The sequence below is a fragment of the Tetrao urogallus genome (assembly GCF_951394365.1).
Source record: "Tetrao urogallus genome assembly, chromosome: 25".
Lineage (NCBI taxonomy): Eukaryota > Metazoa > Chordata > Aves > Galliformes > Phasianidae > Tetrao > Tetrao urogallus.
This window is the reverse complement of record NC_136838.1, coordinates 264,527-331,530: the sequence shown is the minus strand read 5'-3', so window position 1 is coordinate 331,530 and position 67,004 is coordinate 264,527. Positions and strand designations below refer to the sequence as shown.

Sequence of the window (67,004 nt, the reverse complement as noted above, 5' to 3'; positions counted from 1 at the left end):
AAAAACCCCAGATTTAATGTGAAAACCAGGGATTTCAAGGAGAAAAAGCCATATTTAAGGGGAAGAACCCCAGATTGAAGGGAAAACCAGGGATTTCTGGCAGAAACAGCCATTTTTAAATGGAAAAAACAGGGATTTTTGGGAGAAACAGCCATATTTAATGGAAAACCAGGGATTTCTGGCAGAAGAAGCCATATTTAAGGAGAAAAACCCAAGATTTAAGGGGAAAACAGGGATTTCTAGGTGAAAAAGCCATATTTAACGGGAAAAACAGAGATGTAATGGGATAACCAGGGATTTCTGACAGAAAAAGTCATATTTAAGCGAAAAAACTCTGGACTTATGGGGAAAAAGAGGGATTTCTGGCAGAAAAAGCCATATTTAATGTAAAACCAGGGATTTCTGTCAGAAGAAGCCATATTTAATGGGAAATACCCCAGATTGAAGGGGAAAAACGGATTTCTGTGAGAAAAGCCATATTTAAGGGAAAAACAGGGATTTCTGTGAGAAAAAGCCATACGTAATGGTAAAAACCCCAGATTTAATGTGAAAACCAGGGATTTCAAGGAGAAAAAGCCATATTTAAGGGGAAGAACCCCAGATTGAAGGGAAAACCAGGGATTTCTGGCAGAAACAGCCATTTTTAAATGGAAAAAACAGGGATTTTTGGGAGAAACAGCCATATTTAATGGAAAACCAGGGATTTCTGTGAGAAAAGCCATATTTAAGGGAAAAACAGGGATTTCTAGCAGAAAAAGCCATTTTATAGGGAGGAACCCCAGATTTAATGGGATAAACAGGGATTTCTGGGAGAAAACCCGCAATTTAATGGGAAACAGGGATTTCTAGCTGAAAAAGCCATCTTTAGTGGTAGAAGCACCAGAATTAATGGGTAAAACAGGGATTTTTAGGAGAAAAAGCCCTATTTTAGGGGAAAAACAGGGATTTCTGTCAGGAAATGCCATATTTATTGGGAAGAACAGGGATTTTTAGGAGAAAAAGCCCTATTTTAGGGGAAAAACAGGGATTTCTGACAGAAAAAGCCATATTTAATGGGAAAAACAGAGATTTCTGGCAGAAAAAGCCATATTTAAGGCGAAAAACCCCTAGATTTAATAGGAAAAACAGGGATTTCTGGTAGAAAAAGCCATATTTAATGGGAAATAATCCAGATTTAAGGGGAAAACAGGGATTTCTATGAAAAAAACCCTGATTTAATGGGAAAAACAGGGATTTCTGTCAGAAAAAGCCATATTTAAAGGGAACACCAGGGATTTGCTGGGGAAAAAACAGGGATTTCTGTGAGAAAAAAACATATTTAAAGAGAAAAACCCAGGATTTTTGGGGATAAACAGGGATTTCTGGCAGGAAAAAGCCATTTTTAAGGGAAAAACCCCATATTTAATGTGAAAAACAGGGATTTCTGTCAGAAGAAGCCATATGTAATGGTAAAAACCCCAGATTTAATAGGAAAACAGGAATATTTAGGAGAAAAAGCCATATTTAAGAGGAAAAACCCCAGATTTAATGGGGAAACCAGGGATTTCTGGCAGAAAAAGCCATATTTAAGGGTAAAATCTCCAGATTTTTGGGGAAAAACAGGGATTTCTAGGAGAAAGCCCCTGATTTAATGGGAAAAACCAGGGATTTCTCTCAGAAAAAGCCGTATTTTAGGGGAAAAAGCCCAGATTTTTGGGGAAAAGCAGGGATTTCTGTGAGAAAAACCCAGATTTAACGTCAAAAACAGGGATTTTTGGGAGAAAAAGTCAGATTTAATGGGAAAAAACCCAGATTTGATAGGAAAAACAGCGATTTCTAGGAGAAAAAGCTGCATTTAAGGGCAAAACCTCCAGATTTAAAGGAAAACCAGGGATTTCTGTGAGAAAAGCCCAGATTTAAGGGGAACAGCAGGGATTTTTGGGAGAAAGCCATATTTAAGGGGAAAAGCCGCAGATTTGATAGGAAAACCAGGGATTTCTGGCAGAAACAGCCATTTTTGAGTGGGAAAGTATTGATTTCTGGCAGAAAGAGCCATATTTAAGGGGAAAAACCCCATATTTAAGGGAAAAACGGGGATTTCTGTGAGAAAAGCCCAGATTTAAGGGGAAAAACAGGGATTTCTGTGAGAAAAAGCCATACGTAATGGTAAAAACCCCAGATTTAATGTGAAAACCAGGGATTTCAAGGAGAAAAAGCCATATTTAAGGGGAAGAACCCCAGATTGAAGGGAAAACCAGGGATTTCTGGCAGAAACAGCCATTTTTAAATGGAAAAAACAGGGATTTTTGGGAGAAACAGCCATATTTAATGGAAAACCAGGGATTTCTGTGAGAAAAGCCATATTTAAGGGAAAAACAGGGATTTCTAGCAGAAAAAGCCATTTTATAGGGAGGAACCCCAGATTTAATGGGATAAACAGGGATTTCTGGGAGAAAACCCGCAATTTAATGGGAAACAGGGATTTCTAGCTGAAAAAGCCATCTTTAGTGGTAGAAGCACCAGAATTAATGGGTAAAACAGGGATTTTTAGGAGAAAAAGCCCTATTTTAGGGGAAAAACAGGGATTTCTGTCAGGAAATGCCATATTTATTGGGAAGAACAGGGATTTTTAGGAGAAAAAGCCCTATTTTAGGGGAAAAACAGGGATTTCTGACAGAAAAAGCCATATTTAATGGGAAAAACAGAGATTTCTGGCAGAAAAAGCCATATTTAAGGCGAAAAACCCCTAGATTTAATAGGAAAAACAGGGATTTCTGGTAGAAAAAGCCATATTTAATGGGAAATAATCCAGATTTAAGGGGAAAACAGGGATTTCTATGAAAAAAACCCTGATTTAATGGGAAAAACAGGGATTTCTGTCAGAAAAAGCCATATTTAAAGGGAACACCAGGGATTTGCTGGGGAAAAAACAGGGATTTCTGTGAGAAAAAAACATATTTAAGGAGAAAAACCCAGGATTTTGGGGGATAAACAGGGATTTCTGGCAGGAAAAAGCCATTTTTAAGGGAAAAACCCTATATTTAATCGGAGAAACAGGGATTTCTGTGAGAAAACCCCATATTTAATGTGAAAAACAGGGATTTCTGTCAGAAGAAGCCATATGTAATGGTAAAAACCCCAGATTTAATAGGAAAACAGGGATATTTAGGAGAAAAAGCCATATTTAAGGGGAAAAACCCCAGATTTAATGGGGAAACCAGGGATTTCTGGCAGAAAAAGCCATATTTAAGGGTAAAATCTCCAGATTTTTGGGGAGAAACAGGGATTTCTAGGAGAAAGCCCCTGATTTAATGGGAAAAACCAGGGATTTCTCTCAGAAAAAGCCGTATTTTAGGGGAAAAAGCCCAGATTTTTGGGGAAAAGCAGGGATTTCTGTGAGAAAAACCCAGATTTAACGTCAAAAACAGGGATTTTTGGGAGAAAAAGTCAGATGTAATGGGAAAAAACCCAGATTTGATAGGAAAAACAGCGATTTCTAGGAGAAAAAGCTGCATTTAAGGGCAAAACCTCCAGATTTAAAGGAAAACCAGGGATTTCTGTGAGAAAAGCCCAGATTTAAGGGGAACAGCAGGGATTTTTGGGAGAAAGCCATATTTAAGGGGAAAAGCCGCAGATTTGATGGGAAAACCAGGGATTTCTGGCAGAAACAGCCATTTTTGAGTGGGAAAGTATTGATTTCTGGCAGAAAGAGCCATATTTAAGGGGAAAAACCCCATATTTAAGGGAAAAACGGGGATTTCTGTGAGAAAAGCCCAGATTTAAGGGGAAAAACAGGGATTTCTGTGAGAAAAAGCCATACGTAATGGTAAAAACCCCAGATTTAATGTGAAAACCAGGGATTTCAAGGAGAAAAAGCCATATTTAAGGGGAAGAACCCCAGATTGAAGGGAAAACCAGGGATTTCTGGCAGAAACAGCCATTTTTAAATGGAAAAAACAGGGATTTTTGGGAGAAACAGCCATATTTAATGGAAAACCAGGGATTTCTGTGAGAAAAGCCATATTTAAGGGAAAAACAGGGATTTCTAGCAGAAAAAGCCATTTTATAGGGAGGAACCCCAGATTTAATGGGATAAACAGGGATTTCTGGGAGAAAACCCGCAATTTAATGGGAAACAGGGATTTCTAGCTGAAAAAGCCATCTTTAGTGGTAGAAGCACCAGAATTAATGGGTAAAACAGGGATTTTTAGGAGAAAAAGCCCTATTTTAGGGGAAAAACAGGGATTTCTGTCAGGAAATGCCATATTTATTGGGAAGAACAGGGATTTTTAGGAGAAAAAGCCCTATTTTAGGGGAAAAACAGGGATTTCTGACAGAAAAAGCCATATTTAATGGGAAAAACAGAGATTTCTGGCAGAAAAAGCCATATTTAAGGCGAAAAACCCCTAGATTTAATAGGAAAAACAGGGATTTCTGGTAGAAAAAGCCATATTTAATGGGAAATAATCCAGATTTAAGGGGAAAACAGGGATTTCTATGAAAAAAACCCTGATTTAATGGGAAAAACAGGGATTTCTGTCAGAAAAAGCCATATTTAAAGGGAACACCAGGGATTTGCTGGGGAAAAAACAGGGATTTCTGTGAGAAAAAAACATATTTAAAGAGAAAAACCCAGGATTTTTGGGGATAAACAGGGATTTCTGGCAGGAAAAAGCCATTTTTAAGGGAAAAACCCCATATTTAATGTGAAAAACAGGGATTTCTGTCAGAAGAAGCCATATGTAATGGTAAAAACCCCAGATTTAATAGGAAAACAGGGATATTTAGGAGAAGAAGCCATATTTAAGAGGAAAAACCCCAGATTTAATGGGGAAACCAGGGATTTCTGGCAGAAAAAGCCATATTTAAGGGTAAAATCTCCAGATTTTTGGGGAAAAACAGGGATTTCTAGGAGAAAGCCCCTGATTTAATGGGAAAAACCAGGGATTTCTCTCAGAAAAAGCCGTATTTTAGGGGAAAAAGCCCAGATTTTTGGGGAAAAGCAGGGATTTCTGTGAGAAAAACCCAGATTTAATGTCAAAAACAGGGATTTTTGGGAGAAAAAGTCAGATGTAATGGGAAAAAACCCAGATTTGATAGGAAAAACAGCGATTTCTAGGAGAAAAAGCTGCATTTAAGGGCAAAACCTCCAGATTTAAAGGAAAACCAGGGATTTCTGTGAGAAAAGCCCAGATTTAAGGGGAACAGCAGGGATTTTTGGGAGAAAGCCATATTTAAGGGGAAAAGCCGCAGATTTGATGGGAAAACCAGGGATTTCTGGCAGAAACAGCCATTTTTGAGTGGGAAAGTATTGATTTCTGGCAGAAAGAGCCATATTTAAGGGGAAAAACCCCATATTTAAGGGAAAAACGGGGATTTCTGTGAGAAAAGCCCAGATTTAAGGGGAAAAACAGGGATTTCTGTGAGAAAAAGCCATACGTAATGGTAAAAACCCCAGATTTAATGTGAAAACCAGGGATTTCAAGGAGAAAAAGCCGTATTTAAGGGGAAGAACCCCAGATTGAAGGGAAAACCAGGGATTTCTGGCAGAAACAGCCATTTTTAAATGGAAAAAACAGGGATTTTTGGGAGAAACAGCCATATTTAATGGAAAACCAGGGATTTCTGTGAGAAAAGCCATATTTAAGGGAAAAACAGGGATTTCTAGCAGAAAAAGCCATTTTATAGGGAGGAACCCCAGATTTAATGGGATAAACAGGGATTTCTGGGAGAAAACCCGCAATTTAATGGGAAACAGGGATTTCTAGCTGAAAAAGCCATCTTTAGTGGTAGAAGCACCAGAATTAATGGGTAAAACAGGGATTTTTAGGAGAAAAAGCCCTATTTTAGGGGAAAAACAGGGATTTCTGACAGAAAAAGCCATATTTAATGGGAAAAACAGAGATTTCTGGCAGAAAAAGCCATATTTAAGGCGAAAAACCCCTAGATTTAATAGGAAAAACAGGGATTTCTGGTAGAAAAAGCCATATTTAATGGGAAATAATCCAGATTTAAGGGGAAAACAGGGATTTCTATGAAAAAAACCCTGATTTAATGGGAAAAACAGGGATTTCTGTCAGAAAAAGCCATATTTAAAGGGAACACCAGGGATTTGCTGGGGAAAAAACAGGGATTTCTGTGAGAAAAAAACATATTTAAGGAGAAAAACCCAGGATTTTGGGGGATAAACAGGGATTTCTGGCAGGAAAAAGCCATTTTTAAGGGAAAAACCCTATATTTAATCGGAGAAACAGGGATTTCTGTGAGAAAACCCCATATTTAATGTGAAAAACAGGGATTTCTGTCAGAAGAAGCCATATGTAATGGTAAAAACCCCAGATTTAATAGGAAAACAGGGATATTTAGGAGAAAAAGCCATATTTAAGGGGAAAAACCCCAGATTTAATGGGGAAACCAGGGATTTCTGGCAGAAAAAGCCATATTTAAGGGTAAAATCTCCAGATTTTTGGGGAGAAACAGGGATTTCTAGGAGAAAGCCCCTGATTTAATGGGAAAAACCAGGGATTTCTCTCAGAAAAAGCCGTATTTTAGGGGAAAAAGCCCAGATTTTTGGGGAAAAGCAGGGATTTCTGTGAGAAAAACCCAGATTTAACGTCAAAAACAGGGATTTTTGGGAGAAAAAGTCAGATGTAATGGGAAAAAACCCAGATTTGATAGGAAAAACAGCGATTTCTAGGAGAAAAAGCTGCATTTAAGGGCAAAACCTCCAGATTTAAAGGAAAACCAGGGATTTCTGTGAGAAAAGCCCAGATTTAAGGGGAACAGCAGGGATTTTTGGGAGAAAGCCATATTTAAGGGGAAAAGCCGCAGATTTGATGGGAAAACCAGGGATTTCTGGCAGAAACAGCCATTTTTGAGTGGGAAAGTATTGATTTCTGGCAGAAAGAGCCATATTTAAGGGGAAAAACCCCATATTTAAGGGAAAAACGGGGATTTCTGTGAGAAAAGCCCAGATTTAAGGGGAAAAACAGGGATTTCTGTGAGAAAAAGCCATACGTAATGGTAAAAACCCCAGATTTAATGTGAAAACCAGGGATTTCAAGGAGAAAAAGCCATATTTAAGGGGAAGAACCCCAGATTGAAGGGAAAACCAGGGATTTCTGGCAGAAACAGCCATTTTTAAATGGAAAAAACAGGGATTTTTGGGAGAAACAGCCATATTTAATGGAAAACCAGGGATTTCTGTGAGAAAAGCCATATTTAAGGGAAAAACAGGGATTTCTAGCAGAAAAAGCCATTTTATAGGGAGGAACCCCAGATTTAATGGGATAAACAGGGATTTCTGGGAGAAAACCCGCAATTTAATGGGAAACAGGGATTTCTAGCTGAAAAAGCCATCTTTAGTGGTAGAAGCACCAGAATTAATGGGTAAAACAGGGATTTTTAGGAGAAAAAGCCCTATTTTAGGGGAAAAACAGGGATTTCTGTCAGGAAATGCCATATTTATTGGGAAGAACAGGGATTTTTAGGAGAAAAAGCCCTATTTTAGGGGAAAAACAGGGATTTCTGACAGAAAAAGCCATATTTAATGGGAAAAACAGAGATTTCTGGCAGAAAAAGCCATATTTAAGGCGAAAAACCCCTAGATTTAATAGGAAAAACAGGGATTTCTGGTAGAAAAAGCCATATTTAATGGGAAATAATCCAGATTTAAGGGGGAAACAGGGATTTCTATGAAAAAAACCCTGATTTAATGGGAAAAACAGGGATTTCTGTCAGAAAAAGCCATATTTAAAGGGAACACCAGGGATTTGCTGGGGAAAAAACAGGGATTTCTGTGAGAAAAAAACATATTTAAAGAGAAAAACCCAGGATTTTTGGGGATAAACAGGGATTTCTGGCAGGAAAAAGCCATTTTTAAGGGAAAAACCCCATATTTAATGTGAAAAACAGGGATTTCTGTCAGAAGAAGCCATATGTAATGGTAAAAACCCCAGATTTAATAGGAAAACAGGGATATTTAGGAGAAAAAGCCATATTTAAGGGGAAAAACCCCAGATTTAATGGGGAAACCAGGGATTTCTGGCAGAAAAAGCCATATTTAAGGGTAAAATCTCCAGATTTTTGGGGAAAAACAGGGATTTCTAGGAGAAAGCCCCTGATTTAATGGGAAAAACCAGGGATTTCTCTCAGAAAAAGCCGTATTTTAGGGGAAAAAGCCCAGATTTTTGGGGAAAAGCAGGGATTTCTGTGAGAAAAACCCAGATTTAACGTCAAAAACAGGGATTTTTGTGAGAAAAAGTCAGATGTAATGGGAAAAAACCCAGATTTGATAGGAAAAACAGCGATTTCTAGGAGAAAAAGCTGCATTTAAGGGCAAAACCTCCAGATTTAAAGGAAAACCAGGGATTTCTGTGAGAAAAGCCCAGATTTAAGGGGAACAGCAGGGATTTTTGGGAGAAAGCCATATTTAAGGGGAAAAGCCGCAGATTTGATGGGAAAACCAGGGATTTCTGGCAGAAACAGCCATTTTTGAGTGGGAAAGTATTGATTTCTGGCAGAAAAAGCCATATTTAAGGGGGAAAACCCCATATTTAAGGGAAGAACAGGGATTTCTGTGTGAAAAGCCCAGATTTAAGGGGAAAAACAGGGATTTCTGTGAGAAAAAGCCATACGTAATGGTAAAAACCCCAGATTTAATGTGAAAACCAGGGATTTCAAGGAGAAAAAGCCATATTTAAGGGGAAGAACCCCAGATTGAAGGGAAAACCAGGGATTTCTGGCAGAAACAGCCATTTTTAAATGGAAAAAACAGGGATTTTTGGGAGAAACAGCCATATTTAATGGAAAACCAGGGATTTCTGGCAGAAGAAGCCATATTTAAGGAGAAAAACCCAAGATTTAAGGGGAAAACAGGGATTTCTAGGTGAAAAAGCCATATTTAACGGGAAAAACAGAGATGTAATGGGATAACCAGGGATTTCTGACAGAAAAAGTCATATTTAAGCGAAAAAACTCTGGACTTATGGGGAAAAAGAGGGATTTCTGGCAGAAAAAGCCATTTTATAGGGAGGAACCTTAGATTTTATGGGAAAAACAGGGATTTTTGGGAGAAAAAGCCACGTTTAAGGGGAAATGCCCAGATTTAAGGGAAAAAAACAGGGATTTCTGTGAGAAAAGCCCATATTTAATGTAAAACCAGGGATTTCTGGCAGAAAAAGCCATATTTTTCAGGGGAAAAAAGCCATATTTAATGGGAGAAACAGGGATTTCTAGTAGAAAAAGCCATATTTAAGGGGAAAAACCCAAGATTTTGGGGGAAAAACAGGGATTTTTGGGAGAAAAAAACCATTTTTCATGGGAAAAGCCCCTGGTGTAATGGGAAAAACAGGGATTTCTGTGAGAATACCCCAGATTTACGGGGCAAAACAGGTATTTCTGTGCAAAAAGCTCAGATTTAAGGGGAAAAACCCCAGATTTAATGGGGATTTCTGGCAGAAAAAGCCATATTTAAGGGCAAAACCTCCAGATTTCTGGGGAAAAACAGGGATTTCTGTGAGAAAAGCCCAGATTTAAGGGGAACAGCAGGGAATTTTGGGAGAAAAAGCCATGTTTAAGGGGAAAAGCCGCAGATTTGATGGGAAAACCAGGGATTTCTGGCAGAAACAGCCATTTTTGAGTGGGAAAGTATTGATTTCTGGCAGAAAAAGCCATATTTAAGGGGGAAAACCCCAGATTTAAGGGAAAAACGGGGATTTCTGTGAAAAAAGCCCAGATATAATGGAAAAACAAGGATTTCTGGCAGAAAAAGCCATACGTAATGGTAAAAACCCCAGATTTAATAGAAAAAACAGGGATTTTTGGTACAAAAAGCCTTATTTAAGGGGAAGAACCCCAGATTGAAGGGAAAACCAGGGATTTCTGGCAGAAACAGCCATATTTAATTGGAAATAACCCAGATTTAATGTGAAAACAGGGATTTCTAGGTGAAAAAGCCATATTTAATGGGAAAAACCCCTGATATGATGGGAAAAACAGGGATTTCTAGGAGAAAAAGCCATATTTAAGGGGAAAAACAGGGATTTCTGGCAGAAGAAGCCGTATTTAAGGGGAAAAACTGCAGATTGAAGTGAAAACCAGGTATTTCTCGGAGAGAAAGCCATATTTAAGGGGAAAAACCCCAGATTTAAGGGGATGAACAGGGATTTCTGGCAGAAAAAGCCATATTGAAGGAGAAAAACCCAAGGTTTTGGGGATAAACAGGGATTTCTGACAGAAAAAGCCATATTTAATGGGAAAAACAGAGATTTCTGGCAGAAAAAGCCATATTTAAGGCGAAAAACCCCTAGATTTAATAGGAAAAACAGGGATTTCTGGTAGAAAAAGCCATATTTAATGGGAAATAATCCAGATTTAAGGGGAAAACAGGGATTTCTATGAAAAAAACCCTGATTTAATGGGAAAAACAGGGATTTCTGTCAGAAAAAGCCATATTTAAAGGGAACACCAGGGATTTGCTGGGGAAAAAACAGGGATTTCTGTGAGAAAAAAACATATTTAAAGAGAAAAACCCAGGATTTTTGGGGATAAACAGGGATTTCTGGCAGGAAAAAGCCATTTTTAAGGGAAAAACCCCATATTTAATGTGAAAAACAGGGATTTCTGTCAGAAGAAGCCATATGTAATGGTAAAAACCCCAGATTTAATAGGAAAACAGGGATATTTAGGAGAAGAAGCCATATTTAAGAGGAAAAACCCCAGATTTAATGGGGAAACCAGGGATTTCTGGCAGAAAAAGCCATATTTAAGGGTAAAATCTCCAGATTTTTGGGGAAAAACAGGGATTTCTAGGAGAAAGCCCCTGATTTAATGGGAAAAACCAGGGATTTCTCTCAGAAAAAGCCGTATTTTAGGGGAAAAAGCCCAGATTTTTGGGGAAAAGCAGGGATTTCTGTGAGAAAAACCCAGATTTAATGTCAAAAACAGGGATTTTTGGGAGAAAAAGTCAGATGTAATGGGAAAAAACCCAGATTTGATAGGAAAAACAGCGATTTCTAGGAGAAAAAGCTGCATTTAAGGGCAAAACCTCCAGATTTAAAGGAAAACCAGGGATTTCTGTGAGAAAAGCCCAGATTTAAGGGGAACAGCAGGGATTTTTGGGAGAAAGCCATATTTAAGGGGAAAAGCCGCAGATTTGATGGGAAAACCAGGGATTTCTGGCAGAAACAGCCATTTTTGAGTGGGAAAGTATTGATTTCTGGCAGAAAGAGCCATATTTAAGGGGAAAAACCCCATATTTAAGGGAAAAACGGGGATTTCTGTGAGAAAAGCCCAGATTTAAGGGGAAAAACAGGGATTTCTGTGAGAAAAAGCCATACGTAATGGTAAAAACCCCAGATTTAATGTGAAAACCAGGGATTTCAAGGAGAAAAAGCCGTATTTAAGGGGAAGAACCCCAGATTGAAGGGAAAACCAGGGATTTCTGGCAGAAACAGCCATTTTTAAATGGAAAAAACAGGGATTTTTGGGAGAAACAGCCATATTTAATGGAAAACCAGGGATTTCTGTGAGAAAAGCCATATTTAAGGGAAAAACAGGGATTTCTAGCAGAAAAAGCCATTTTATAGGGAGGAACCCCAGATTTAATGGGATAAACAGGGATTTCTGGGAGAAAACCCGCAATTTAATGGGAAACAGGGATTTCTAGCTGAAAAAGCCATCTTTAGTGGTAGAAGCACCAGAATTAATGGGTAAAACAGGGATTTTTAGGAGAAAAAGCCCTATTTTAGGGGAAAAACAGGGATTTCTGTCAGGAAATGCCATATTTATTGGGAAGAACAGGGATTTTTAGGAGAAAAAGCCCTATTTTAGGGGAAAAACAGGGATTTCTGACAGAAAAAGCCATATTTAATGGGAAAAACAGAGATTTCTGGCAGAAAAAGCCATATTTAAGGCGAAAAACCCCTAGATTTAATAGGAAAAACAGGGATTTCTGGTAGAAAAAGCCATATTTAATGGGAAATAATCCAGATTTAAGGGGAAAACAGGGATTTCTATGAAAAAAACCCTGATTTAATGGGAAAAACAGGGATTTCTGTCAGAAAAAGCCATATTTAAAGGGAACACCAGGGATTTGCTGGGGAAAAAACAGGGATTTCTGTGAGAAAAAAACATATTTAAGGAGAAAAACCCAGGATTTTGGGGGATAAACAGGGATTTCTGGCAGGAAAAAGCCATTTTTAAGGGAAAAACCCTATATTTAATCGGAGAAACAGGGATTTCTGTGAGAAAACCCCATATTTAATGTGAAAAACAGGGATTTCTGTCAGAAGAAGCCATATGTAATGGTAAAAACCCCAGATTTAATAGGAAAACAGGGATATTTAGGAGAAAAAGCCATATTTAAGGGGAAAAACCCCAGATTTAATGGGGAAACCAGGGATTTCTGGCAGAAAAAGCCATATTTAAGGGTAAAATCTCCAGATTTTTGGGGAGAAACAGGGATTTCTAGGAGAAAGCCCCTGATTTAATGGGAAAAACCAGGGATTTCTCTCAGAAAAAGCCGTATTTTAGGGGAAAAAGCCCAGATTTTTGGGGAAAAGCAGGGATTTCTGTGAGAAAAACCCAGATTTAACGTCAAAAACAGGGATTTTTGGGAGAAAAAGTCAGATGTAATGGGAAAAAACCCAGATTTGATAGGAAAAACAGCGATTTCTAGGAGAAAAAGCTGCATTTAAGGGCAAAACCTCCAGATTTAAAGGAAAACCAGGGATTTCTGTGAGAAAAGCCCAGATTTAAGGGGAACAGCAGGGATTTTTGGGAGAAAGCCATATTTAAGGGGAAAAGCCGCAGATTTGATGGGAAAACCAGGGATTTCTGGCAGAAACAGCCATTTTTGAGTGGGAAAGTATTGATTTCTGGCAGAAAGAGCCATATTTAAGGGGAAAAACCCCATATTTAAGGGAAAAACGGGGATTTCTGTGAGAAAAGCCCAGATTTAAGGGGAAAAACAGGGATTTCTGTGAGAAAAAGCCATACGTAATGGTAAAAACCCCAGATTTAATGTGAAAACCAGGGATTTCAAGGAGAAAAAGCCATATTTAAGCGGAAGAACCCCAGATTGAAGGGAAAACCAGGGATTTCTGGCAGAAACAGCCATTTTTAAATGGAAAAAACAGGGATTTTTGGGAGAAACAGCCATATTTAATGGAAAACCAGGGATTTCTGTGAGAAAAGCCATATTTAAGGGAAAAACAGGGATTTCTAGCAGAAAAAGCCATTTTATAGGGAGGAACCCCAGATTTAATGGGATAAACAGGGATTTCTGGGAGAAAACCCGCAATTTAATGGGAAACAGGGATTTCTAGCTGAAAAAGCCATCTTTAGTGGTAGAAGCACCAGAATTAATGGGTAAAACAGGGATTTTTAGGAGAAAAAGCCCTATTTTAGGGGAAAAACAGGGATTTCTGTCAGGAAATGCCATATTTATTGGGAAGAACAGGGATTTTTAGGAGAAAAAGCCCTATTTTAGGGGAAAAACAGGGATTTCTGACAGAAAAAGCCATATTTAATGGGAAAAACAGAGATTTCTGGCAGAAAAAGCCATATTTAAGGCGAAAAACCCCTAGATTTAATAGGAAAAACAGGGATTTCTGGTAGAAAAAGCCATATTTAATGGGAAATAATCCAGATTTAAGGGGAAAACAGGGATTTCTATGAAAAAAACCCTGATTTAATGGGAAAAACAGGGATTTCTGTCAGAAAAAGCCATATTTAAAGGGAACACCAGGGATTTGCTGGGGAAAAAACAGGGATTTCTGTGAGAAAAAAACATATTTAAAGAGAAAAACCCAGGATTTTTGGGGATAAACAGGGATTTCTGGCAGGAAAAAGCCATTTTTAAGGGAAAAACCCCATATTTAATGTGAAAAACAGGGATTTCTGTCAGAAGAAGCCATATGTAATGGTAAAAACCCCAGATTTAATAGGAAAACAGGGATATTTAGGAGAAAAAGCCATATTTAAGGGGAAAAACCCCAGATTTAATGGGGAAACCAGGGATTTCTGGCAGAAAAAGCCATATTTAAGGGTAAAATCTCCAGATTTTTGGGGAAAAACAGGGATTTCTAGGAGAAAGCCCCTGATTTAATGGGAAAAACCAGGGATTTCTCTCAGAAAAAGCCGTATTTTAGGGGAAAAAGCCCAGATTTTTGGGGAAAAGCAGGGATTTCTGTGAGAAAAACCCAGATTTAACGTCAAAAACAGGGATTTTTGGGAGAAAAAGTCAGATGTAATGGGAAAAAACCCAGATTTGATAGGAAAAACAGCGATTTCTAGGAGAAAAAGCTGCATTTAAGGGCAAAACCTCCAGATTTAAAGGAAAACCAGGGATTTCTGTGAGAAAAGCCCAGATTTAAGGGGAACAGCAGGGATTTTTGGGAGAAAGCCATATTTAAGGGGAAAAGCCGCAGATTTGATGGGAAAACCAGGGATTTCTGGCAGAAACAGCCATTTTTGAGTGGGAAAGTATTGATTTCTGGCAGAAAAAGCCATATTTAAGGGGGAAAACCCCATATTTAAGGGAAGAACAGGGATTTCTGTGTGAAAAGCCCAGATTTAAGGGGAAAAACAGGGATTTCTGTGAGAAAAAGCCATACGTAATGGTAAAAACCCCAGATTTAATGTGAAAACCAGGGATTTCAAGGAGAAAAAGCCATATTTAAGGGGAAGAACCCCAGATTGAAGGGAAAACCAGGGATTTCTGGCAGAAACAGCCATTTTTAAATGGAAAAAACAGGGATTTTTGGGAGAAACAGCCATATTTAATGGAAAACCAGGGATTTCTGGCAGAAGAAGCCATATTTAAGGAGAAAAACCCAAGATTTAAGGGGAAAACAGGGATTTCTAGGTGAAAAAGCCATATTTAACGGGAAAAACAGAGATGTAATGGGATAACCAGGGATTTCTGACAGAAAAAGTCATATTTAAGCGAAAAAACTCTGGACTTATGGGGAAAAAGAGGGATTTCTGGCAGAAAAAGCCATTTTATAGGGAGGAACCTTAGATTTTATGGGAAAAACAGGGATTTTTGGGAGAAAAAGCCACGTTTAAGGGGAAATGCCCAGATTTAAGGGAAAAAAACAGGGATTTCTGTGAGAAAAGCCCATATTTAATGTAAAACCAGGGATTTCTGGCAGAAAAAGCCATATTTTTCAGGGGAAAAAAGCCATATTTAATGGGAGAAACAGGGATTTCTAGTAGAAAAAGCCATATTTAAGGGGAAAAACCCAAGATTTTGGGGGAAAAACAGGGATTTTTGGGAGAAAAAAACCATTTTTCATGGGAAAAGCCCCTGGTGTAATGGGAAAAACAGGGATTTCTGTGAGAATACCCCAGATTTACGGGGCAAAACAGGTATTTCTGTGCAAAAAGCTCAGATTTAAGGGGAAAAACCCCAGATTTAATGGGGATTTCTGGCAGAAAAAGCCATATTTAAGGGCAAAACCTCCAGATTTCTGGGGAAAAACAGGGATTTCTGTGAGAAAAGCCCAGATTTAAGGGGAACAGCAGGGAATTTTGGGAGAAAAAGCCATGTTTAAGGGGAAAAGCCGCAGATTTGATGGGAAAACCAGGGATTTCTGGCAGAAACAGCCATTTTTGAGTGGGAAAGTATTGATTTCTGACAGAAAAAGCCATATTTAAGGGGGAAGAACCCCAGATTGAAGGGAAAACCAGGGATTTCTGGCAGAAACAGCCATATTTATTTGGAAATAACCCAGATTTAATGTGAAAACAGGGATTTCTAGGTGAAAAAGCCATATTTAATGGGAAAAACCCCTGATATGATGGGAAAAACAGGGATTTCTAGGAGAAAAAGCCATATTTAAGGGGAAAAACAGGGATTTCTGGCAGAAGAAGCCGTATTTAAGGGGAAAAACTGCAGATTGAAGTGAAAACCAGGTATTTCTCAGAGAGAAAGCCATATTTAAGGGGAAAAACCCCAGATTTAAGGGGATGAACAGGGATTTCTGGCAGAAAAAGCCATATTGAAGGAGAAAAACCCAAGGTTTTGGGGATAAACAGGGATTTCTGGCAGAAAAAAGCCACTTTTAAGGGGAAAATCCCCGATTTATGGGGAAAAACAACATAGATTTCTGGAAGAAGAAGCCATATTTGAGGGGAAAAGCCCCAGATTTAATGGGGTAACCAGGCATTTCTGGCAGAAAAAGTGATATTTAAGGGAAAAAACTCTGGACTTACGGGGAAAAAGAGGGATTTCTAGTGGAAAAAGCCATATTTATTGGGAAAAACCCCATATTTAAGGGGAAAACCAGGGATTTCTAGCAGAAAAAGCGACATTTAAGGGGAAAACCAGGGATTTCTGGCAGAAAAAGCCACATTTATGGGGAAAACCAGGGATTTCTGGCAGAAAAAGCCATATTTAATGGGAAAAACCCCAGATGTGATAGGAAAACCAAGGATTTCTTGCAGAAAAAGCCATATTTAAGGGGAAAAGCCCCAGATTTAAGCAGTAAACCAGGGATTTCTGGCAGAAAAAGCCATATTTAAGGGTAAAATCTCCAGATTTTAGGGGAAATGCAGGGATTTTTGGGAGAGAAAGCCATATTTAAGGGGATAAACCCCAGATTTAAGGGGAAAACCCGGGCATTTCTAGGAGAAAAAGCCATATGTAATGGTAAAAACCCCAGATTTAATGTTAGAAACAGGGATTTCTAGGAGAAAAGCCATATTTCAGGGGAAAAAGCCCAGATTTAATGGAAAACCAGGGATTTCTGTGAGAAAACCCCAGATTTAAGGGAAAAACAGGGATTTCTCTGAGAAAGAAGCCATTTTTAAGGGAAAAATCCCCGATTTATTGGGAAAAACATAGATTTCTGTCAGAAAAAGCCTTTTTTAAAGGGGAAAGCCACAGATTTAATGGGAAAAAGAGGGATTTTTGTCAGAAAAAGCCATATTTAATGGGAAAAACCCCATATTAAGGGGAAAAACAGGGATTTCTGTGAGAAAAGCCCAGATTAAGGGGGCAAAATAGGGATTTCGGCGAGAAAACGGCAGATGTAAGGGGAAAAGCCCCAGATTTATTGGAAAAACACGGGTTTTTGGGTGAAAAAGCCATATTTAATGGGAAAAACGGGGCTTTCTGGTGGCAGAAGCCGTATTTAATGGGAAAGACCCCATATTTAAGGGGAAAAACAGGGATTTCTGGCCAAAAAAGCGATATTTAAGGATATAAACCCCAGATTGAAGCGAAAACCCGGTATTTCTGGGAGAGAAAGCCATATTTAAGGGGAAGAGCCCCTGGCTTAATGTGAAAAACAGGGATTTCTGGCAGAAAACCCCTGATTTAATGAAATAACAGGGATTTCTAGCAGAAAAAGCTATATTTGAGCGGAAATACCCCAGATTTAATGGGAAAAAAGGGATTTCTAGCAGAAAAACCATATTTAATGGGAAAAACCGAAGATTTAATGGAAAAACGGGGATTTCTGGGAGGAAAGCCCAGATTTAAGAGGAAAAACAGGGATTTCTGGCAGAAAATGCCAGATTTAAGGGGAAAAAAGGCATTTCTGTGTGAAAACCGCAGACTCAAGTAGAAAACCAGGGATTTCTAGCAGAAAAAGGCTTTTTATAGGGAGGAACCCCAGTCTTAATGGGAAAAACAAGGATTTCTGGGAGAAAAGTCCCGATTCAATGGGAAACAGGGGTTTCTAGCTGAAAAAGCCATATTTAGTGTTACAAACACCAGACTGAATGGGAAAAACAGGGATTTCTTCCAGGAAATGCAATGTTTAAAAGGGAAAGCAGGGATTTCTGTCAGAAAAAGCCATATTTAAGGGGAAGAACAGGGATTTCTAGCTCAAAAAGCCATATTTAATGGTACAAACACCAGAATTAATTGGAAAAACAGGGATTTCTGGCAGAAAAACCCAGATATAATGGAAACACCCCAGGTTTAAATGGAAAAACAGGGTTTTCGGGCTGAAGGGCGCTCGGCTCCCTACCCGCTGCGCGGCCCCCGCCCCCAGCATTAGCTGGGTGGCATGAGTTACCATCTGCTCCTCCTCCGAGCCTCCTCTGGAGCCAAGTTCTCCTCTTCCCATTTAAATGCTGCAGGAGTTGTATTTTAGTTGTTGTTTTTGTTGTTGATTTTAGTAGTTAGTGTTAGGAGTAGATTATTGTTCGTATTCTAGAGTTAGGCATAGGTTCCTGTTCTTATGTTAGAGTTAGGCATAGGTTACTTGTAGTGTTTTAGTGTTAGGCATAGGTTCCTGTTCATACTTGACAGTTAGGGGTAGATTGCTCGTGTCAAGTGGAAGTGAGCAGCGCTCACTCGGTAAGCACACGCCTGATTGATGGTCCGAAGACATGAGTGCGAGTGCCGTGAGCACGGAGGCCCGATGGCATCTTGGATTAATTGAATTTCCAGCTTGTGACTTTTGTGTTGCAGACCGTCGAGGAGCAGAGTGTGAGTGGCTGCGACATTGCGCTGGGCCTCAGGAGAACAGTGTGTGACTGTGTCTCGAGCATCCTGCGTGGCCGTTGCCAGGTAGGTGTGCCTTCCTTTGCAGTAAGCAGTGCTTAGGCGTGAGCCCAGCTCATCCCCCTGTCCTCAGCAGATGGGCTTTCTGCGTGCTTTATTGCTGTGCTTGGTGCCGTACGGCACAGCAGCAGCAGCAAGGCCGTGAACACGTACGTTCCCAGGTAGATGCAAATGTGCGACTGCTGGTATGAATAATATTGTTGTTAGTGTTCATGACGCAGTGGTCGTGCATGTGCGATCAAGCTCAGGGAGAAGTTGATTCTTGCCTGTTCAGCTCTTGCTGAAATGCAAGTTTGGCGTCCCTCCTTGTGGTTGGGTCGGAAGACCAAGGATATCTTGAGAGCACGTCTCTGAGTCAGGCTGGGAGTTTTTGCTAGCAGGAAGTCACACCGTCGGGGCGCACGAATGGAATGATGGCTCTCGATGATTTCCCCCTTGTAGAAAGCAGCCTCCTGGAGAGCAGCAGAGCAGCAGGCTGTGTGCGCTATGGCCGCTGAGCTGCATTTCTCGCCCCCTGAGACCCCTGAGCCCACGCTGATGGAGAACGTGCTGCGCTACGGCCTCTTCTTTGGAGCCGTTTTCCAGCTTGTGTGCGTGTGGGCCATAATCCTGCCAGTTTCCAAGTGCCCAGAGACAGTAAGTAGCGCTCTGTTTGATAGAGGTTGATAGAAATGCAGAGGAAATGGGCTGGGAGGGAACAAGCTGGAGCCGTTGCCTACGGTAGCGCGCCCCGGCATTGCTGAGAGTGCGGCAGTTTGTTCTGTGCTTCCTTTGGCGTGCGTGCTGTTCCTGGTGGCACGCCAGGAGCCTGGAGGTGCAAGCTCATCTTATCGTGCTGCTGCTGCTGTGAGCGCCAGGCAGGGCGCCCCCCTGTGCAGGGACTGCCTTGCGGGAAAGGCCTGTAGACTGTAGGTTACGTGGGATTTTTGGGAAGAAGACAGAGGTGGAGTTTCTGTTGTGCCCTGATGTCAGGAAGGCAATTTGCAGCACTGGCACCCAGAGCTGCCCAGTCAGGTGACTTGAGCTCCCAAAGCGAGCTGTGGGGCAATTGTCAGAAAGTTCCCTGACTGTTTGTGAATTGATTCCTGTAGGACTGGGACGGCTTGGAGTCTAAGACTTGGGAGACGGTGAAGAAACCAAAGGCAAGTGCTGCACAGCTAAGCAAGAAAGCCAAGAAGGAAAGCAAAAAGAAACGGTGAGGGCTTGAGCGATAAGCCTCAAAGGCCAAAGGAAGCAGCGGGAATGCTTGCTGAGAGGTGCTGCAAAGGCAGCGGACTGTACGTCTGGTTTTGTGGCGTGGCCGTGCTTTCCCTTGCCCAGACATTGGAGAGGAACTGAGGAAGCTGGAAGGGCTTCTGATGCGTGACAAACAAATCGGACTTTGCCTGTGCGGGATTTCATGTCTGGCAAGAGCTGGGGACGCTGCGTTCCTTCAGGGTCCTTCAGCTCGATAGCTGTTTCAGAATGTTGATGATGAGGTGAACTTACCGCATGTGGCTGGTCACGAGCGGTATCCAGGCTATTTTATTGTCTGTTGACATATCTACAAAAGGCAACCCAAATCCCTTAGTTTAAAATAAAAGGGAAACAAACCTGTTACACCTGGTGCTGCCTCTTTCAGTAGCTGGTCAAAACATGCCTGGCTTGGGCTGGCAGCGGCAGGGCGATGAACCGGCCGGCTTCACGTCCCTCCCTGGAGATGGAGCTGCTTTTCCCGCGTTTCCATGTTGGTCTTGCCAAGTGGTGGCCTTTCAGCCAAAGCGTAACTGCTAGCGAAGAGTGTGAGCATCAGCTTGCTCTGTGAGGACTGAGAGAAAGAAAAGGAGAGGAAGCAGCGCGCGAGGAAGAAAGGTGTCCCTGCACTCAGCCCCTTGAGCTCGTCACTCAAGCTTCCCTGGTGGCTTTTTCAGCCTTGTGTAGCACTGACTGTTCCTGCTTGCCCTGGGAAGGCCAGCTGCAGCTGCGGGCAGCCGTGGCCTGCACGTCAGCCTCCCGTTGAGCCGCGAGGAGTTCAAGTGCGGGTGGGCTGGTGTGAAGAGCAGCGCTGGGAGTGGGGCAGGAGGAGAGGGCAGCGGGAGGGCTGCAGGTGAGCGCGCCTTGGGCCCAGAGCTCAGGCGTGAGCCGGGAGGGCAGCGAGCCGTGCTGCGCTGCTTCAGCTGCAATGGCTTTGAGCGCGTCATGGGCAGCGCCGCGTGTTGAGCGTCTGGGTGCTGCGAGGGCACCTTGCTGAGCCGGAGCCCGAGAGAGGAGAGGAGAGCAGAGGCCGCACGTCAAGAGTGTCTGCCTGCCATTTTGGCTTGGCGCGTTGGCGTCTTCCTCCTTCCACGAAGGAGCCTGCACGGTGCACTGGGTCCAGCGTGCTACACGGCACTGTCTTCTGCTGCCTGCCTGCCTGCCCGCCTGCCTGCTGCACTGCTGGAGAGGAAAGAGCGGATTGTCGGGCTGCGTGCAGCCAAGGAGCTGGCTGCAAAGGAGGGAAACGGAGTATTGAGGAGCGGTTAGTGCGTGTTAGGTTTGGGTGTGGATGCAGCGGGGGCCGAGTCACCTCCATCAGCTCCTCGGGGCTGGGGCCGAGCCCGGTGCGTGGGGCTGCGCTGCCTGCAGGAGGGCTGCGGGGCTGGGGCAGTGGTGTGGGTGCAGCACATGGGGCCGTGAGAGGGCGTGCAGCAGGGAGGGCGTTGGGCCCGAGCCGCGCTCGTGTTTGTCGCAGCGCAGGGGCTGCAGGGGATGCCAGGAGAGCAGAGCAGAGCGGGGAGAGCCGGGCTGTATGAAGGCCAGGGCATGAAGTCTTCCCTTGGCAGCTACGGAGCTGCTGGGCTTTTCCCCCAAGTCTTCAGACTGTGGGGTGATAAGGTTCCGCAGCAAAGCCAGCCGGGCCCTCCTGATACCTGGGGGTTAGGAAAGGGCAAAACAAATCAGAGTCTTCCAAGAGCACAAAGCAGTGAAGCACAGCACAAGCCATTTATTGCCTGCGTAGGTGATCTTCTCCAGGCATGTCCATTGGAGATGTGCAGAGTGCGTGTGGACAGAAAGCAAACGGAAGGGAGGGGAGGGGAGGAGGAGAAAGTAAGAAATGAAAGGAAAGGAAAAGGGAAATGTGAAGGGGAAGAGAGAAAGAGAAAAGGAAAGGAAGAGAAAAGAGAAGCGAGGCAAAGAAAAGAAAAGAAAAGAAAGGCAAAGGAAAGCAAAAGGGGGAAAAGGGAAAAGGAAGAAAAGGAGAAGACGAGTTGCATGCCGCCGGCGCCACCCGAGGGGAATCCGGCAGCGGACCCCCCCAGCTGCCCGTCCCCCTCGTCCAGGCCCCGGGCCGCCCCCAGGCCGCCCTTAGCACCGTGACGCCGCAGGCGGTTGGTAGGGCCGGGGCAGGAAGTGCTTCGTGCCGGCGGAGAGCACTTCCGGGGCAGCGCGGCATGGCGGCGGCGGGCCGGTGAGCGGGGCCGGGAGGAGCGGGCTGTGTGCTGGGAACGGGGTCGGGCCTCGGTGCGGGGGCATGGGGCATGGAGGGGCGCTCGGGGGAGGAGCTGGCGGTGCTGCCGGCACGCAGAGGCGATGCGTGCGGCGCCGGCGAGTGCTGCGGGGTCGGGGGGCAGCTTCCTCTCAGGGAAGGCCGTGCGAGTGCGGAGCTTTGTTGGTGTTTCGGGTGTGTGAAGGAGGAGGCCCCGTAGGGCCTAGTTGTAGGCAGCAAAGCCCGGGCGGGCAGTGGAGCAAGGCGCGTGGGTGCTGTGTTGGCCGGAGGGCGCGGAGCTGGAAGAAGGTTTGTGAAGATGTGCTTCCTGTGGACGTCCCTTCTCGGGACGAGCCAGGGCTGCCGTCGTGTGTGATTGTGTTTGTTGCTTGGGAGAACTGGTGCCTTAGTAGAGTGGGGGGAGGGAGAGGGAGAGGGAGATTTTCAGACTGCCATCAGTCAGGAGCACGGCACGTTTCTGCCTGCTTTGCTCATGCTGTTGTGCGGGTCCCCGCGAAGCATCGGTGAGCCAGGGTGGCCCCGTGTGTGTGTGCCAGCATTGTGCGCGGATGTGGAATGGAGTCAGAGTGATTGTAGTGAAAATGCAGCTGGCCGTATTTATGGTAGGGAATGGTTGAATCCCCAGCCGTGAGGCGCAAGAAGAGGCGCTGGATGCTAAGGTGGAAAGCGGAGCTTGTGTGTGCCAGGAGGCAGGCGTGGTGAGGTGCGCTTTGGAGCCTGCTGTTGTTGGCGCTGGGCTCGGGAGGCCCCTGAACATGGCGCTGTGTGCTGCGTGTCCCAGCCCCAACAGATTCGCGTGTGGAAGAAGGGAGAGGATGAAGGAGGCCGAGGGCCCTTTTCTCGGGGCCGGCTCCTCTGTGGCCTCTTGCTTGCCGGAGAGAAGGGCTGCCCGCTGGGCACAGGGAGCGCCTTCTAGCTGCCGTCCCGTGCCCTGTCCTCCAGCTCCCTCCTCATGCTATGTGGAACGCCATTGCCAGCAGTGCGGCTGCCATTTTAGAACCTTCGCCGCATCACAGCCGTCACCTTGGTCACCGCTGCCCCGGCCAACACACTCGCCTCTGTGAGCTCTGGCAGCCATGTCAGGAGCAAAGAGAGCGAGGGGCGAAGCTTGCCCTATTTCCAATAGGAAGGGAGAGCTGGGGGCCCCAGTAGCGAAGAGGAGGAGGGGGGCCGCCTTGACCATCAAGCGGAGGAGGAAGGAGAAGAGAGTGCGTTTGCATCGCGCCTGGACCAGCGCTGTGACCACCTCCGTGGAGCCCATGGAGGTGGATCCACCTCTGGATGAGCCCATGGAGGTGGATCCACCTCCAGAGGAGCCCATGGAGGTGGATCCGCCTGCGGCACAGCTGGCCTGGCACCACACCACCGTGCCAGGCCCCGCATCGGCGCCATCACAGCTCCACCGCCGCTGGTCCAGGCGCTCGGCTCCTTACCCGCTGCGCGGCCCCCGCCCCCAGCATTAGCTGGGTGGCATGAGTTACCATCTGCTCCTCCTCCGAGCCTCCTCTGGAGCCAATTCTGCGGGCCCCCAGCTCCATCTTCACTCTGTTATGTCCCCGTCCCTGGTTTGCTTGTTGATTTTAGTGTTAAGTTTAGTGTTAGTGTTAGGAGTAGGTTATTGTTCACGTTCTAGTGTTAGGAGTAGGTTATTGTTCATATTTTAGAGTTAGGCATAGGTTACTTGTAGTCTTTTAGTGTTAGGCATAGGTTCCTGTTCTTATGTTAGAGTTAGGCATAGGTTACTTGTAGTGTTTTAGTGTTAGGCATAGGTTCCTGTTCATACTTGACAGTTAGGGGTAGATTGCTCGTGTCAAGTGGAAGTGAGCAGCGCTCACTCGGTAAGCACACGCCTGATTGATGGTCCGAAGACATGAGTGCGAGTGCCGTGAGCACGGAGGCCCGATGGCATCTTGGATTAATTGAATTTCCAGCTTGTGACTTTTGTGTTGCAGACCGTCGAGGAGCAGAGTGTGAGTGGCTGCGACATTGCGCTGGGCCTCAGGAGAACAGTGTGTGACTGTGTCTCGAGCATCCTGCGTGGCCGTTGCCAGGTAGGTGTGCCTTCCTTTGCAGTAAGCAGTGCTTAGGCGTGAGCCCAGCTCATCCCCCTGTCCTCAGCAGATGGGCTTTCTGCGTGCTTTATTGCTGTGCTTGGTGCCGTACGGCACAGCAGCAGCAGCAAGGCCGTGAACACGTACGTTCCCAGGTAGATGCAAATGTGCGACTGCTGGTATGAATAATATTGTTGTTAGTGTTCATGAGACAGTGGTCGTGCATGTGCGATCAAGCTCAGGGAGAAGTTGATTCTTGCCTGTTCAGCTCTTGCTGAAATGCAAGTTTGGCGTCCCTCCTTGTGGTTGGGTCGGAAGACCAAGGATATCTTGAGAGCACGTCTCTGAGTCAGGCTGGGAGTTTTTGCTAGCAGGAAGTCACACCGTCGGGGCGCACGAATGGAATGATGGCTCTCGATGATTTCCCCCTTGTAGAAAGCAGCCTCCTGGAGAGCAGCAGAGCAGCAGGCTGTGTGCGCTATGGCCGCTGAGCTGCATTTCTCGCCCCCTGAGACCCCTGAGCCCACGCTGATGGAGAACGTGCTGCGCTACGGCCTCTTCTTTGGAGCCGTTTTCCAGCTTGTGTGCGTGTGGGCCATAATCCTGCCAGTTTCCAAGTGCCCAGAGACAGTAAGTAGCGCTCTGTTTGATAGAGGTTGATAGAAATGCAGAGGAAATGGGCTGGGAGGGAACAAGCTGGAGCCGTTGCCTACGGTAGCGCGCCCCGGCATTGCTGAGAGTGCGGCAGTTTGTTCTGTGCTTCCTTTGGCGTGCGTGCTGTTCCTGGTGGCACGCCAGGAGCCTGGAGGTGCAAGCTCATCTTACCGTGCTGCTGCTGCTGTGAGCGCCAGGCAGGGCGCCCCCCTGTGCAGGGACTGCCTTGCGGGAAAGGCCTGTAGACTGTAGGTTACGTGGGATTTTTGGGAAGAAGACAGAGGTGGAGTTTCTGTTGTGCCCTGATGTCAGGAAGGCAATTTGCAGCACTGGCACCCAGAGCTGCCCAGTCAGGTGACTTGAGCTCCCAAAGCGAGCTGTGGGGCAATTGTCAGAAAGTTCCCTGACTGTTTGTGAATTGATTCCTGTAGGACTGGGACGGCTTGGAGTCTAAGACTTGGGAGACGGTGAAGAAACCAAAGGCAAGTGCTGCACAGCTAAGCAAGAAAGCCAAGAAGGAAAGCAAAAAGAAACGGTGAGGGCTTGAGCGATAAGCCTCAAAGGCCAAAGGAAGCAGCGGGAATGCTTGCTGAGAGGTGCTGCAAAGGCAGCGGACTGTACGTCTGGTTTTGTGGCGTGGCCGTGCTTTCCCTTGCCCGGACATTGGAGAGGAACTGAGGAAGCTGGAAGGGCTTCTGATGCGTGACAAACAAATCAGACTTTGCCTGTGCGGGATTTCATGTCTGGCAAGAGCTGGGGACGCTGCGTTCCTTCAGGGTCCTTCAGCTCGATAGCTGTTTCAGAATGTTGATGATGAGGTGAACTTACCGCATGTGGCTGGTCACGAGCGGTATCCAGGCTATTTTATTGTCTGTTGACATATCTACAAAAGGCAACCCAAATCCCTTAGTTTAAAATAAAAGGGAAACAAACCTGTTACACCTGGTGCTGCCTCTTTCAGTAGCTGGTCAAAACATGCCTGGCTTGGGCTGGCAGCGGCAGGGCGATGAACCGGCCGGCTTCACGTCCCTCCCTGGAGATGGAGCTGCTTTTCCCGCGTTTCCATGTTGGTCTTGCCAAGTGGTGGCCTTTCAGCCAAAGCGTAACTGCTAGCGAAGAGTGTGAGCATCAGCTTGCTCTGTGAGGACTGAGAGAAAGAAAAGGAGAGGAAGCAGCGCGCGAGGAAGAAAGGTGTCCCTGCACTCAGCCCCTTGAGCTCGTCACTCAAGCTTCCCTGGTGGCTTTTTCAGCCTTGTGTAGCACTGACTGTTCCTGCTTGCCCTGGGAAGGCCAGCTGCAGCTGCGGGCAGCCGTGGCCTGCACGTCAGCCTCCCGTTGAGCCGCGAGGAGTTCAAGTGCGGGTGGGCTGGTGTGAAGAGCAGCGCTGGGAGTGGGGCAGGAGGAGAGGGCAGCGGGAGGGCTGCAGGTGAGCGCGCCTTGGGCCCAGAGCTCAGGCGTGAGCCGGGAGGGCAGCGAGCCGTGCTGCGCTGCTTCAGCTGCAATGGCTTTGAGCGCGTCATGGGCAGCGCCGCGTGTTGAGCGTCTGGGTGCTGCGAGGGCACCTTGCTGAGCCGGAGCCCGAGAGAGGAGAGGAGAGCAGAGGCCGCACGTCAAGAGTGTCTGCCTGCCATTTTGGCTTGGCGCGTTGGCGTCTTCCTCCTTCCACGAAGGAGCCTGCACGGTGCACTGGGTCCAGCGTGCTACACGGCACTGTCTTCTGCTGCCTGCCTGCCTGCCCGCCTGCCTGCTGCACTGCTGGAGAGGAAAGAGCGGATTGTCGGGCTGCGTGCAGCCAAGGAGCTGGCTGCAAAGGAGGGAAACGGAGTATTGAGGAGCGGTTAGTGCGTGTTAGGTTTGGGTGTGGATGCAGCGGGGGCCGAGTCACCTCCATCAGCTCCTCGGGGCTGGGGCCGAGCCCGGTGCGTGGGGCTGCGCTGCCTGCAGGAGGGCTGCGGGGCTGGGGCAGTGGTGTGGGTGCAGCACATGGGGCCGTGAGAGGGCGTGCAGCAGGGAGGGCGTTGGGCCCGAGCCGCGCTCGTGTTTGTCGCAGCGCAGGGGCTGCAGGGGATGCCAGGAGAGCAGAGCAGAGCGGGGAGAGCCGGGCTGTATGAAGGCCAGGGCATGAAGTCTTCCCTTGGCAGCTACGGAGCTGCTGGGCTTTTCCCCCAAGTCTTCAGACTGTGGGGTGATAAGGTTCCGCAGCAAAGCCAGCCGGGCCCTCCTGATACCTGGGGGTTAGGAAAGGGCAAAACAAATCAGAGTCTTCCAAGAGCACAAAGCAGTGAAGCACAGCACAAGCCATTTATTGCCTGCGTAGGTGATCTTCTCCAGGCATGTCCATTGGAGATGTGCAGAGTGCGTGTGGACAGAAAGCAAACGGAAGGGAGGGGAGGGGAGGAGGAGAAAGTAAGAAATGAAAGGAAAGGAAAAGGGAAATGTGAAGGGGAAGAGAGAAAGAGAAAAGGAAAGGAAGAGAAAAGAGAAGCGAGGCAAAGAAAAGAAAAGAAAGGCAAAGGAAAGCAAAAGGGGGAAAAGGGAAAAGGAAGAAAAGGAGAAGACGAGTTGCATGCCGCCGGCGCCACCCGAGGGGAATCCGGCAGCGGACCCCCCCAGCTGCCCGTCCCCCTCGTCCAGGCCCCGGGCCGCCCCCAGGCCGCCCTTAGCACCGTGACGCCGCAGGCGGTTGGTAGGGCCGGGGCAGGAAGTGCTTCGTGCCGGCGGAGAGCACTTCCGGGGCAGCGCGGCATGGCGGCGGCGGGCCGGTGAGCGGGGCCGGGAGGAGCGGGCTGTGTGCTGGGAACGGGGTCGGGCCTCGGTGCGGGGGCATGGGGCATGGAGGGGCGCTCGGGGGAGGAGCTGGCGGTGCTGCCGGCACGCAGAGGCGATGCGTGCGGCGCCGGCGAGTGCTGCGGGGTCGGGGGGCAGCTTCCTCTCAGGGAAGGCCGTGCGAGTGCGGAGCTTTGTTGGTGTTTCGGGTGTGTGAAGGAGGAGGCCCCGTAGGGCCTAGTTGTAGGCAGCAAAGCCCGGGCGGGCAGTGGAGCAAGGCGCGTGGGTGCTGTGTTGGCCGGAGGGCGCGGAGCTGGAAGAAGGTTTGTGAAGATGTGCTTCCTGTGGACGTCCCTTCTCGGGACGAGCCAGGGCTGCCGTCGTGTGTGATTGTGTTTGTTGCTTGGGAGAACTGGTGCCTTAGTAGAGTGGGGGGAGGGAGAGGGAGAGGGAGATTTTCAGACTGCCATCAGTCAGGAGCACGGCACGTTTCTGCCTGCTTTGCTCATGCTGTTGTGCGGGTCCCCGCGAAGCATCGGTGAGCCAGGGTGGCCCCGTGTGTGTGTGCCAGCATTGTGCGCGGATGTGGAATGGAGTCAGAGTGATTGTAGTGAAAATGCAGCTGGCCGTATTTATGGTAGGGAATGGTTGAATCCCCAGCCGTGAGGCGCAAGAAGAGGCGCTGGATGCTAAGGTGGAAAGCGGAGCTTGTGTGTGCCAGGAGGCAGGCGTGGTGAGGTGCGCTTTGGAGCCTGCTGTTGTTGGCGCTGGGCTCGGGAGGCCCCTGAACATGGCGCTGTGTGCTGCGTGTCCCAGCCCCAACAGATTCGCGTGTGGAAGAAGGGAGAGGATGAAGGAGGCCGAGGGCCCTTTTCTCGGGGCCGGCTCCTCTGTGGCCTCTTGCTTGCCGGAGAGAAGGGCTGCCCGCTGGGCACAGGGAGCGCCTTCTAGCTGCTGTCCCGTGCCCTGTCCTCCAGCCCCCTCCTCATGCTATGTGGAACGCCATTGCCAGCAGTGCGGCTGCCATTTTAGAACCTTCGCCGCATCACAGCCGTCACCTTGGTCACCGCTGCCCCGGCCAACACACTCGCCTCTGTGAGCTCTGGCAGCCATGTCAGGAGCAAAGAGAGCGAGGGGCGAAGCTTGCCCTATTTCCAATAGGAAGGGAGAGCTGGGGGCCCCAGTAGCGAAGAGGAGGAGGGGGGCCGCCTTGACCATCAAGCGGAGGAGGAAGGAGAAGAGAGTGCGTTTGCATCGCGCCTGGACCAGCGCTGTGACCACCTCCGTGGAGCCCATGGAGGTGGATCCACCTCTGGATGAGCCCATGGAGGTGGATCCACCTCCAGAGGAGCCCATGGAGGTGGATCCGCCTGCGGCACAGCTGGCCTGGCACCACACCACCGTGCCAGGCCCCGCATCGGCGCCATCACAGCTCCACCGCCGCTGGTCCAGGCGCTCGGCTCCTTACCCGCTGCGCGGCCCCCGCCCCCAGCATTAGCTGGGTGGCATGAGTTACCATCTGCTCCTCCTCCGAGCCTCCTCTGGAGCCAATTCTGCGGGCCCCCAGCTCCATCTTCACTCTGTTATGTCCCCGTCCCTGGTTTGCTTGTTGATTTTAGTGTTAAGTTTAGTGTTAGTGTTAGGAGTAGGTTATTGTTCACGTTCTAGTGTTAGGAGTAGGTTATTGTTCATATTTTAGAGTTAGGCATAGGTTACTTGTAGTCTTTTAGTGTTAGGCATAGGTTCCTGTTCTTATGTTAGAGTTAGGCATAGGTTACTTGTAGTGTTTTAGTGTTAGGCATAGGTTCCTGTTCATACTTGACAGTTAGGGGTAGATTGCTCGTGTCAAGTGGAAGTGAGCAGCGCTCACTCGGTAAGCACACGCCTGATTGATGGTCCGAAGACATGAGTGCGAGTGCCGTGAGCACGGAGGCCCGATGGCATCTTGGATTAATTGAATTTCCAGCTTGTGACTTTTGTGTTGCAGACCGTCGAGGAGCAGAGTGTGAGTGGCTGCGACATTGCGCTGGGCCTCAGGAGAACAGTGTGTGACTGTGTCTCGAGCATCCTGCGTGGCCGTTGCCAGGTAGGTGTGCCTTCCTTTGCAGTAAGCAGTGCTTAGGCGTGAGCCCAGCTCATCCCCCTGTCCTCAGCAGATGGGCTTTCTGCGTGCTTTATTGCTGTGCTTGGTGCCGTACGGCACAGCAGCAGCAGCAAGGCCGTGAACACGTACGTTCCCAGGTAGATGCGAATGTGCGACTGCTGGTATGAATAATATTGTTGTTAGTGTTCATGAGACAGTGGTCGTGCATGTGCGATCAAGCTCAGGGAGAAGTTGATTCTTGCCTGTTCAGCTCTTGCTGAAATGCAAGTTTGGCGTCCCTCCTTGTGGTTGGGTCGGAAGACCAAGGATATCTTGAGAGCACGTCTCTGAGTCAGGCTGGGAGTTTTTGCTAGCAGGAAGTCACACCGTCGGGGCGCACGAATGGAATGATGGCTCTCGATGATTTCCCCCTTGTAGAAAGCAGCCTCCTGGAGAGCAGCAGAGCAGCAGGCTGTGTGCGCTATGGCCGCTGAGCTGCATTTCTCGCCCCCTGAGACCCCTGAGCCCACGCTGATGGAGAACGTGCTGCGCTACGGCCTCTTCTTTGGAACCGTTTTCCAGCTTGTGTGCGTGTGGGCCATAATCCTGCCAGTTTCCAAGTGCCCAGAGACAGTAAGTAGCGCTCTGTTTGATAGAGGTTGATAGAAATGCAGAGGAAATGGGCTGGGAGGGAACAAGCTGGAGCCGTTGCCTACGGTAGCGCGCCCCGGCATTGCTGAGAGTGCGGCAGTTTGTTCTGTGCTTCCTTTGGCGTGCGTGCTGTTCCTGGTGGCACGCCAGGAGCCTGGAGGTGCAAGCTCATCTTACCGTGCTGCTGCTGCTGTGAGCGCCAGGCAGGGCGCCCCCCTGTGCAGGGACTGCCTTGCGGGAAAGGCCTGTAGACTGTAGGTTACGTGGGATTTTTGGGAAGAAGACAGAGGTGGAGTTTCTGTTGTGCCCTGATGTCAGGAAGGCAATTTGCAGCACTGGCACCCAGAGCTGCCCAGTCAGGTGACTTGAGCTCCCAAAGCGAGCTGTGGGGCAATTGTCAGAAAGTTCCCTGACTGTTTGTGAATTGATTCCTGTAGGACTGGGACGGCTTGGAGTCTAAGACTTGGGAGACGGTGAAGAAACCAAAGGCAAGTGCTGCACAGCTAAGCAAGAAAGCCAAGAAGGAAAGCAAAAAGAAACGGTGAGGGCTTGAGCGATAAGCCTCAAAGGCCAAAGGAAGCAGCGGGAATGCTTGCTGAGAGGTGCTGCAAAGGCAGCGGACTGTACGTCTGGTTTTGTGGCGTGGCCGTGCTTTCCCTTGCCCGGACATTGGAGAGGAACTGAGGAAGCTGGAAGGGCTTCTGATGCGTGACAAACAAATCAGACTTTGCCTGTGCGGGATTTCATGTCTGGCAAGAGCTGGGGACGCTGCGTTCCTTCAGGGTCCTTCAGCTCGATAGCTGTTTCAGAATGTTGATGATGAGGTGAACTTACCGCATGTGGCTGGTCACGAGCGGTATCCAGGCTATTTTATTGTCTGTTGACATATCTACAAAAGGCAACCCAAATCCCTTAGTTTAAAATAAAAGGGAAACAAACCTGTTACACCTGGTGCTGCCTCTTTCAGTAGCTGGTCAAAACATGCCTGGCTTGGGCTGGCAGCGGCAGGGCGATGAACCGGCCGGCTTCACGTCCCTCCCTGGAGATGGAGCTGCTTTTCCCGCGTTTCCATGTTGGTCTTGCCAAGTGGTGGCCTTTCAGCCAAAGCGTAACTGCTAGCGAAGAGTGTGAGCATCAGCTTGCTCTGTGAGGACTGAGAGAAAGAAAAGGAGAGGAAGCAGCGCGCGAGGAAGAAAGGTGTCCCTGCACTCAGCCCCTTGAGCTCGTCACTCAAGCTTCCCTGGTGGCTTTTTCAGCCTTGTGTAGCACTGACTGTTCCTGCTTGCCCTGGGAAGGCCAGCTGCAGCTGCGGGCAGCCGTGGCCTGCACGTCAGCCTCCCGTTGAGCCGCGAGGAGTTCAAGTGCGGGTGGGCTGGTGTGAAGAGCAGCGCTGGGAGTGGGGCAGGAGGAGAGGGCAGCGGGAGGGCTGCAGGTGAGCGCGCCTTGGGCCCAGAGCTCAGGCGTGAGCCGGGAGGGCAGCGAGCCGTGCTGCGCTGCTTCAGCTGCAATGGCTTTGAGCGCGTCATGGGCAGCGCCGCGTGTTGAGCGTCTGGGTGCTGCGAGGGCACCTTGCTGAGCCGGAGCCCGAGAGAGGAGAGGAGAGCAGAGGCCGCACGTCAAGAGTGTCTGCCTGCCATTTTGGCTTGGCGCGTTGGCGTCTTCCTCCTTCCACGAAGGAGCCTGCACGGTGCACTGGGTCCAGCGTGCTACACGGCACTGTCTTCTGCTGCCTGCCTGCCTGCCCGCCTGCCTGCTGCACTGCTGGAGAGGAAAGAGCGGATTGTCGGGCTGCGTGCAGCCAAGGAGCTGGCTGCAAAGGAGGGAAACGGAGTATTGAGGAGCGGTTAGTGCGTGTTAGGTTTGGGTGTGGATGCAGCGGGGGCCGAGTCACCTCCATCAGCTCCTCGGGGCTGGGGCCGAGCCCGGTGCGTGGGGCTGCGCTGCCTGCAGGAGGGCTGCGGGGCTGGGGCAGTGGTGTGGGTGCAGCACATGGGGCCGTGAGAGGGCGTGCAGCAGGGAGGGCGTTGGGCCCGAGCCGCGCTCGTGTTTGTCGCAGCGCAGGGGCTGCAGGGGATGCCAGGAGAGCAGAGCAGAGCGGGGAGAGCCGGGCTGTATGAAGGCCAGGGCATGAAGTCTTCCCTTGGCAGCTACGGAGCTGCTGGGCTTTTCCCCCAAGTCTTCAGACTGTGGGGTGATAAGGTTCCGCAGCAAAGCCAGCCGGGCCCTCCTGATACCTGGGGGTTAGGAAAGGGCAAAACAAATCAGAGTCTTCCAAGAGCACAAAGCAGTGAAGCACAGCACAAGCCATTTATTGCCTGCGTAGGTGATCTTCTCCAGGCATGTCCATTGGAGATGTGCAGAGTGCGTGTGGACAGAAAGCAAACGGAAGGGAGGGGAGGGGAGGAGGAGAAAGTAAGAAATGAAAGGAAAGGAAAAGGGAAATGTGAAGGGGAAGAGAGAAAGAGAAAAGGAAAGGAAGAGAAAAGAGAAGCGAGGCAAAGAAAAGAAAAGAAAAGAAAGGCAAAGGAAAGCAAAAGGGGGAAAAGGGAAAAGGAAGAAAAGGAGAAGACGAGTTGCATGCCGCCGGCGCCACCCGAGGGGAATCCGGCAGCGGACCCCCCCAGCTGCCCGTCCCCCTCGTCCAGGCCCCGGGCCGCCCCCAGGCCGCCCTTAGCACCGTGACGCCGCAGGCGGTTGGTAGGGCCGGGGCAGGAAGTGCTTCGTGCCGGCGGAGAGCACTTCCGGGGCAGCGCGGCATGGCGGCGGCGGGCCGGTGAGCGGGGCCGGGAGGAGCGGGCTGTGTGCTGGGAACGGGGTCGGGCCTCGGTGCGGGGGCATGGGGCATGGAGGGGCGCTCGGGGGAGGAGCTGGCGGTGCTGCCGGCACGCAGAGGCGATGCGTGCGGCGCCGGCGAGTGCTGCGGGGTCGGGGGGCAGCTTCCTCTCAGGGAAGGCCGTGCGAGTGCGGAGCTTTGTTGGTGTTTCGGGTGTGTGAAGGAGGAGGCCCCGTAGGGCCTAGTTGTAGGCAGCAAAGCCCGGGCGGGCAGTGGAGCAAGGCGCGTGGGTGCTGTGTTGGCCGGAGGGCGCGGAGCTGGAAGAAGGTTTGTGAAGATGTGCTTCCTGTGGACGTCCCTTCTCGGGACGAGCCAGGGCTGCCGTCGTGTGTGATTGTGTTTGTTGCTTGGGAGAACTGGTGCCTTAGTAGAGTGGGGGGAGGGAGAGGGAGAGGGAGATTTTCAGACTGCCATCAGTCAGGAGCACGGCACGTTTCTGCCTGCTTTGCTCATGCTGTTGTGCGGGTCCCCGCGAAGCATCGGTGAGCCAGGGTGGCCCCGTGTGTGTGTGCCAGCATTGTGCGCGGATGTGGAATGGAGTCAGAGTGATTGTAGTGAAAATGCAGCTGGCCGTATTTATGGTAGGGAATGGTTGAATCCCCAGCCGTGAGGCGCAAGAAGAGGCGCTGGATGCTAAGGTGGAAAGCGGAGCTTGTGTGTGCCAGGAGGCAGGCGTGGTGAGGTGCGCTTTGGAGCCTGCTGTTGTTGGCGCTGGGCTCGGGAGGCCCCTGAACATGGCGCTGTGTGCTGCGTGTCCCAGCCCCAACAGATTCGCGTGTGGAAGAAGGGAGAGGATGAAGGAGGCCGAGGGCCCTTTTCTCGGGGCCGGCTCCTCTGTGGCCTCTTGCTTGCCGGAGAGAAGGGCTGCCCGCTGGGCACAGGGAGCGCCTTCTAGCTGCTGTCCCGTGCCCTGTCCTCCAGCCCCCTCCTCATGCTATGTGGAACGCCATTGCCAGCAGTGCGGCTGCCATTTTAGAACCTTCGCCGCATCACAGCCGTCACCTTGGTCACCGCTGCCCCGGCCAACACACTCGCCTCTGTGAGCTCTGGCAGCCATGTCAGGAGCAAAGAGAGCGAGGGGCGAAGCTTGCCCTATTTCCAATAGGAAGGGAGAGCTGGGGGCCCCAGTAGCGAAGAGGAGGAGGGGGGCCGCCTTGACCATCAAGCGGAGGAGGAAGGAGAAGAGAGTGCGTTTGCATCGCGCCTGGACCAGCGCTGTGACCACCTCCGTGGAGCCCATGGAGGTGGATCCACCTCTGGATGAGCCCATGGAGGTGGATCCACCTCCAGAGGAGCCCATGGAGGTGGATCCGCCTGCGGCACAGCTGGCCTGGCACCACACCACCGTGCCAGGCCCCGCATCGGCGCCATCACAGCTCCACCGCCGCTGGTCCAGGCGCTCGGCTCCTTACCCGCTGCGCGGCCCCCGCCCCCAGCATTAGCTGGGTGGCATGAGTTACCATCTGCTCCTCCTCCGAGCCTCCTCTGGAGCCAATTCTGCGGGCCCCCAGCTCCATCTTCACTCTGTTATGTCCCCGTCCCTGGTTTGCTTGTTGATTTTAGTGTTAAGTTTAGTGTTAGTGTTAGGAGTAGGTTATTGTTCGCGTTCTAGTGTTAGGAGTAGGTTATTGTTCATATTTTAGAGTTAGGCATAGGTTACTTGTAGTCTTTTAGTGTTAGGCATAGGTTCCTGTTCTTATGTTAGAGTTAGGCATAGGTTACTTGTAGTGTTTTAGTGTTAGGCATAGGTTCCTGTTCATACTTGACAGTTAGGGGTAGATTGCTCGTGTCAAGTGGAAGTGAGCAGCGCTCACTCGGTAAGCACACGCCTGATTGATGGTCCGAAGACATGAGTGCGAGTGCCGTGAGCACGGAGGCCCGATGGCATCTTGGATTAATTGAATTTCCAGCTTGTGACTTTTGTGTTGCAGACCGTCGAGGAGCAGAGTGTGAGTGGCTGCGACATTGCGCTGGGCCTCAGGAGAACAGTGTGTGACTGTGTCTCGAGCATCCTGCGTGGCCGTTGCCAGGTAGGTGTGCCTTCCTTTGCAGTAAGCAGTGCTTAGGCGTGAGCCCAGCTCATCCCCCTGTCCTCAGCAGATGGGCTTTCTGCGTGCTTTATTGCTGTGCTTGGTGCCGTACGGCACAGCAGCAGCAGCAAGGCCGTGAACACGTACGTTCCCAGGTAGATGCGAATGTGCAACTGCTGGTATGAATAATATTGTTGTTAGTGTTCATGACGCAGTGGTCGTGCATGTGCGATCAAGCTCAGGGAGAAGTTGATTCTTGCCTGTTCAGCTCTTGCTGAAATGCAAGTTTGGCGTCCCTCCTTGTGGTTGGGTCGGAAGACCAAGGATATCTTGAGAGCACGTCTCTGAGTCAGGCTGGGAGTTTTTGCTAGCAGGAAGTCACACCGTCGGGGCGCACGAATGGAATGATGGCTCTCGATGATTTCCCCCTTGTAGAAAGCAGCCTCCTGGAGAGCAGCAGAGCAGCAGGCTGTGTGCGCTATGGCCGCTGAGCTGCATTTCTCGCCCCCTGAGACCCCTGAGCCCACGCTGATGGAGAACGTGCTGCGCTACGGCCTCTTCTTTGGAGCCGTTTTCCAGCTTGTGTGCGTGTGGGCCATAATCCTGCCAGTTTCCAAGTGCCCAGAGACAGTAAGTAGCGCTCTGTTTGATAGAGGTTGATAGAAATGCAGAGGAAATGGGCTGGGAGGGAACAAGCTGGAGCCGTTGCCTACGGTAGCGCGCCCCGGCATTGCTGAGAGTGCGGCAGTTTGTTCTGTGCTTCCTTTGGCGTGCGTGCTGTTCCTGGTGGCACGCCAGGAGCCTGGAGGTGCAAGCTCATCTTATCGTGCTGCTGCTGCTGTGAGCGCCAGGCAGGGCGCCCCCCTGTGCAGGGACTGCCTTGCGGGAAAGGCCTGTAGACTGTAGGTTACGTGGGATTTTTGGGAAGAAGACAGAGGTGGAGTTTCTGTTGTGCCCTGATGTCAGGAAGGCAATTTGCAGCACTGGCACCCAGAGCTGCCCAGTCAGGTGACTTGAGCTCCCAAAGCGAGCTGTGGGGCAATTGTCAGAAAGTTCCCTGACTGTTTGTGAATTGATTCCTGTAGGACTGGGACGGCTTGGAGTCTAAGACTTGGGAGACGGTGAAGAAACCAAAGGCAAGTGCTGCACAGCTAAGCAAGAAAGCCAAGAAGGAAAGCAAAAAGAAACGGTGAGGGCTTGAGCGATAAGCCTCAAAGGCCAAAGGAAGCAGCGGGAATGCTTGCTGAGAGGTGCTGCAAAGGCAGCGGACTGTACGTCTGGTTTTGTGGCGTGGCCGTGCTTTCCCTTGCCCGGACATTGGAGAGGAACTGAGGAAGCTGGAAGGGCTTCTGATGCGTGACAAACAAATCAGACTTTGCCTGTGCGGGATTTCATGTCTGGCAAGAGCTGGGGACGCTGCGTTCCTTCAGGGTCCTTCAGCTCGATAGCTGTTTCAGAATGTTGATGATGAGGTGAACTTACCGCATGTGGCTGGTCACGAGCGGTATCCAGGCTATTTTATTGTCTGTTGACATATCTACAAAAGGCAACCCAAATCCCTTAGTTTAAAATAAAAGGGAAACAAACCTGTTACACCTGGTGCTGCCTCTTTCAGTAGCTGGTCAAAACATGCCTGGCTTGGGCTGGCAGCGGCAGGGCGATGAACCGGCCGGCTTCACGTCCCTCCCTGGAGATGGAGCTGCTTTTCCCGCGTTTCCATGTTGGTCTTGCCAAGTGGTGGCCTTTCAGCCAAAGCGTAACTGCTAGCGAAGAGTGTGAGCATCAGCTTGCTCTGTGAGGACTGAGAGAAAGAAAAGGAGAGGAAGCAGCGCGCGAGGAAGAAAGGTGTCCCTGCACTCAGCCCCTTGAGCTCGTCACTCAAGCTTCCCTGGTGGCTTTTTCAGCCTTGTGTAGCACTGACTGTTCCTGCTTGCCCTGGGAAGGCCAGCTGCAGCTGCGGGCAGCCGTGGCCTGCACGTCAGCCTCCCGTTGAGCCGCGAGGAGTTCAAGTGCGGGTGGGCTGGTGTGAAGAGCAGCGCTGGGAGTGGGGCAGGAGGAGAGGGCAGCGGGAGGGCTGCAGGTGAGCGCGCCTTGGGCCCAGAGCTCAGGCGTGAGCCGGGAGGGCAGCGAGCCGTGCTGCGCTGCTTCAGCTGCAATGGCTTTGAGCGCGTCATGGGCAGCGCCGCGTGTTGAGCGTCTGGGTGCTGCGAGGGCACCTTGGTGAGCCGGAGCCCGAGAGAGGAGAGGAGAGCAGAGGCCGCACGTCAAGAGTGTCTGCCTGCCATTTTGGCTTGGCGCGTTGGCGTCTTCCTCCTTCCACGAAGGAGCCTGCACGGTGCACTGGGTCCAGCGTGCTACACGGCACTGTCTTCTGCTGCCTGCCTGCCTGCCTGCCCGCCTGCCTGCTGCACTGCTGGAGAGGAAAGAGCGGATTGTCGGGCTGCGTGCAGCCAAGGAGCTGGCTGCAAAGGAGGGAAACGGAGTATCGAGGAGCGGTTAGTGCGTGTTAGGTTTGGGTGTGGATGCAGCGGGGGCCGAGTCACCTCCATCAGCTCCTCGGGGCTGGGGCCGAGCCCGGTGCGTGGGGCTGCGCTGCCTGCAGGAGGGCTGCGGGGCTGGGGCAGTGGTGTGGGTGCAGCACATGGGGCCGTGAGAGGGCGTGCAGCAGGGAGGGCGTTGGGCCCGAGCCGCGCTCGTGTTTGTCGCAGCGCAGGGGCTGCAGGGGATGCCAGGAGAGCAGAGCAGAGCGGGGAGAGCCGGGCTGTATGAAGGCCAGGGCATGAAGTCTTCCCTTGGCAGCTACGGAGCTGCTGGGCTTTTCCCCCAAGTCTTCAGACTGTGGGGTGATAAGGTTCCGCAGCAAAGCCAGCCGGGCCCTCCTGATACCTGGGGGTTAGGAAAGGGCAAAACAAATCAGAGTCTTCCAAGAGCACAAAGCAGTGAAGCACAGCACAAGCCATTTATTGCCTGCGTAGGTGATCTTCTCCAGGCATGTCCATTGGAGATGTGCAGAGTGCGTGTGGACAGAAAGCAAACGGAAGGGAGGGGAGGGGAGGAGGAGAAAGTAAGAAATGAAAGGAAAGGAAAAGGGAAATGTGAAGGGGAAGAGAGAAAGAGAAAAGGAAAGGAAGAGAAAAGAGAAGCGAGGCAAAGAAAAGAAAAGAAAAGAAAGGCAAAGGAAAGCAAAAGGGGGAAAAGGGAAAAGGAAGAAAAGGAGAAGACGAGTTGCATGCCGCCGGCGCCACCCGAGGGGAATCCGGCAGCGGACCCCCCCAGCTGCCCGTCCCCCTCGTCCAGGCCCCGGGCCGCCCCCAGGCCGCCCTTAGCACCGTGACGCCGCAGGCGGTTGGTAGGGCCGGGGCAGGAAGTGCTTCGTGCCGGCGGAGAGCACTTCCGGGGCAGCGCGGCATGGCGGCGGCGGGCCGGTGAGCGGGGCCGGGAGGAGCGGGCTGTGTGCTGGGAACGGGGTCGGGCCTCGGTGCGGGGGCATGGGGCATGGAGGGGCGCTCGGGGGAGGAGCTGGCGGTGCTGCCGGCACGCAGAGGCGATGCGTGCGGCGCCGGCGAGTGCTGCGGGGTCGGGGGGCAGCTTCCTCTCAGGGAAGGCCGTGCGAGTGCGGAGCTTTGTTGGTGTTTCGGGTGTGTGAAGGAGGAGGCCCCGTAGGGCCTAGTTGTAGGCAGCAAAGCCCGGGCGGGCAGTGGAGCAAGGCGCGTGGGTGCTGTGTTGGCCGGAGGGCGGGGTGCTGGAAGAAGGTTTGTGAAGATGTGCTTCCTGTGGACGTCCCTTCTCGGGACGAGCCAGGGCTGCCGTCGTGTGTGATTGTGTTTGTTGCTTGGGAGAACTGGTGCCTTAGTAGAGTGGGGGGAGGGAGAGGGAGAGGGAGATTTTCAGACTGCCATCAGTCAGGAGCACGGCACGTTTCTGCCTGCTTTGCTCATGCTGTTGTGCGGGTCCCCGCGAAGCATCGGTGAGCCAGGGTGGCCCCGTGTGTGTGTGCCAGCATTGTGCGCGGATGTGGAATGGAGTCAGAGTGATTGTAGTGAAAATGCAGCTGGCCGTATTTATGGTAGGGAATGGTTGAATCCCCAGCCGTGAGGCGCAAGAAGAGGCGCTGGATGCTAAGGTGGAAAGCGGAGCTTGTGTGTGCCAGGAGGCAGGCGTGGTGAGGTGCGCTTTGGAGCCTGCTGTTGTTGGCGCTGGGCTCGGGAGGCCCCTGAACATGGCGCTGTGTGCTGCGTGTCCCAGCCCCAACAGATTCGCGTGTGGAAGAAGGGAGAGGATGAAGGAGGCCGAGGGCCCTTTTCTCGGGGCCGGCTCCTCTGTGGCCTCTTGCTTGCCGGAGAGAAGGGCTGCCCGCTGGGCACAGGGAGCGCCTTCTAGCTGCTGTCCCGTGCCCTGTCCTCCAGCCCCCTCCTCATGCTATGTGGAACGCCATTGCCAGCAGTGCGGCTGCCATTTTAGAACCTTCGCCGCATCACAGCCGTCACCTTGGTCACCGCTGCCCCGGCCAACACACTCGCCTCTGTGAGCTCTGGCAGCCATGTCAGGAGCAAAGAGAGCGAGGGGCGAAGCTTGCCCTATTTCCAATAGGAAGGGAGAGCTGGGGGCCCCAGTAGCGAAGAGGAGGAGGGGGGCCGCCTTGACCATCAAGCGGAGGAGGAAGGAGAAGAGAGTGCGTTTGCATCGCGCCTGGACCAGCGCTGTGACCACCTCCGTGGAGCCCATGGAGGTGGATCCACCTCTGGATGAGCCCATGGAGGTGGATCCACCTCCAGAGGAGCCCATGGAGGTGGATCCGCCTGCGGCACAGCTGGCCTGGCACCACACCACCGTGCCAGGCCCCGCATCGGCGCCATCACAGCTCCACCGCCGCTGGTCCAGGCGCTCGGCTCCTTACCCGCTGCGCGGCCCCCGCCCCCAGCATTAGCTGGGTGGCATGAGTTACCATCTGCTCCTCCTCCGAGCCTCCTCTGGAGCCAATTCTGCGGGCCCCCAGCTCCATCTTCACTCTGTTATGTCCCCGTCCCTGGTTTGCTTGTTGATTTTAGTGTTAAGTTTAGTGTTAGTGTTAGGAGTAGGTTATTGTTCACGTTCTAGTGTTAGGAGTAGGTTATTGTTCATATTTTAGAGTTAGGCATAGGTTACTTGTAGTCTTTTAGTGTTAGGCATAGGTTCCTGTTCTTATGTTAGAGTTAGGCATAGGTTACTTGTAGTGTTTTAGTGTTAGGCATAGGTTCCTGTTCATACTTGACAGTTAGGGGTAGATTGCTCGTGTCAAGTGGAAGTGAGCAGCGCTCACTCGGTAAGCACACGCCTGATTGATGGTCCGAAGACATGAGTGCGAGTGCCGTGAGCACGGAGGCCCGATGGCATCTTGGATTAATTGAATTTCCAGCTTGTGACTTTTGTGTTGCAGACCGTCGAGGAGCAGAGTGTGAGTGGCTGCGACATTGCGCTGGGCCTCAGGAGAACAGTGTGTGACTGTGTCTCGAGCATCCTGCGTGGCCGTTGCCAGGTAGGTGTGCCTTCCTTTGCAGTAAGCAGTGCTTAGGCGTGAGCCCAGCTCATCCCCCTGTCCTCAGCAGATGGGCTTTCTGCGTGCTTTATTGCTGTGCTTGGTGCCGTACGGCACAGCAGCAGCAGCAAGGCCGTGAACACGTACGTTCCCAGGTAGATGCAAATGTGCGACTGCTGGTATGAATAATATTGTTGTTAGTGTTCATGACGCAGTGGTCGTGCATGTGCGATCAAGCTCAGGGAGAAGTTGATTCTTGCCTGTTCAGCTCTTGCTGAAATGCAAGTTTGGCGTCCCTCCTTGTGGTTGGGTCGGAAGACCAAGGATATCTTGAGAGCACGTCTCTGAGTCAGGCTGGGAGTTTTTGCTAGCAGGAAGTCACACCGTCGGGGCGCACGAATGGAATGATGGCTCTCGATGATTTCCCCCTTGTAGAAAGCAGCCTCCTGGAGAGCAGCAGAGCAGCAGGCTGTGTGCGCTATGGCCGCTGAGCTGCATTTCTCGCCCCCTGAGACCCCTGAGCCCACGCTGATGGAGAACGTGCTGCGCTACGGCCTCTTCTTTGGAGCCGTTTTCCAGCTTGTGTGCGTGTGGGCCATAATCCTGCCAGTTTCCAAGTGCCCAGAGACAGTAAGTAGCGCTCTGTTTGATAGAGGTTGATAGAAATGCAGAGGAAATGGGCTGGGAGGGAACAAGCTGGAGCCGTTGCCTACGGTAGCGCGCCCCGGCATTGCTGAGAGTGCGGCAGTTTGTTCTGTGCTTCCTTTGGCGTGCGTGCTGTTCCTGGTGGCACGCCAGGAGCCTGGAGGTGCAAGCTCATCTTACCGTGCTGCTGCTGCTGTGAGCGCCAGGCAGGGCGCCCCCCTGTGCAGGGACTGCCTTGCGGGAAAGGCCTGTAGACTGTAGGTTACGTGGGATTTTTGGGAAGAAGACAGAGGTGGAGTTTCTGTTGTGCCCTGATGTCAGGAAGGCAATTTGCAGCACTGGCACCCAGAGCTGCCCAGTCAGGTGACTTGAGCTCCCAAAGCGAGCTGTGGGGCAATTGTCAGAAAGTTCCCTGACTGTTTGTGAATTGATTCCTGTAGGACTGGGACGGCTTGGAGTCTAAGACTTGGGAGACGGTGAAGAAACCAAAGGCAAGTGCTGCACAGCTAAGCAAGAAAGCCAAGAAGGAAAGCAAAAAGAAACGGTGAGGGCTTGAGCGATAAGCCTCAAAGGCCAAAGGAAGCAGCGGGAATGCTTGCTGAGAGGTGCTGCAAAGGCAGCGGACTGTACGTCTGGTTTTGTGGCGTGGCCGTGCTTTCCCTTGCCCGGACATTGGAGAGGAACTGAGGAAGCTGGAAGGGCTTCTGATGCGTGACAAACAAATCAGACTTTGCCTGTGCGGGATTTCATGTCTGGCAAGAGCTGGGGACGCTGCGTTCCTTCAGGGTCCTTCAGCTCGATAGCTGTTTCAGAATGTTGATGATGAGGTGAACTTACCGCATGTGGCTGGTCACGAGCGGTATCCAGGCTATTTTATTGTCTGTTGACATATCTACAAAAGGCAACCCAAATCCCTTAGTTTAAAATAAAAGGGAAACAAACCTGTTACACCTGGTGCTGCCTCTTTCAGTAGCTGGTCAAAACATGCCTGGCTTGGGCTGGCAGCGGCAGGGCGATGAACCGGCCGGCTTCACGTCCCTCCCTGGAGATGGAGCTGCTTTTCCCGCGTTTCCATGTTGGTCTTGCCAAGTGGTGGCCTTTCAGCCAAAGCGTAACTGCTAGCGAAGAGTGTGAGCATCAGCTTGCTCTGTGAGGACTGAGAGAAAGAAAAGGAGAGGAAGCAGCGCGCGAGGAAGAAAGGTGTCCCTGCACTCAGCCCCTTGAGCTCGTCACTCAAGCTTCCCTGGTGGCTTTTTCAGCCTTGTGTAGCACTGACTGTTCCTGCTTGCCCTGGGAAGGCCAGCTGCAGCTGCGGGCAGCCGTGGCCTGCACGTCAGCCTCCCGTTGAGCCGCGAGGAGTTCAAGTGCGGGTGGGCTGGTGTGAAGAGCAGCGCTGGGAGTGGGGCAGGAGGAGAGGGCAGCGGGAGGGCTGCAGGTGAGCGCGCCTTGGGCCCAGAGCTCAGGCGTGAGCCGGGAGGGCAGCGAGCCGTGCTGCGCTGCTTCAGCTGCAATGGCTTTGAGCGCGTCATGGGCAGCGCCGCGTGTTGAGCGTCTGGGTGCTGCGAGGGCACCTTGCTGAGCCGGAGCCCGAGAGAGGAGAGGAGAGCAGAGGCCGCACGTCAAGAGTGTCTGCCTGCCATTTTGGCTTGGCGCGTTGGCGTCTTCCTCCTTCCACGAAGGAGCCTGCACGGTGCACTGGGTCCAGCGTGCTACACGGCACTGTCTTCTGCTGCCTGCCTGCCTGCCCGCCTGCCTGCTGCACTGCTGGAGAGGAAAGAGCGGATTGTCGGGCTGCGTGCAGCCAAGGAGCTGGCTGCAAAGGAGGGAAACGGAGTATTGAGGAGCGGTTAGTGCGTGTTAGGTTTGGGTGTGGATGCAGCGGGGGCCGAGTCACCTCCATCAGCTCCTCGGGGCTGGGGCCGAGCCCGGTGCGTGGGGCTGCGCTGCCTGCAGGAGGGCTGCGGGGCTGGGGCAGTGGTGTGGGTGCAGCACATGGGGCCGTGAGAGGGCGTGCAGCAGGGAGGGCGTTGGGCCCGAGCCGCGCTCGTGTTTGTCGCAGCGCAGGGGCTGCAGGGGATGCCAGGAGAGCAGAGCAGAGCGGGGAGAGCCGGGCTGTATGAAGGCCAGGGCATGAAGTCTTCCCTTGGCAGCTACGGAGCTGCTGGGCTTTTCCCCCAAGTCTTCAGACTGTGGGGTGATAAGGTTCCGCAGCAAAGCCAGCCGGGCCCTCCTGATACCTGGGGGTTAGGAAAGGGCAAAACAAATCAGAGTCTTCCAAGAGCACAAAGCAGTGAAGCACAGCACAAGCCATTTATTGCCTGCGTAGGTGATCTTCTCCAGGCATGTCCATTGGAGATGTGCAGAGTGCGTGTGGACAGAAAGCAAACGGAAGGGAGGGGAGGGGAGGAGGAGAAAGTAAGAAATGAAAGGAAAGGAAAAGGGAAATGTGAAGGGGAAGAGAGAAAGAGAAAAGGAAAGGAAGAGAAAAGAGAAGCGAGGCAAAGAAAAGAAAAGAAAGGCAAAGGAAAGCAAAAGGGGGAAAAGGGAAAAGGAAGAAAAGGAGAAGACGAGTTGCATGCCGCCGGCGCCACCCGAGGGGAATCCGGCAGCGGACCCCCCCAGCTGCCCGTCCCCCTCGTCCAGGCCCCGGGCCGCCCCCAGGCCGCCCTTAGCACCGTGACGCCGCAGGCGGTTGGTAGGGCCGGGGCAGGAAGTGCTTCGTGCCGGCGGAGAGCACTTCCGGGGCAGCGCGGCATGGCGGCGGCGGGCCGGTGAGCGGGGCCGGGAGGAGCGGGCTGTGTGCTGGGAACGGGGTCGGGCCTCGGTGCGGGGGCATGGGGCATGGAGGGGCGCTCGGGGGAGGAGCTGGCGGTGCTGCCGGCACGCAGAGGCGATGCGTGCGGCGCCGGCGAGTGCTGCGGGGTCGGGGGGCAGCTTCCTCTCAGGGAAGGCCGTGCGAGTGCGGAGCTTTGTTGGTGTTTCGGGTGTGTGAAGGAGGAGGCCCCGTAGGGCCTAGTTGTAGGCAGCAAAGCCCGGGCGGGCAGTGGAGCAAGGCGCGTGGGTGCTGTGTTGGCCGGAGGGCGCGGAGCTGGAAGAAGGTTTGTGAAGATGTGCTTCCTGTGGACGTCCCTTCTCGGGACGAGCCAGGGCTGCCGTCGTGTGTGATTGTGTTTGTTGCTTGGGAGAACTGGTGCCTTAGTAGAGTGGGGGGAGGGAGAGGGAGAGGGAGATTTTCAGACTGCCATCAGTCAGGAGCACGGCACGTTTCTGCCTGCTTTGCTCATGCTGTTGTGCGGGTCCCCGCGAAGCATCGGTGAGCCAGGGTGGCCCCGTGTGTGTGTGCCAGCATTGTGCGCGGATGTGGAATGGAGTCAGAGTGATTGTAGTGAAAATGCAGCTGGCCGTATTTATGGTAGGGAATGGTTGAATCCCCAGCCGTGAGGCGCAAGAAGAGGCGCTGGATGCTAAGGTGGAAAGCGGAGCTTGTGTGTGCCAGGAGGCAGGCGTGGTGAGGTGCGCTTTGGAGCCTGCTGTTGTTGGCGCTGGGCTCGGGAGGCCCCTGAACATGGCGCTGTGTGCTGCGTGTCCCAGCCCCAACAGATTCGCGTGTGGAAGAAGGGAGAGGATGAAGGAGGCCGAGGGCCCTTTTCTCGGGGCCGGCTCCTCTGTGGCCTCTTGCTTGCCGGAGAGAAGGGCTGCCCGCTGGGCACAGGGAGCGCCTTCTAGCTGCCGTCCCGTGCCCTGTCCTCCAGCCCCCTCCTCATGCTATGTGGAACGCCATTGCCAGCAGTGCGGCTGCCATTTTAGAACCTTCGCCGCATCACAGCCGTCACCTTGGTCACCGCTGCCCCGGCCAACACACTCGCCTCTGTGAGCTCTGGCAGCCATGTCAGGAGCAAAGAGAGCGAGGGGCGAAGCTTGCCCTATTTCCAATAGGAAGGGAGAGCTGGGGGCCCCAGTAGCGAAGAGGAGGAGGGGGGCCGCCTTGACCATCAAGCGGAGGAGGAAGGAGAAGAGAGTGCGTTTGCATCGCGCCTGGACCAGCGCTGTGACCACCTCCGTGGAGCCCATGGAGGTGGATCCACCTCTGGATGAGCCCATGGAGGTGGATCCACCTCCAGAGGAGCCCATGGAGGTGGATCCGCCTGCGGCACAGCTGGCCTGGCACCACACCACCGTGCCAGGCCCCGCATCGGCGCCATCACAGCTCCACCGCCGCTGGTCCAGGCGCTCGGCTCCTTACCCGCTGCGCGGCCCCCGCCCCCAGCATTAGCTGGGTGGCATGAGTTACCATCTGCTCCTCCTCCGAGCCTCCTCTGGAGCCAATTCTGCGGGCCCCCAGCTCCATCTTCACTCTGTTATGTCCCCGTCCCTGGTTTGCTTGTTGATTTTAGTGTTAAGTTTAGTGTTAGTGTTAGGAGTAGGTTATTGTTCGCGTTCTAGTGTTAGGAGTAGGTTATTGTTCATATTTTAGAGTTAGGCATAGGTTACTTGTAGTCTTTTAGTGTTAGGCATAGGTTCCTGTTCTTATGTTAGAGTTAGGCATAGGTTACTTGTAGTGTTTTAGTGTTAGGCATAGGTTCCTGTTCATACTTGACAGTTAGGGGTAGATTGCTCGTGTCAAGTGGAAGTGAGCAGCGCTCACTCGGTAAGCACACGCCTGATTGATGGTCCGAAGACATGAGTGCGAGTGCCGTGAGCACGGAGGCCCGATGGCATCTTGGATTAATTGAATTTCCAGCTTGTGACTTTTGTGTTGCAGACCGTCGAGGAGCAGAGTGTGAGTGGCTGCGACATTGCGCTGGGCCTCAGGAGAACAGTGTGTGACTGTGTCTCGAGCATCCTGCGTGGCCGTTGCCAGGTAGGTGTGCCTTCCTTTGCAGTAAGCAGTGCTTAGGCGTGAGCCCAGCTCATCCCCCTGTCCTCAGCAGATGGGCTTTCTGCGTGCTTTATTGCTGTGCTTGGTGCCGTACGGCACAGCAGCAGCAGCAAGGCCGTGAACACGTACGTTCCCAGGTAGATGCGAATGTGCAACTGCTGGTATGAATAATATTGTTGTTAGTGTTCATGACGCAGTGGTCGTGCATGTGCGATCAAGCTCAGGGAGAAGTTGATTCTTGCCTGTTCAGCTCTTGCTGAAATGCAAGTTTGGCGTCCCTCCTTGTGGTTGGGTCGGAAGACCAAGGATATCTTGAGAGCACGTCTCTGAGTCAGGCTGGGAGTTTTTGCTAGCAGGAAGTCACACCGTCGGGGCGCACGAATGGAATGATGGCTCTCGATGATTTCCCCCTTGTAGAAAGCAGCCTCCTGGAGAGCAGCAGAGCAGCAGGCTGTGTGCGCTATGGCCGCTGAGCTGCATTTCTCGCCCCCTGAGACCCCTGAGCCCACGCTGATGGAGAACGTGCTGCGCTACGGCCTCTTCTTTGGAGCCGTTTTCCAGCTTGTGTGCGTGTGGGCCATAATCCTGCCAGTTTCCAAGTGCCCAGAGACAGTAAGTAGCGCTCTGTTTGATAGAGGTTGATAGAAATGCAGAGGAAATGGGCTGGGAGGGAACAAGCTGGAGCCGTTGCCTACGGTAGCGCGCCCCGGCATTGCTGAGAGTGCGGCAGTTTGTTCTGTGCTTCCTTTGGCGTGCGTGCTGTTCCTGGTGGCACGCCAGGAGCCTGGAGGTGCAAGCTCATCTTATCGTGCTGCTGCTGCTGTGAGCGCCAGGCAGGGCGCCCCCCTGTGCAGGGACTGCCTTGCGGGAAAGGCCTGTAGACTGTAGGTTACGTGGGATTTTTGGGAAGAAGACAGAGGTGGAGTTTCTGTTGTGCCCTGATGTCAGGAAGGCAATTTGCAGCACTGGCACCCAGAGCTGCCCAGTCAGGTGACTTGAGCTCCCAAAGCGAGCTGTGGGGCAATTGTCAGAAAGTTCCCTGACTGTTTGTGAATTGATTCCTGTAGGACTGGGACGGCTTGGAGTCTAAGACTTGGGAGACGGTGAAGAAACCAAAGGCAAGTGCTGCACAGCTAAGCAAGAAAGCCAAGAAGGAAAGCAAAAAGAAACGGTGAGGGCTTGAGCGATAAGCCTCAAAGGCCAAAGGAAGCAGCGGGAATGCTTGCTGAGAGGTGCTGCAAAGGCAGCGGACTGTACGTCTGGTTTTGTGGCGTGGCCGTGCTTTCCCTTGCCCGGACATTGGAGAGGAACTGAGGAAGCTGGAAGGGCTTCTGATGCGTGACAAACAAATCGGACTTTGCCTGTGCGGGATTTCATGTCTGGCAAGAGCTGGGGACGCTGCGTTCCTTCAGGGTCCTTCAGCTCGATAGCTGTTTCAGAATGTTGATGATGAGGTGAACTTACCGCATGTGGCTGGTCACGAGCGGTATCCAGGCTATTTTATTGTCTGTTGACATATCTACAAAAGGCAACCCAAATCCCTTAGTTTAAAATAAAAGGGAAACAAACCTGTTACACCTGGTGCTGCCTCTTTCAGTAGCTGGTCAAAACATGCCTGGCTTGGGCTGGCAGCGGCAGGGCGATGAACCGGCCGGCTTCACGTCCCTCCCTGGAGATGGAGCTGCTTTTCCCGCGTTTCCATGTTGGTCTTGCCAAGTGGTGGCCTTTCAGCCAAAGCGTAACTGCTAGCGAAGAGTGTGAGCATCAGCTTGCTCTGTGAGGACTGAGAGAAAGAAAAGGAGAGGAAGCAGCGCGCGAGGAAGAAAGGTGTCCCTGCACTCAGCCCCTTGAGCTCGTCACTCAAGCTTCCCTGGTGGCTTTTTCAGCCTTGTGTAGCACTGACTGTTCCTGCTTGCCCTGGGAAGGCCAGCTGCAGCTGCGGGCAGCCGTGGCCTGCACGTCAGCCTCCCGTTGAGCCGCGAGGAGTTCAAGTGCGGGTGGGCTGGTGTGAAGAGCAGCGCTGGGAGTGGGGCAGGAGGAGAGGGCAGCGGGAGGGCTGCAGGTGAGCGCGCCTTGGGCCCAGAGCTCAGGCGTGAGCCGGGAGGGCAGCGAGCCGTGCTGCGCTGCTTCAGCTGCAATGGCTTTGAGCGCGTCATGGGCAGCGCCGCGTGTTGAGCGTCTGGGTGCTGCGAGGGCACCTTGGTGAGCCGGAGCCCGAGAGAGGAGAGGAGAGCAGAGGCCGCACGTCAAGAGTGTCTGCCTGCCATTTTGGCTTGGCGCGTTGGCGTCTTCCTCCTTCCACGAAGGAGCCTGCACGGTGCACTGGGTCCAGCGTGCTACACGGCACTGTCTTCTGCTGCCTGCCTGCCTGCCCGCCTGCCTGCTGCACTGCTGGAGAGGAAAGAGCGGATTGTCGGGCTGCGTGCAGCCAAGGAGCTGGCTGCAAAGGAGGGAAACGGAGTATTGAGGAGCGGTTAGTGCGTGTTAGGTTTGGGTGTGGATGCAGCGGGGGCCGAGTCACCTCCATCAGCTCCTCGGGGCTGGGGCCGAGCCCGGTGCGTGGGGCTGCGCTGCCTGCAGGAGGGCTGCGGGGCTGGGGCAGTGGTGTGGGTGCAGCACATGGGGCCGTGAGAGGGCGTGCAGCAGGGAGGGCGTTGGGCCCGAGCCGCGCTCGTGTTTGTCGCAGCGCAGGGGCTGCAGGGGATGCCAGGAGAGCAGAGCAGAGCGGGGAGAGCCGGGCTGTATGAAGGCCAGGGCATGAAGTCTTCCCTTGGCAGCTACGGAGCTGCTGGGCTTTTCCCCCAAGTCTTCAGACTGTGGGGTGATAAGGTTCCGCAGCAAAGCCAGCCGGGCCCTCCTGATACCTGGGGGTTAGGAAAGGGCAAAACAAATCAGAGTCTTTCAAGAGCACAAAGCAGTGAGGCACAGCACAAGCCATTTATTGCCTGCGTAGGTGATCTTCTCCAGGCATGTCCACTGGAGATGTGCAGAGTGCGTGTGGACAGAAAGCAAACGGAAGGGAGGGGAGGGGAGGAGGAGAAAGTAAGAAATGAAAGGAAAGGAAAAGGGAAATGTGAAGGGGAAGAGAGAAAGAGAAAAGGAAAGGAAGAGAAAAGAGAAGCGAGGCAAAGAAAAGAAAAGAAAAGAAAAGAAAGGCAAAGGAAAGCAAAAGGGGGAAAAGGGAAAAGGAAGAAAAGGAGAAGACGAGTTGCATGCCGCCGGCGCCACCCGAGGGGAATCCGGCAGCGGACCCCCCCAGCTGCCCGTCCCCCTCGTCCAGGCCCCGGGCCGCCCCCAGGCCGCCCTTAGCACCGTGACGCCGCAGGCGGTTGGTAGGGCCGGGGCAGGAAGTGCTTCGTGCCGGCGGAGAGCACTTCCGGGGCAGCGCGGCATGGCGGCGGCGGGCCGGTGAGCGGGGCCGGGAGGAGCGGGCTGTGTGCTGGGAACGGGGTCGGGCCTCGGTGCGGGGGCATGGGGCATGGAGGGGCGCTCGGGGGAGGAGCTGGCGGTGCTGCCGGCACGCAGAGGCGATGCGTGCGGCGCCGGCGAGTGCTGCGGGGTCGGGGGGCAGCTTCCTCTCAGGGAAGGCCGTGCGAGTGCGGAGCTTTGTTGGTGTTTCGGGTGTGTGAAGGAGGAGGCCCCGTAGGGCCTAGTTGTAGGCAGCAAAGCCCGGGCGGGCAGTGGAGCAAGGCGCGTGGGTGCTGTGTTGGCCGGAGGGCGCGGAGCTGGAAGAAGGTTTGTGAAGATGTGCTTCCTGTGGACGTCCCTTCTCGGGACGAGCCAGGGCTGCCGTCGTGTGTGATTGTGTTTGTTGCTTGGGAGAACTGGTGCCTTAGTAGAGTGGGGGGAGGGAGAGGGAGAGGGAGATTTTCAGACTGCCATCAGTCAGGAGCACGGCACGTTTCTGCCTGCTTTGCTCATGCTGTTGTGCGGGTCCCCGCGAAGCATCGGTGAGCCAGGGTGGCCCCGTGTGTGTGTGCCAGCATTGTGCGCGGATGTGGAATGGAGTCAGAGTGATTGTAGTGAAAATGCAGCTGGCCGTATTTATGGTAGGGAATGGTTGAATCCCCAGCCGTGAGGCGCAAGAAGAGGCGCTGGATGCTAAGGTGGAAAGCGGAGCTTGTGTGTGCCAGGAGGCAGGCGTGGTGAGGTGCGCTTTGGAGCCTGCTGTTGTTGGCGCTGGGCTCGGGAGGCCCCTGAACATGGCGCTGTGTGCTGCGTGTCCCAGCCCCAACAGATTCGCGTGTGGAAGAAGGGAGAGGATGAAGGAGGCCGAGGGCCCTTTTCTCGGGGCCGGCTCCTCTGTGGCCTCTTGCTTGCCGGAGAGAAGGGCTGCCCGCTGGGCACAGGGAGCGCCTTCTAGCTGCCGTCCCGTGCCCTGTCCTCCAGCTCCCTCCTCATGCTATGTGGAACGCCATTGCCAGCAGTGCGGCTGCCATTTTAGAACCTTCGCCGCATCACAGCCGTCACCTTGGTCACCGCTGCCCCGGCCAACACACTCGCCTCTGTGAGCTCTGGCAGCCATGTCAGGAGCAAAGAGAGCGAGGGGCGAAGCTTGCCCTATTTCCAATAGGAAGGGAGAGCTGGGGGCCCCAGTAGCGAAGAGGAGGAGGGGGGCCGCCTTGACCATCAAGCGGAGGAGGAAGGAGAAGAGAGTGCGTTTGCATCGCGCCTGGACCAGCGCTGTGACCACCTCCGTGGAGCCCATGGAGGTGGATCCACCTCTGGATGAGCCCATGGAGGTGGATCCACCTCCAGAGGAGCCCATGGAGGTGGATCCGCCTGCGGCACAGCTGGCCTGGCACCACACCACCGTGCCAGGCCCCGCATCGGCGCCATCACAGCTCCACCGCCGCTGGTCCAGGCGCTCGGCTCCTTACCCGCTGCGCGGCCCCCGCCCCCAGCATTAGCTGGGTGGCATGAGTTACCATCTGCTCCTCCTCCGAGCCTCCTCTGGAGCCAATTCTGCGGGCCCCCAGCTCCATCTTCACTCTGTTATGTCCCCGTCCCTGGTTTGCTTGTTGATTTTAGTGTTAAGTTTAGTGTTAGTGTTAGGAGTAGGTTATTGTTCACGTTCTAGTGTTAGGAGTAGGTTATTGTTCATATTTTAGAGTTAGGCATAGGTTACTTGTAGTGTTTTAGTGTTAGGCATAGGTTCCTGTTCTTATGTTAGAGTTAGGCATAGGTTACTTGTAGTGTTTTAGTGTTAGGTATAGGTTCCTGTTCATACTTGACAGTTAGGGGTAGATTGCTCGTGTCAAGTGGAAGTGAGCAGCGCTCACTCGGTAAGCACACGCCTGATTGATGGTCTGAAGACATGAGTGCGAGTGCCGTGAGCACGGAGGCCCGATGGCATCTTGGATTAATTGAATTTCCAGCTTGTGACTTTTGTGTTGCAGACCGTCGAGGAGCAGAGTGTGAGTGGCTGCGACATTGCGCTGGGCCTCAGGAGAACAGTGTGTGACTGTGTCTCGAGCATCCTGCGTGGCCGTTGCCAGGTAGGTGTGCCTTCCTTTGCAGTAAGCAGTGCTTAGGCGTGAGCCCAGCTCATCCCCCTGTCCTCAGCAGATGGGCTTTCTGCGTGCTTTATTGCTGTGCTTGGTGCCGTACGGCACAGCAGCAGCAGCAAGGCCGTGAACACGTACGTTCCCAGGTAGATGCAAATGTGCGACTGCTGGTATGAATAATATTGTTGTTAGTGTTCATGAGACAGTGGTCGTGCATGTGCGATCAAGCTCAGGGAGAAGTTGATTCTTGCCTGTTCAGCTCTTGCTGAAATGCAAGTTTGGCGTCCCTCCTTGTGGTTGGGTCGGAAGACCAAGGATATCTTGAGAGCACGTCTCTGAGTCAGGCTGGGAGTTTTTGCTAGCAGGAAGTCACACCGTCGGGGCGCACGAATGGAATGATGGCTCTCGATGATTTCCCCCTTGTAGAAAGCAGCCTCCTGGAGAGCAGCAGAGCAGCAGGCTGTGTGCGCTATGGCCGCTGAGCTGCATTTCTCGCCCCCTGAGACCCCTGAGCCCACGCTGATGGAGAACGTGCTGCACTACGGCCTCTTCTTTGGAGCCGTTTTCCAGCTTGTGTGCGTGTGGGCCATAATCCTGCCAGTTTCCAAGTGCCCAGAGACAGTAAGTAGCGCTCTGTTTGATAGAGGTTGATAGAAATGCAGAGGAAATGGGCTGGGAGGGAACAAGCTGGAGCCGTTGCCTACGGTAGCGCGCCCCGGCATTGCTGAGAGTGCGGCAGTTTGTTCTGTGCTTCCTTTGGCGTGCGTGCTGTTCCTGGTGGCACGCCAGGAGCCTGGAGGTGCAAGCTCATCTTATCGTGCTGCTGCTGCTGTGAGCGCCAGGCAGGGCGCCCCCCTGTGCAGGGACTGCCTTGCGGGAAAGGCCTGTAGACTGTAGGTTACGTGGGATTTTTGGGAAGAAGACAGAGGTGGAGTTTCTGTTGTGCCCTGATGTCAGGAAGGCAATTTGCAGCACTGGCACCCAGAGCTGCCCAGTCAGGTGACTTGAGCTCCCAAAGCGAGCTGTGGGGCAATTGTCAGAAAGTTCCCTGACTGTTTGTGAATTGATTCCTGTAGGACTGGGACGGCTTGGAGTCTAAGACTTGGGAGACGGTGAAGAAACCAAAGGCAAGTGCTGCACAGCTAAGCAAGAAAGCCAAGAAGGAAAGCAAAAAGAAACGGTGAGGGCTTGAGCGATAAGCCTCAAAGGCCAAAGGAAGCAGCGGGAATGCTTGCTGAGAGGTGCTGCAAAGGCAGCGGACTGTACGTCTGGTTTTGTGGCGTGGCCGTGCTTTCCCTTGCCCAGACATTGGAGAGGAACTGAGGAAGCTGGAAGGGCTTCTGATGCGTGACAAACAAATCGGACTTTGCCTGTGCGGGATTTCATGTCTGGCAAGAGCTGGGGACGCTGCGTTCCTTCAGGGTCCTTCAGCTCGATAGCTGTTTCAGAATGTTGATGATGAGGTGAACTTACCGCATGTGGCTGGTCACGAGCGGTATCCAGGCTATTTTATTGTCTGTTGACATATCTACAAAAGGCAACCCAAATCCCTTAGTTTAAAATAAAAGGGAAACAAACCTGTTACACCTGGTGCTGCCTCTTTCAGTAGCTGGTCAAAACATGCCTGGCTTGGGCTGGCAGCGGCAGGGCGATGAACCGGCCGGCTTCACGTCCCTCCCTGGAGATGGAGCTGCTTTTCCCGCGTTTCCATGTTGGTCTTGCCAAGTGGTGGCCTTTCAGCCAAAGCGTAACTGCTAGCGAAGAGTGTGAGCATCAGCTTGCTCTGTGAGGACTGAGAGAAAGAAAAGGAGAGGAAGCAGCGCGCGAGGAAGAAAGGTGTCCCTGCACTCAGCCCCTTGAGCTCGTCACTCAAGCTTCCCTGGTGGCTTTTTCAGCCTTGTGTAGCACTGACTGTTCCTGCTTGCCCTGGGAAGGCCAGCTGCAGCTGCGGGCAGCCGTGGCCTGCACGTCAGCCTCCCGTTGAGCCGCGAGGAGTTCAAGTGCGGGTGGGCTGGTGTGAAGAGCAGCGCTGGGAGTGGGGCAGGAGGAGAGGGCAGCGGGAGGGCTGCAGGTGAGCGCGCCTTGGGCCCAGAGCTCAGGCGTGAGCCGGGAGGGCAGCGAGCCGTGCTGCGCTGCTTCAGCTGCAATGGCTGTGAGCGCGTCATGGGCAGCGCCGCGTGTTGAGCGTCTGGGTGCTGCGAGGGCACCTTGCTGAGCCGGAGCCCGAGAGAGGAGAGGAGAGCAGAGGCCGCACGTCAAGAGTGTCTGCCTGCCATTTTGGCTTGGCGCGTTGGCGTCTTCCTCCTTCCACGAAGGAGCCTGCACGGTGCACTGGGTCCAGCGTGCTACACGGCACTGTCTTCTGCTGCCTGCCTGCCCGCCTGCCTGCTGCACTGCTGGAGAGGAAAGAGCGGATTGTCGGGCTGCGTGCAGCCAAGGAGCTGGCTGCAAAGGAGGGAAACGGAGTATTGAGGAGCGGTTAGTGCGTGTTAGGTTTGGGTGTGGATGCAGCGGGGGCCGAGTCACCTCCATCAGCTCCTCGGGGCTGGGGCCGAGCCCGGTGCGTGGGGCTGCGCTGCCTGCAGGAGGGCTGCGGGGCTGGGGCAGTGGTGTGGGTGCAGCACATGGGGCCGTGAGAGGGCGTGCAGCAGGGAGGGCGTTGGGCCCGAGCCGCGCTCGTGTTTGTCGCAGCGCAGGGGCTGCAGGGGATGCCAGGAGAGCAGAGCAGAGCGGGGAGAGCCGGGCTGTATGAAGGCCAGGGCATGAAGTCTTCCCTTGGCAGCTACGGAGCTGCTGGGCTTTTCCCCCAAGTCTTCAGACTGTGGGGTGATAAGGTTCCGCAGCAAAGCCAGCCGGGCCCTCCTGATACCTGGGGGTTAGGAAAGGGCAAAACAAATCAGAGTCTTCCAAGAGCACAAAGCAGTGAAGCACAGCACAAGCCATTTATTGCCTGCGTAGGTGATCTTCTCCAGGCATGTCCATTGGAGATGTGCAGAGTGCGTGTGGACAGAAAGCAAACGGAAGGGAGGGGAGGGCAGGGCAGGGGAGGGGAGGAGGAGAAAGTAAGAAATGAAAGGAAAGGAAAAGGGAAATGTGAAGGAGAAGAGAGAAAGAGAAAAGGAAAGGAAGAGAAAAGAGAAGCGAGGCAAAGAAAAGAAAAGAAAAGAAAAGAAAAGAAAAGAAAAGAAAGGCAAAGGAAAGCAAAAGGGGGAAAAGGAAGAAAAGGAGAAGACGAGTTGCATGCCGCCGGCGCCACCCGAGGGGAATCCGGCAGCGGACCCCCCCAGCTGCCCGTCCCCCTCGTCCAGGCCCCGGGCCGCCCCCAGGCCGCCCTTAGCACCGTGACGCCGCAGGCGGTTGGTAGGGCCGGGGCAGGAAGTGCTTCGTGCCGGCGGAGAGCACTTCCGGGGCAGCGCGGCATGGCGGCGGCGGGCCGGTGAGCGGGGCCGGGAGGAGCGGGCTGTGTGCTGGGAACGGGGTCGGGCCTCGGTGCGGGGGCATGGGGCATGGAGGGGCGCTCGGGGGAGGAGCTGGCGGTGCTGCCGGCACGCAGAGGCGATGCGTGCGGCGCCGGCGAGTGCTGCGGGGTCGAGGGGCAGCTTCCTCTCAGGGAAGGCCGTGCGAGTGCGGAGCTTTGTTGGTGTTTCGGGTGTGTGAAGGAGGAGGCCCCGTAGGGCCTAGTTGTAGGCAGCAAAGCCCGGGCGGGCAGTGGAGCAAGGCGCGTGGGTGCTGTGTTGGCCGGAGGGCGCGGAGCTGGAAGAAGGTTTGTGAAGATGTGCTTCCTGTGGACGTCCCTTCTCGGGACGAGCCAGGGCTGCCGTCGTGTGTGATTGTGTTTGTTGCTTGGGAGAACTGGTGCCTTAGTAGAGTGGGGGGAGGGAGAGGGAGAGGGAGATTTTCAGACTGCCATCAGTCAGGAGCACGGCACGTTTCTGCCTGCTTTGCTCATGCTGTTGTGCGGGTCCCCGCGAAGCATCGGTGAGCCAGGGTGGCCCCGTGTGTGTGTGCCAGCATTGTGCGCGGATGTGGAATGGAGTCAGAGTGATTGTAGTGAAAATGCAGCTGGCCGTATTTATGGTAGGGAATGGTTGAATCCCCAGCCGTGAGGCGCAAGAAGAGGCGCTGGATGCTAAGGTGGAAAGCGGAGCTTGTGTGTGCCAGGAGGCAGGCGTGGTGAGGTGCGCTTTGGAGCCTGCTGTTGTTGGCGCTGGGCTCGGGAGGCCCCTGAACATGGCGCTGTGTGCTGCGTGTCCCAGCCCCAACAGATTCGCGTGTGGAAGAAGGGAGAGGATGAAGGAGGCCGAGGGCCCTTTTCTCGGGGCCGGCTCCTCTGTGGCCTCTTGCTTGCCGGAGAGAAGGGCTGCCCGCTGGGCACAGGGAGCGCCTTCTAGCTGCCGTCCCGTGCCCTGTCCTCCAGCCCCCTCCTCATGCTATGTGGAACGCCATTGCCAGCAGTGCGGCTGCCATTTTAGAACCTTCGCCGCATCACAGCCGTCACCTTGGTCACCGCTGCCCCGGCCAACACACTCGCCTCTGTGAGCTCTGGCAGCCATGTCAGGAGCAAAGAGAGCGAGGGGCGAAGCTTGCCCTATTTCCAATAGGAAGGGAGAGCTGGGGGCCCCAGTAGCGAAGAGGAGGAGGGGGGCCGCCTTGACCATCAAGCGGAGGAGGAAGGAGAAGAGAGTGCGTTTGCATCGCGCCTGGACCAGCGCTGTGACCACCTCCGTGGAGCCCATGGAGGTGGATCCACCTCTGGATGAGCCCATGGAGGTGGATCCACCTCCAGAGGAGCCCATGGAGGTGGATCCGCCTGCGGCACAGCTGGCCTGGCACCACACCACCGTGCCAGGCCCCGCATCGGCGCCATCACAGCTCCACCGCCGCTGGTCCAGGCGCTCGGCTCCTTACCCGCTGCGCGGCCCCCGCCCCCAGCATTAGCTGGGTGGCATGAGTTACCATCTGCTCCTCCTCCGAGCCTCCTCTGGAGCCAATTCTGCGGGCCCCCAGCTCCATCTTCACTCTGTTATGTCCCCGTCCCTGGTTTGCTTGTTGATTTTAGTGTTAAGTTTAGTGTTAGTGTTAGGAGTAGGTTATTGTTCACGTTCTAGTGTTAGGAGTAGGTTATTGTTCATATTTTAGAGTTAGGCATAGGTTACTTGTAGTCTTTTAGTGTTAGGCATAGGTTCCTGTTCTTATGTTAGAGTTAGGCATAGGTTACTTGTAGTGTTTTAGTGTTAGGCATAGGTTCCTGTTCATACTTGACAGTTAGGGGTAGATTGCTCGTGTCAAGTGGAAGTGAGCAGCGCTCACTCGGTAAGCACACGCCTGATTGATGGTCCGAAGACATGAGTGCGAGTGCCGTGAGCACGGAGGCCCGATGGCATCTTGGATTAATTGAATTTCCAGCTTGTGACTTTTGTGTTGCAGACCGTCGAGGAGCAGAGTGTGAGTGGCTGCGACATTGCGCTGGGCCTCAGGAGAACAGTGTGTGACTGTGTCTCGAGCATCCTGCGTGGCCGTTGCCAGGTAGGTGTGCCTTCCTTTGCAGTAAGCAGTGCTTAGGCGTGAGCCCAGCTCATCCCCCTGTCCTCAGCAGATGGGCTTTCTGCGTGCTTTATTGCTGTGCTTGGTGCCGTACGGCACAGCAGCAGCAGCAAGGCCGTGAACACGTACGTTCCCAGGTAGATGCAAATGTGCGACTGCTGGTATGAATAATATTGTTGTTAGTGTTCATGAGACAGTGGTCGTGCATGTGCGATCAAGCTCAGGGAGAAGTTGATTCTTGCCTGTTCAGCTCTTGCTGAAATGCAAGTTTGGCGTCCCTCCTTGTGGTTGGGTCGGAAGACCAAGGATATCTTGAGAGCACGTCTCTGAGTCAGGCTGGGAGTTTTTGCTAGCAGGAAGTCACACCGTCGGGGCGCACGAATGGAATGATGGCTCTCGATGATTTCCCCCTTGTAGAAAGCAGCCTCCTGGAGAGCAGCAGAGCAGCAGGCTGTGTGCGCTATGGCCGCTGAGCTGCATTTCTCGCCCCCTGAGACCCCTGAGCCCACGCTGATGGAGAACGTGCTGCACTACGGCCTCTTCTTTGGAGCCGTTTTCCAGCTTGTGTGCGTGTGGGCCATAATCCTGCCAGTTTCCAAGTGCCCAGAGACAGTAAGTAGCGCTCTGTTTGATAGAGGTTGATAGAAATGCAGAGGAAATGGGCTGGGAGGGAACAAGCTGGAGCCGTTGCCTACGGTAGCGCGCCCCGGCATTGCTGAGAGTGCGGCAGTTTGTTCTGTGCTTCCTTTGGCGTGCGTGCTGTTCCTGGTGGCACGCCAGGAGCCTGGAGGTGCAAGCTCATCTTATCGTGCTGCTGCTGCTGTGAGCGCCAGGCAGGGCGCCCCCCTGTGCAGGGACTGCCTTGCGGGAAAGGCCTGTAGACTGTAGGTTACGTGGGATTTTTGGGAAGAAGACAGAGGTGGAGTTTCTGTTGTGCCCTGATGTCAGGAAGGCAATTTGCAGCACTGGCACCCAGAGCTGCCCAGTCAGGTGACTTGAGCTCCCAAAGCGAGCTGTGGGGCAATTGTCAGAAAGTTCCCTGACTGTTTGTGAATTGATTCCTGTAGGACTGGGACGGCTTGGAGTCTAAGACTTGGGAGACGGTGAAGAAACCAAAGGCAAGTGCTGCACAGCTAAGCAAGAAAGCCAAGAAGGAAAGCAAAAAGAAACGGTGAGGGCTTGAGCGATAAGCCTCAAAGGCCAAAGGAAGCAGCGGGAATGCTTGCTGAGAGGTGCTGCAAAGGCAGCGGACTGTACGTCTGGTTTTGTGGCGTGGCCGTGCTTTCCCTTGCCCAGACATTGGAGAGGAACTGAGGAAGCTGGAAGGGCTTCTGATGCGTGACAAACAAATCGGACTTTGCCTGTGCGGGATTTCATGTCTGGCAAGAGCTGGGGACGCTGCGTTCCTTCAGGGTCCTTCAGCTCGATAGCTGTTTCAGAATGTTGATGATGAGGTGAACTTACCGCATGTGGCTGGTCACGAGCGGTATCCAGGCTATTTTATTGTCTGTTGACATATCTACAAAAGGCAACCCAAATCCCTTAGTTTAAAATAAAAGGGAAACAAACCTGTTACACCTGGTGCTGCCTCTTTCAGTAGCTGGTCAAAACATGCCTGGCTTGGGCTGGCAGCGGCAGGGCGATGAACCGGCCGGCTTCACGTCCCTCCCTGGAGATGGAGCTGCTTTTCCCGCGTTTCCATGTTGGTCTTGCCAAGTGGTGGCCTTTCAGCCAAAGCGTAACTGCTAGCGAAGAGTGTGAGCATCAGCTTGCTCTGTGAGGACTGAGAGAAAGAAAAGGAGAGGAAGCAGCGCGCGAGGAAGAAAGGTGTCCCTGCACTCAGCCCCTTGAGCTCGTCACTCAAGCTTCCCTGGTGGCTTTTTCAGCCTTGTGTAGCACTGACTGTTCCTGCTTGCCCTGGGAAGGCCAGCTGCAGCTGCGGGCAGCCGTGGCCTGCACGTCAGCCTCCCGTTGAGCCGCGAGGAGTTCAAGTGCGGGTGGGCTGGTGTGAAGAGCAGCGCTGGGAGTGGGCAGGAGGAGAGGGCAGCGGGAGGGCTGCAGGTGAGCGCGCCTTGGGCCCAGAGCTCAGGCGTGAGCCGGGAGGGCAGCGAGCCGTGCTGCGCTGCTTCAGCTGCAATGGCTTTGAGCGCGTCATGGGCAGCGCCGCGTGTTGAGCGTCTGGGTGCTGCGAGGGCACCTTGCTGAGCCGGAGCCCGAGAGAGGAGAGGAGAGCAGAGGCCGCACGTCAAGAGTGTCTGCCTGCCATTTTGGCTTGGCGCGTTGGCGTCTTCCTCCTTCCACGAAGGAGCCTGCACGGTGCACTGGGTCCAGCGTGCTACACGGCACTGTCTTCTGCTGCCTGCCTGCCTGCCTGCCTGCCCGCCTGCCTGCTGCACTGCTGGAGAGGAAAGAGCGGATTGTCGGGCTGCGTGCAGCCAAGGAGCTGGCTGCAAAGGAGGGAAACGGAGTATTGAGGAGCGGTTAGTGCGTGTTAGGTTTGGGTGTGGATGCAGCGGGGGCCGAGTCACCTCCATCAGCTCCTCGGGGCTGGGGCCGAGCCCGGTGCGTGGGGCTGCGCTGCCTGCAGGAGGGCTGCGGGGCTGGGGCAGTGGTGTGGGTGCAGCACATGGGGCCGTGAGAGGGCGTGCAGCAGGGAGGGCGTTGGGCCCGAGCCGCGCTCATGTTTGTCGCAGCGCAGGGGCTGCAGGGGATGCCAGGAGAGCAGAGCAGAGCGGGGAGAGCCGGGCTGTATGAAGGCCAGGGCATGAAGTCTTCCCTTGGCAGCTACGGAGCTGCTGGGCTTTTCCCCCAAGTCTTCAGACTGTGGGGTGATAAGGTTCCGCAGCAAAGCCAGCCGGTCCCTCCTGATACCTGGGGGTTAGGAAAGGGCAAAACAAATCAGAGTCTTCCAAGAGCACAAAGCAGTGAAGCACAGCACAAGCCATTTATTGCCTGCGTAGGTGATCTTCTCCAGGCATGTCCATTGGAGATGTGCAGAGTGCGTGTGGACAGAAAGCAAACGGAAGGGAGGGGAGGGGAGGAGGAGAAAGTAAGAAATGAAAGGAAAGGAAAAGGGAAATGTGAAGGGGAAGAGAGAAAGAGAAAAGGAAAGGAAGAGAAAAGAGAAGCGAGGCAAAGAAAAGAAAAGAAAAGAAAAGAAAGGCAAAGGAAAGCAAAAGGGGGAAAAGGGAAAAGGAAGAAAAGGAGAAGACGAGTTGCATGCCGCCGGCGCCACCCGAGGGGAATCCGGCAGCGGACCCCCCCAGCTGCCCGTCCCCCTCGTCCAGGCCCCGGGCCGCCCCCAGGCCGCCCTTAGCACCGTGACGCCGCAGGCGGTTGGTAGGGCCGGGGCAGGAAGTGCTTCGTGCCGGCGGAGAGCACTTCCGGGGCAGCGCGGCATGGCGGCGGCGGGCCGGTGAGCGGGGCCGGGAGGAGCGGGCTGTGTGCTGGGAACGGGGTCGGGCCTCGGTGCGGGGGCATGGGGCATGGAGGGGCGCTCGGGGGAGGAGCTGGCGGTGCTGCCGGCACGCAGAGGCGATGCGTGCGGCGCCGGCGAGTGCTGCGGGGTCGGGGGGCAGCTTCCTCTCAGGGAAGGCCGTGCGAGTGCGGAGCTTTGTTGGTGTTTCGGGTGTGTGAAGGAGGAGGCCCCGTAGGGCCTAGTTGTAGGCAGCAAAGCCCGGGCGGGCAGTGGAGCAAGGCGCGTGGGTGCTGTGTTGGCCGGAGGGCGCGGAGCTGGAAGAAGGTTTGTGAAGATGTGCTTCCTGTGGACGTCCCTTCTCGGGACGAGCCAGGGCTGCCGTCGTGTGTGATTGTGTTTGTTGCTTGGGAGAACTGGTGCCTTAGTAGAGTGGAGGGAGGGAGAGGGAGAGGGAGAGGGAGATTTTCAGACTGCCATCAGTCAGGAGCACGGCACGTTTCTGCCTGCTTTGCTCATGCTGTTGTGCGGGTCCCCGCGAAGCATCGGTGAGCCAGGGTGGCCCCGTGTGTGTGTGCCAGCATTGTGCGCGGATGTGGAATGGAGTCAGAGTGATTGTAGTGAAAATGCAGCTGGCCGTATTTATGGTAGGGAATGGTTGAATCCCCAGCCGTGAGGCGCAAGAAGAGGCGCTGGATGCTAAGGTGGAAAGCGGAGCTTGTGTGTGCCAGGAGGCAGGCGTGGTGAGGTGCGCTTTGGAGCCTGCTGTTGTTGGCGCTGGGCTCGGGAGGCCCCTGAACATGGCGCTGTGTGCTGCGTGTCCCAGCCCCAACAGATTCGCGTGTGGAAGAAGGGAGAGGATGAAGGAGGCCGAGGGCCCTTTTCTCGGGGCCGGCTCCTCTGTGGCCTCTTGCTTGCCGGAGAGAAGGGCTGCCCGCTGGGCACAGGGAGCGCCTTCTAGCTGCCGTCCCGTGCCCTGTCCTCCAGCCCCCTCCTCATGCTATGTGGAACGCCATTGCCAGCAGTGCGGCTGCCATTTTAGAACCTTCGCCGCATCGCAGCCGTCACCTTGGTCACCGCTGCCCCGGCCAACACACTCGCCTCTGTGAGCTCTGGCAGCCATGTCAGGAGCAAAGAGAGCGAGGGGCGAAGCTTGCCCTATTTCCAATAGGAAGGGAGAGCTGGGGGCCCCAGTAGCGAAGAGGAGGAGGGGGGCCGCCTTGACCATCAAGCGGAGGAGGAAGGAGAAGAGAGTGCGTTTGCATCGCGCCTGGACCAGCGCTGTGACCACCTCCGTGGAGCCCATGGAGGTGGATCCACCTCTGGATGAGCCCATGGAGGTGGATCCACCTCCAGAGGAGCCCATGGAGGTGGATCCGCCTGCGGCACAGCTGGCCTGGCACCACACCACCGTGCCAGGCCCCGCATCGGCGCCATCACAGCTCCACCGCCGCTGGTCCAGGCGCTTGGCTCCTTACCCGCTGCGCGGCCCCCGCCCCCAGCATTAGCTGGGTGGCATGAGTTACCATCTGCTCCTCCTCCGAGCCTCCTCTGGAGCCAATTCTGCGGGCCCCCAGCTCCATCTTCACTCTGTTATGTCCCCGTCCCTGGTTTGCTTGTTGATTTTAGTGTTAAGTTTAGTGTTAGTGTTAGGAGTAGGTTATTGTTCACATTCTAGTGTTAGGAGTAGGTTATTGTTCATATTTTAGAGTTAGGCATAGGTTACTTGTAGTCTTTTAGTGTTAGGCATAGGTTCCTGTTCTTATGTTAGAGTTAGGCATAGGTTACTTGTAGTGTTTTAGTGTTAGGCATAGGTTCCTGTTCATACTTGACAGTTAGGGGTAGATTGCTCGTGTCAAGTGGAAGTGAGCAGCGCTCACTCGGTAAGCACACGCCTGATTGATGGTCCGAAGACATGAGTGCGAGTGCCGTGAGCACGGAGGCCCGATGGCATCTTGGATTAATTGAATTTCCAGCTTGTGACTTTTGTGTTGCAGACCGTCGAGGAGCAGAGTGTGAGTGGCTGCGACATTGCGCTGGGCCTCAGGAGAACAGTGTGTGACTGTGTCTCGAGCATCCTGCGTGGCCGTTGCCAGGTAGGTGTGCCTTCCTTTGCAGTAAGCAGTGCTTAGGCGTGAGCCCAGCTCATCCCCCTGTCCTCAGCAGATGGGCTTTCTGCGTGCTTTATTGCTGTGCTTGGTGCCGTACGGCACAGCAGCAGCAGCAAGGCCGTGAACACGTACGTTCCCAGGTAGATGCAAATGTGCGACTGCTGGTATGAATAATATTGTTGTTAGTGTTCATGAGACAGTGGTCGTGCATGTGCGATCAAGCTCAGGGAGAAGTTGATTCTTGCCTGTTCAGCTCTTGCTGAAATGCAAGTTTGGCGTCCCTCCTTGTGGTTGGGTCGGAAGACCAAGGATATCTTGAGAGCACGTCTCTGAGTCAGGCTGGGAGTTTTTGCTAGCAGGAAGTCACACCGTCGGGGCGCACGAATGGAATGATGGCTCTCGATGATTTCCCCCTTGTAGAAAGCAGCCTCCTGGAGAGCAGCAGAGCAGCAGGCTGTGTGCGCTATGGCCGCTGAGCTGCATTTCTCGCCCCCTGAGACCCCTGAGCCCACGCTGATGGAGAACGTGCTGCGCTACGGCCTCTTCTTTGGAGCCGTTTTCCAGCTTGTGTGCGTGTGGGCCATAATCCTGCCAGTTTCCAAGTGCCCAGAGACAGTAAGTAGCGCTCTGTTTGATAGAGGTTGATAGAAATGCAGAGGAAATGGGCTGGGAGGGAACAAGCTGGAGCCGTTGCCTACGGTAGCGCGCCCCGGCATTGCTGAGAGTGCGGCAGTTTGTTCTGTGCTTCCTTTGGCGTGCGTGCTGTTCCTGGTGGCACGCCAGGAGCCTGGAGGTGCAAGCTCATCTTATCGTGCTGCTGCTGCTGTGAGCGCCAGGCAGGGCGCCCCCCTGTGCAGGGACTGCCTTGCGGGAAAGGCCTGTAGACTGTAGGTTACGTGGGATTTTTGGGAAGAAGACAGAGGTGGAGTTTCTGTTGTGCCCTGATGTCAGGAAGGCAATTTGCAGCACTGGCACCCAGAGCTGCCCAGTCAGGTGACTTGAGCTCCCAAAGCGAGCTGTGGGGCAATTGTCAGAAAGTTCCCTGACTGTTTGTGAATTGATTCCTGTAGGACTGGGACGGCTTGGAGTCTAAGACTTGGGAGACGGTGAAGAAACCAAAGGCAAGTGCTGCACAGCTAAGCAAGAAAGCCAAGAAGGAAAGCAAAAAGAAACGGTGAGGGCTTGAGCGATAAGCCTCAAAGGCCAAAGGAAGCAGCGGGAATGCTTGCTGAGAGGTGCTGCAAAGGCAGCGGACTGTACGTCTGGTTTTGTGGCGTGGCCGTGCTTTCCCTTGCCCGGACATTGGAGAGGAACTGAGGAAGCTGGAAGGGCTTCTGATGCGTGACAAACAAATCGGACTTTGCCTGTGCGGGATTTCATGTCTGGCAAGAGCTGGGGACGCTGCGTTCCTTCAGGGTCCTTCAGCTCGATAGCTGTTTCAGAATGTTGATGATGAGGTGAACTTACCGCATGTGGCTGGTCACGAGCGGTATCCAGGCTATTTTATTGTCTGTTGACATATCTACAAAAGGCAACCCAAATCCCTTAGTTTAAAATAAAAGGGAAACAAACCTGTTACACCTGGTGCTGCCTCTTTCAGTAGCTGGTCAAAACATGCCTGGCTTGGGCTGGCAGCGGCAGGGCGATGAACCGGCCGGCTTCACGTCCCTCCCTGGAGATGGAGCTGCTTTTCCCGCGTTTCCATGTTGGTCTTGCCAAGTGGTGGCCTTTCAGCCAAAGCGTAACTGCTAGCGAAGAGTGTGAGCATCAGCTTGCTCTGTGAGGACTGAGAGAAAGAAAAGGAGAGGAAGCAGCGCGCGAGGAAGAAAGGTGTCCCTGCACTCAGCCCCTTGAGCTCGTCACTCAAGCTTCCCTGGTGGCTTTTTCAGCCTTGTGTAGCACTGACTGTTCCTGCTTGCCCTGGGAAGGCCAGCTGCAGCTGCGGGCAGCCGTGGCCTGCACGTCAGCCTCCCGTTGAGCCGCGAGGAGTTCAAGTGCGGGTGGGCTGGTGTGAAGAGCAGCGCTGGGAGTGGGGCAGGAGGAGAGGGCAGCGGGAGGGCTGCAGGTGAGCGCGCCTTGGGCCCAGAGCTCAGGCGTGAGCCGGGAGGGCAGCGAGCCGTGCTGCACTGCTTCAGCTGCAATGGCTTTGAGCGCGTCATGGGCAGCGCCGCGTGTTGAGCGTCTGGGTGCTGCGAGGGCACCTTGCTGAGCCGGAGCCCGAGAGAGGAGAGGAGAGCAGAGGCCGCACGTCAAGAGTGTCTGCCTGCCATTTTGGCTTGGCGCGTTGGCGTCTTCCTCCTTCCACGAAGGAGCCTGCACGGTGCACTGGGTCCAGCGTGCTACACGGCACTGTCTTCTGCTGCCTGCCTGCCTGCCTGCCCGCCTGCCTGCTGCACTGCTGGAGAGGAAAGAGCGGATTGTCGGGCTGCGTGCAGCCAAGGAGCTGGCTGCAAAGGAGGGAAACGGAGTATTGAGGAGCGGTTAGTGCGTGTTAGGTTTGGGTGTGGATGCAGCGGGGGCCGAGTCACCTCCATCAGCTCCTCGGGGCTGGGGCCGAGCCCGGTGCGTGGGGCTGCGCTGCCTGCAGGAGGGCTGCGGGGCTGGGGCAGTGGTGTGGGTGCAGCACATGGGGCCGTGAGAGGGCGTGCAGCAGGGAGGGCGTTGGGCCCGAGCCGCGCTCGTGTTTGTCGCAGCGCAGGGGCTGCAGGGGATGCCAGGAGAGCAGAGCAGAGCGGGGAGAGCCGGGCTGTATGAAGGCCAGGGCATGAAGTCTTCCCTTGGCAGCTACGGAGCTGCTGGGCTTTTCCCCCAAGTCTTCAGACTGTGGGGTGATAAGGTTCCGCAGCAAAGCCAGCCGGGCCCTCCTGATACCTGGGGGTTAGGAAAGGGCAAAACAAATCAGAGTCTTCCAAGAGCACAAAGCAGTGAAGCACAGCACAAGCCATTTATTGCCTGCGTAGGTGATCTTCTCCAGGCATGTCCATTGGAGATGTGCAGAGTGCGTGTGGACAGAAAGCAAACGGAAGGGAGGGCAGGGCAGGGGAGGGGAGGGGAGGAGGAGAAAGTAAGAAATGAAAGGAAAGGAACAGGGAAATGTGAAGGGGAAGAGAGAAAGAGAAAAGGAAAGGAAGAGAAAAGAGAAGCGAGGCAAAGAAAAGAAAAGAAAAGAAAGGCAAAGGAAAGCAAAAGGGGGAAAAGGGAAAAGGAAGAAAAGGAGAAGACGAGTTGCATGCCGCCGGCGCCACCCGAGGGGAATCCGGCAGCGGACCCCCCCAGCTGCCCGTCCCCCTCGTCCAGGCCCCGGGCCGCCCCCAGGCCGCCCTTAGCACCGTGACGCCGCAGGCGGTTGGTAGGGCCGGGGCAGGAAGTGCTTCGTGCCGGCGGAGAGCACTTCCGGGGCAGCGCGGCATGGCGGCGGCGGGCCGGTGAGCGGGGCCGGGAGGAGCGGGCTGTGTGCTGGGAACGGGGTCGGGCCTCGGTGCGGGGGCATGGGGCATGGAGGGGCGCTCGGGGGAGGAGCTGGCGGTGCTGCCGGCACGCAGAGGCGATGCGTGCGGCGCCGGCGAGTGCTGCGGGGTCGGGGGGCAGCTTCCTCTCAGGGAAGGCCGTGCGAGTGCGGAGCTTTGTTGGTGTTTCGGGTGTGTGAAGGAGGAGGCCCCGTAGGGCCTAGTTGTAGGCAGCAAAGCCCGGGCGGGCAGTGGAGCAAGGCGCGTGGGTGCTGTGTTGGCCGGAGGGCGGGGTGCTGGAAGAAGGTTTGTGAAGATGTGCTTCCTGTGGACGTCCCTTCTCGGGACGAGCCAGGGCTGCCGTCGTGTGTGATTGTGTTTGTTGCTTGGGAGAACTGGTGCCTTAGTAGAGTGGGGGGAGGGAGAGGGAGAGGGAGATTTTCAGACTGCCATCAGTCAGGAGCACGGCACGTTTCTGCCTGCTTTGCTCATGCTGTTGTGCGGGTCCCCGCGAAGCATCGGTGAGCCAGGGTGGCCCCGTGTGTGTGTGCCAGCATTGTGCGCGGATGTGGAATGGAGTCAGAGTGATTGTAATGAAAATGCAGCTGGCCGTATTTATGGTAGGGAATGGTTGAATCCCCAGCCGTGAGGCGCAAGAAGAGGCGCTGGATGCTAAGGTGGAAAGCGGAGCTTGTGTGTGCCAGGAGGCAGGCGTGGTGAGGTGCGCTTTGGAGCCTGCTGTTGTTGGCGCTGGGCTCGGGAGGCCCCTGAACATGGCGCTGTGTGCTGCGTGTCCCAGCCCCAACAGATTCGCGTGTGGAAGAAGGGAGAGGATGAAGGAGGCCGAGGGCCCTTTTCTCGGGGCCGGCTCCTCTGTGGCCTCTTGCTTGCCGGAGAGAAGGGCTG

The 67,004-nt window shown here is 53.6% G+C and overlaps 9 protein-coding genes across 9 annotated transcripts; all 9 read left to right on the top strand.

Moving 5' to 3' along the window:
* Positions 1-18,988: 18,988 nt before the first annotated feature.
* On the top strand, positions 18,989-19,701 carry LOC306955318 (protein MANBAL-like; the record flags this gene model as incomplete). Its single annotated transcript, XM_079546586.1, has 2 exons — positions 18,989-19,138; positions 19,594-19,701. The coding sequence occupies 2 exons, from the start codon at positions 18,989-18,991 to the stop codon at positions 19,699-19,701; spliced, it is 258 nt and encodes an 85-aa protein (XP_079402712.1).
* Positions 19,702-24,499: 4,798 nt separating this feature from the next.
* LOC306955334 (protein MANBAL-like) lies at positions 24,500-25,212 on the top strand (the record flags this gene model as incomplete). The annotated part of the gene is made up of 2 exons (XM_079546602.1): positions 24,500-24,649; positions 25,105-25,212. The coding sequence occupies 2 exons, from the start codon at positions 24,500-24,502 to the stop codon at positions 25,210-25,212; spliced, it is 258 nt and encodes an 85-aa protein (XP_079402728.1).
* Positions 25,213-30,005: 4,793 nt separating this feature from the next.
* On the top strand, positions 30,006-30,718 carry LOC306955375 (protein MANBAL-like; the record flags this gene model as incomplete). The annotated part of the gene is made up of 2 exons (XM_079546648.1): positions 30,006-30,155; positions 30,611-30,718. The coding sequence occupies 2 exons, from the start codon at positions 30,006-30,008 to the stop codon at positions 30,716-30,718; spliced, it is 258 nt and encodes an 85-aa protein (XP_079402774.1).
* Positions 30,719-35,516: 4,798 nt separating this feature from the next.
* LOC306955351 (protein MANBAL-like) lies at positions 35,517-36,229 on the top strand (the record flags this gene model as incomplete). The annotated part of the gene is made up of 2 exons (XM_079546620.1): positions 35,517-35,666; positions 36,122-36,229. The coding sequence occupies 2 exons, from the start codon at positions 35,517-35,519 to the stop codon at positions 36,227-36,229; spliced, it is 258 nt and encodes an 85-aa protein (XP_079402746.1).
* Positions 36,230-41,031: 4,802 nt separating this feature from the next.
* On the top strand, positions 41,032-41,744 carry LOC306955403 (protein MANBAL-like; the record flags this gene model as incomplete). The annotated part of the gene is made up of 2 exons (XM_079546686.1): positions 41,032-41,181; positions 41,637-41,744. 2 exons carry the CDS (start codon positions 41,032-41,034, stop codon positions 41,742-41,744), a joined length of 258 nt encoding a protein of 85 aa, XP_079402812.1.
* Positions 41,745-46,537: 4,793 nt separating this feature from the next.
* Positions 46,538-47,250, top strand: LOC306955401 (protein MANBAL-like; the record flags this gene model as incomplete). The annotated part of the gene is made up of 2 exons (XM_079546684.1): positions 46,538-46,687; positions 47,143-47,250. 2 exons carry the CDS (start codon positions 46,538-46,540, stop codon positions 47,248-47,250), a joined length of 258 nt encoding a protein of 85 aa, XP_079402810.1.
* Positions 47,251-52,053: 4,803 nt separating this feature from the next.
* On the top strand, positions 52,054-52,766 carry LOC306955352 (protein MANBAL-like; the record flags this gene model as incomplete). Its single annotated transcript, XM_079546621.1, has 2 exons — positions 52,054-52,203; positions 52,659-52,766. 2 exons carry the CDS (start codon positions 52,054-52,056, stop codon positions 52,764-52,766), a joined length of 258 nt encoding a protein of 85 aa, XP_079402747.1.
* A 4,822-nt stretch (positions 52,767-57,588) lies between these two features.
* On the top strand, positions 57,589-58,301 carry LOC306955402 (protein MANBAL-like; the record flags this gene model as incomplete). The annotated part of the gene is made up of 2 exons (XM_079546685.1): positions 57,589-57,738; positions 58,194-58,301. The coding sequence occupies 2 exons, from the start codon at positions 57,589-57,591 to the stop codon at positions 58,299-58,301; spliced, it is 258 nt and encodes an 85-aa protein (XP_079402811.1).
* Positions 58,302-63,117: 4,816 nt separating this feature from the next.
* LOC306955372 (protein MANBAL-like) lies at positions 63,118-63,830 on the top strand (the record flags this gene model as incomplete). The annotated part of the gene is made up of 2 exons (XM_079546645.1): positions 63,118-63,267; positions 63,723-63,830. The coding sequence occupies 2 exons, from the start codon at positions 63,118-63,120 to the stop codon at positions 63,828-63,830; spliced, it is 258 nt and encodes an 85-aa protein (XP_079402771.1).
* Between the last annotated feature and the right edge of the window lie 3,174 nt (positions 63,831-67,004).